This window comes from Henckelia pumila, chromosome 2 (genome assembly GCF_033568475.1).
Source record: "Henckelia pumila isolate YLH828 chromosome 2, ASM3356847v2, whole genome shotgun sequence".
NCBI lineage: Eukaryota > Viridiplantae > Streptophyta > Magnoliopsida > Lamiales > Gesneriaceae > Henckelia > Henckelia pumila.
This window is the reverse complement of record NC_133121.1, coordinates 184,435,291-184,507,379: the sequence shown is the minus strand read 5'-3', so window position 1 is coordinate 184,507,379 and position 72,089 is coordinate 184,435,291. Positions and strand designations below refer to the sequence as shown.

General features: G+C 34.0%; 3 protein-coding genes across 5 annotated transcripts; 2 read left to right on the top strand and 1 right to left on the bottom strand.

The window, feature by feature from the left end:
• The first annotated feature begins 37,274 nt into the window (after positions 1 to 37,274).
• On the top strand, positions 37,275 to 39,655 carry LOC140882982 (uncharacterized). Its single transcript, XM_073289259.1, has 4 exons — positions 37,275 to 37,417; positions 38,230 to 38,417; positions 38,513 to 38,576; positions 38,909 to 39,655. Exons 2-4 carry the CDS (start codon positions 38,266 to 38,268, stop codon positions 39,206 to 39,208), a joined length of 516 nt encoding a protein of 171 aa, XP_073145360.1. The 5' UTR covers positions 37,275 to 37,417; positions 38,230 to 38,265; the 3' UTR covers positions 39,209 to 39,655.
• Positions 39,656 to 47,828: 8,173 nt separating this feature from the next.
• Positions 47,829 to 50,724, bottom strand: LOC140882026 ((-)-5-epieremophilene synthase STPS3-like). 3 transcript variants are annotated; one of them, XM_073287750.1, is made up of 7 exons: positions 50,532 to 50,724; positions 50,379 to 50,438; positions 49,508 to 50,237; positions 49,061 to 49,279; positions 48,841 to 48,979; positions 48,504 to 48,749; positions 47,829 to 48,357 (listed from the first exon to the last, which is right to left on the bottom strand). In XM_073287750.1, the coding sequence occupies exons 3-7, from the start codon at positions 50,152 to 50,154 to the stop codon at positions 48,061 to 48,063; spliced, it is 1,548 nt and encodes a 515-aa protein (XP_073143851.1). In that variant the 5' UTR covers positions 50,155 to 50,237; positions 50,379 to 50,438; positions 50,532 to 50,724; the 3' UTR covers positions 47,829 to 48,060. The 3 variants fall into 3 exon arrangements, with proteins under 3 accessions (XP_073143851.1, XP_073143852.1, XP_073143850.1); XM_073287751.1 differs by having other exon boundaries at positions 49,508 to 50,213; XM_073287749.1 differs by having other exon boundaries at positions 49,508 to 50,438.
• Positions 50,725 to 65,413: 14,689 nt separating this feature from the next.
• Positions 65,414 to 68,320, top strand: LOC140885144 (uncharacterized). The gene is made up of 4 exons (XM_073292079.1): positions 65,414 to 65,545; positions 65,883 to 66,079; positions 67,215 to 67,477; positions 67,963 to 68,320. The coding sequence occupies exons 1-3, from the start codon at positions 65,444 to 65,446 to the stop codon at positions 67,471 to 67,473; spliced, it is 558 nt and encodes a 185-aa protein (XP_073148180.1). The 5' UTR covers positions 65,414 to 65,443; the 3' UTR covers positions 67,474 to 67,477; positions 67,963 to 68,320.
• The last annotated feature ends 3,769 nt before the right edge of the window (positions 68,321 to 72,089 follow it).

The window sequence follows — 72,089 nt, the reverse complement described above, 5'->3', positions numbered from 1 at the left end:
TTGGACAAATGAAGGCTGAATGCTGGAAGAAAGACAAACAGCAAGGTGATGCTACTAACATCCCATATTGTACTTACTGCAAAAAATACGGGCATGTGCAGGAGCAATGTTGGAAGAAAAATAGGCAAGTGAATTATGCAGTAGAGAAGGAAGAAGAAGCTAATTTGTTCATGGCTTATCAAGAAGATGCAAGGTCTTGTAACAATATCTGGTTCCTGGACAGCGGGTGCTCAAATCATATGACATGTTCAAGGTCATTATTTAAGGAGCTTGATGAGACATACAAAATAAAAGTGAGGCTTGAAGATGACAAGCAAATGCAAGTAGAAGGAAAAGGTACTGCATAAGTAATTGATGGTAATGGAAATATCAAGCTCCTTTATAATGTCTATTTCATTCCTGATTTAACTCAAAATCTTTTGAGTGTTGGACAGCTTATGAGTAGTGGGTATTCTATCTTTTTCGATAACAGCTCATGTGTGATTAGAGATAAACAATCTAATCAAGTGATAGTTGACGTCCAAATGGCGCCAAATAAATTGTTTCTGCTTGAAGTTTATAGTTTTGAAAATCATGCTTTTGTTGTCAAAGAAAGCAAAGAGTCCACCTCAAGGGGGTGTCCAAGTTGGTGGAGCAGGTGAACTCTTGGCCAAAGGTCAGAAGTTCGATTTTCCCTGCCAATACTTTCTTGGACTAGCCTGTCACACAGGGTTTGCTCAGTGTGGTTTACCTGACTAGCGTAGTTTGCAGGCTAATGCGTTAGTCCGGGGGTTTACCCACCAAAAGGTAGCGGCTGCGGGTTCCCACGTCACAAAAAAAAAAAAGAAAGCAAAGAGTCCAGATTATGGCATTTACGTTATGGGCATTTGAATATAAAAGTTTTGAAATTGTTAAGTCAAAAGGAAATGATGTGTGGGCTGCCTAAAATCGAATCTTTTGATCTATGTGAAGGCTGTGTGTATGGGAAACAAAGTAAGAAACCATTTGTTGCTGGATAATCTAGAAGAGAAACTAAATGCTTGGAACTTTTTCATGTTGATTTGTGTGGTCCTATGCAAACTGAGTCGTTTGGAGGTAGTAGATATTTTTTGTTGTCCACGGATGATTACAGTCGCATGAGCTGGGTCTATTTTTTGAAACTCAAATTAGAAACATTTGAAGCATTCAAAAGATTCAAGGCATTTGTTGAGAAGCAAATTGAAGGAAGCATAAAGACACTTCGCACTGATAGAGGAGGTGAATTTCTATCTAATGTTTTCATTCAGTTTTGTGAAGAACAGGGGCTGCACAGAGAGCTGACTGCTCCATATACACCCTAGCAAAATGGCATAGCTGAACGAAAAAATAGAACTGTGGTCGAAATGGCACGGAGCTTGCTTAAGGCAAAAGGACTTCCAAATAAATATTGGGCTGAAGCAGTTGCTACGACAGTTTATTTAGTAAATTTATCACCAACCAAGGTTGTTTTAAATCAAACACCATATGAAGCTTGGAGTGGTAAAAAACCTTGAGTGAGCCATTTATAATTTTTTGGGTGTATTGCATATGCTTTGATTGATTCGCATAATCGTAGCAAACTTGATGACAAATCAACGAAGTGCATTTTTATTGGTTATTGTACACAATCTAAAGCATATAGGTTGTATGAACCTGTCAAAGGCAAAGTGATTATTAACAGGAATGTTATATTTGATGAAGAGGCGAATTGGAAATGGCAAGAAGAATATGGAGGTGTTCAAATTGATGTTCAATCATTAAATGATGCTCCAACAGCTGAAGAAACATCTATGCAGCAGAATTTACCAAGTCCCAATCCCTCAAATTCAAAAATCTCTAGTCCTATAAGCTGTCGTAGTTCATCTTCTGAAGAATCACCACCTCGAAAATTCCGTTCATTAAGTGAGATTTATAACTCAACTCAAGCTTTATTTGTTTCTGATCCTCTTAATTTTGAGGAAGCTGTGGGCAAAGAAGAATGGTGCATTGCAATGAAAGAAGAGCTGAAAGCACTTCAAAAAAAAATGAAACATGGGAATTGGTGGACTTACGAGAAGGAAAAAGGGCGATCGGAGTCAAATTGGTGTTTCAAACAAAATATAATTCGGATGGTACCATTGATAAACACAAGGCTCGTCTCGTTGTGAATGGGTATGCACAACAAGAAGGAATTGATTAAGATGACACATTTGCTCCGGTTGCGCACTTCGAAACAGTGAGAACTTTATTTGCTTTGTTTGCATATTTAAGTTTTCCCATGTACCAATTTGATGTCAAGTCCCACTAAATTCTTTGAATCAGTCTTCAACACTCCCCATTGTTTCAAAGCTACACACTCCTAACTTATTTTTGAAATAGATATGCTTCTTGAAAGATAATGACTTTGTTAGAATGTCAGCAGTTTGCTCCTCTGTATTGCAGAATTCCAAAGTGACTAATTTCTTTGACACCAATTATCTGATAAAATGAACCCGAAGATCAATATGCTTTGTTCTTCCATGATATGCTGGATTTTTTGACATGGCTATTGCAGATTTATTATCACAATAAATCTTAGTTGCTTCAAGTTGCCCCTTAGTGAGATCTGCTAGAATCCTTTGCAACCATACAGCTTGACAAGCTGATGAAGTAGCTGCTATATATTCCGCTTCAGAGGATGACAAGGCTGTTGTTGCTTGTTTCTTTGAAGACCATGAGATGGCAGCTGAACCAAGGTTAAAAACATAACCAGATGTGCTCTTTCTATCTTCCAAACACCTACCCAATCACTGTCAGTAAAACCAAGCAATTTAAAATCTGAAATATTATCATACCATAGCCCAAAACCAACAGTTCCTGCAATGTAGCGCAACAGTACTCTTTTTGCTGCTCCAAGATGATGCTTCGAAGGAGAATGCATAAACCTTGATATTACCCCAATCGAGAACGATATATCGGGTCGAGTATGAGTTAAGTAAATCAAACCTCCAATTGGCTTCTCCACTACCATCATCATGCTGTAGCTTTTCATTTAAATTCATTGGAGTAACTGTCACTTTACAACAAACCATGCTGAATCTTTTAAGAAGATCAGCAGCATATTTCTTTTGTGAAACAAATATTCCATCCTCAACTTGATTCACTTCAAGACCAAGAAAGTAATGCAACTGACCCAAATCTGACATTTCAAATTTTTTTTTCATAGAAACTCTAAATTCATCAACAAAAGCAGAAGATGACCCCATGTAAATCATGTCATCCACATAAAGGCATATGATCAAAATATCATTCTTACCTTTCTTCTTTAGGTACAACGTAGGCTCATTCTTACTTCTTTCAAAGCCGTTGTCCAGAAAAAATGAGTCAATCTTGCTATACCATGCGCGCGGCGCTTGCTTCAACCCGTAAAGAGCCTTTTCCAGTTTATACACTTTGTCCTCTTTACCATGAATGATATAACCTTCAGGTTGGGTGACATAAACCTCTTCTTGCAAATCCCAATTCAAAAATGTTTTTATTAATATATTAAATATTATTTCTTTATTTTATAATCTTAAAATTCAATTAAATCTAAAAGTACAATTATGAAATTCTTTAATAAATTTAGCACATTATATATAGTTTTATAATTTTTATTGTCATAGAATTGAATGTCACAATAAATTATTTTTAATAATTACGTTTCATTTTTTAATTACTATTTAAACAATATATATTGTGTGCGTTGTTCAACAAATTTGATTACAGCGTTAGTGTCTTCAAAAAAATGTACAACAAAGCATATATAAACACGTGTACATATACATATATACGTACAATGATAATAATGGAATAAATATTTAAAATTTTATAAATTATATTAATTAAATATATTATAATGTACATTTTTTTTGCACATATAATATACATTTTTTTTATTTGCGTGTGTAAGTTTATTCTTGTTAAGTAAACATGTTCAAAATTTGGTGATAACAAAGAAATTTTTTTAGCGTATTAATCGAACATATCAAAATTTTCATGAGTAGATCAGTTGAGAATATTTGAACTAAATCAAGGACCTCATCGATATATATAAAATTTGTCTTAACAATTGATTTGGACAAAGAATAAAATGATAAGGTATATCTTATCAAATTAGAATTTAATTGGAGCAAATTTTGCTAAGGTTAAACCAGCCTGGCTCCGCGGATCAGTCTTTATCGCCAGACTATTTCAAACTATCTAGACTAGATCATATTTTCATCTTAACAACTCTCACTCTCTTATCAAGTTCAAACCGTGTTGTTGGAGAAAAGATAAAAATAATAAAGATGTTACCTTCATATTTGGCTACATTTCAAATTACCGCGCGTCTTCAGTACTATATTTGGAAAGAAGACAAAGACACGTGGTCCATTCTGCGCGCTTAACTGTCGGCTATTCAGAACACATGTACATCGACTACATTTTGAAACGTTGGATATTCTCTCCTATAAATACTCAAGAAGTACGATGTTTCAATCTTTTTCTGATTTTTGAATCATCAATCCAAGCTTACAAGGTATTCATGCTATCAAAGCTTTCATATCTTTACTCAAGAGAGAACCATATCAAAATCTTCAAGTCGGTATCACCTTCTCACTGCCTTATGAAATCAATTCAATGATCAACTAGTAATATAACTTCAAGCATTCGAAGATCATGGTTCACCTTTTATTTCTTGATTGTAACTCTATCAGAAAATATTCTGACTTGAGATTTTGTTGCTGGGAGTTCCAATCGAAGGGATTGATTGGATTGAGTTTGTGCAAGGAGTTGTATAAATCAAATTCTTCTAAAAGAAATTCTTTTGAAAATAGAATAAAAGGAGACGTAGAAACTTAGACTTTTAACTTCCATAAAAAAATCTCTTGTGTTATTTACTTTATTGCTTATCTTTTCCTTAGCTACCGGTTCAAACTTAGACTATGAGAAACTTTCGCACTAACCAATTTAGTTCTCGCAGCTAATTTTCTATTGAGCGAAATTTGGCAATCGACTCAGCTCAGTTATATATCAAATTTATCAAAATATCTTTAAAGTGTGTATTTGCAGTGACTCAATCCGGAATCACTAATTCACCAAAGTTTTAAGCATGCAAACCAACTTAAAAGCGATAATAAAAATAACTCAGCGAAAACTTAAATACTTAACCTAAAATACTACCGACGGAACAACTGGTTCCCAAATTATTATACCAATAATAATACAACCCCATCGAGAACATAATTCTAAACTCTCAATACAGAAAATCTGGAACGATACAATCCACCCTGCAGATCAACGACCGCTACCACCCGGTTCGTCCAATCTAAGTCCTGCCTCATGGAATGGGGTCTCCAAAACAAAACCATGTACGTGAGCAAATAATGCTTAGTACGAATATGTAAGAATATACAAGTGCTATGAATGCAAATGCAAGTGAAGGGTACCAAAAAACCTATCCAAGTAGAACACTGCTCAGTCAAAAGTGTCATGGTATGTAGCACACTGGGCCGTCGCATCAAGAGGTACTCCCATACCATAAAAAACCGTGGAATTATCCGGATCCAAAACTATGGTATCCATACACAAAATATAACGGGGCTGATCGACTCTCTACTTGTAGTATTTGAAAGGAATTTTAACTCCTTAATATTTTCGATATTAATTATTAAATAATATTTGATTTTACTTTCTAGACAAGTTAAAATATTTGGCAAATATTATGTGTATATTTCGAATATCTTATGAAATATATTTGCCATGATCAATTATATCTTGATAAGGGAGTTAATAGATATATTAAGTATTTGATATTATCAAAATATGATTTTCTAGATTTGATAGAGTTTTATTCCTACTTAAACATGTTTCCTTATTCGTGTAGGACTCTATCTAAGAAAACCTTCAAGAATTGGATGCTAATCTATAAAGGGAGGTTTTCACGCAAAAGGATAAGAGACTTTAGACGTATAATTCTCAGAGCATTGACTGAAGAAATTTTGTTGAAGAATTGAAGATTTTGAAGCAAGGTTTTTGCAATCATCGTTATTTCTTGTCCTCATGTTGTCGTTCGTGTTGAAGACATCAGAGACAACACTGTGGGAATTGTGTACTTGAAGATCTTTTCGTGTCTCTTCAATTTAGGCTATGGGAGTTGCATCTATTGTTTTTACTCTGATTTATTTAGGATGCAAGTTTGATTTCTCAACTTGTTGAGAAATTTAGGATTTATTGATTTTTTGTAAAATCAGTAGTATTGCTTTGTAAGAATGATCTTAATTTTTCTAGTGATATTTAGCCCTAAGGCACCCGCACGAGTTTATACTCGTGCAAAATTATTTACTTGTGTTTTATTTACGCTTTAATTTTTCGCTGTACAGTGTTGTTGTTGGTGTTACAGCACTGCCTGTTTCACATAACAAACTACGTACACCGTTTCTTTCACGTGGCATCAGAGCCACCACTTGACTTTACTAAGTGAGTTCCTGGTTTTTGTTACAGGTTTGTTATGGATACTCCATACTCAAATGTTGCAATTCGTCCACCTATTTTGGATGGGACAAATTACGGCCCTTGAAAATTGAAGATGAGCATATACATTCAATCCATTGAGTCCAGGGCTTGGAAACGTGTTCTTGATGGTTGGTCACCGTCTATGAGAGATGATGATATACCTGGACCAAAGCCAAGAGCACAATGGACAGCCGATGAAAACACTACGGCTATTTATAATGCAAAAGATCTTAATGCTATTTTTACCTCTGTTGATATGAACATGTTTAATCTGATTGGTACTTGTATTTTTGCAAGGGATGCTTGGAAAAAAATTCAAACTCATTGTGAAGTTCAAGTGTCAAAAAGACAAGGATGCGTCTCATAACCTCAAAATTTGAGAAAATGAGAATGGAAGAAAACGATACCATCATGCAATACCACACTAGATTGAAGTGTCTTGCAAACGAAGCCTCTGTTCTTTGTGATCCTATTTCGAACGAGAGACTTGTGTCCAAAGTGCTTCGTTCTGTCCCTAAAATATTTCACGCCAAAGTCTGTGCTATAGATGAATCTAAAGATACATCTATAATGGGTTTGGATGAGTTGATAAGTTCTCTTCGCACATATGAGATGGAGATGGAAGCCGAAGATGACACTAAAGGTAAGTTTATTGCTTTTCAAGTATCTAATGATATTTACAATGATTTTTCTGAAGTACAACAGGAAGTGAAGGAATCTGATCTTGAAGAAGATTCTATTGTCTTGATTACGAAGAAATTCACTGATTATCTCAAGGTAATGAAAGAAAAGAAGGATGTGAAAGGTGCACAACCTTAGAAAATTCCTAGACTGCCTACTTCAAAGAAGCCTCAAAAACCTGCTACTACTCGAGGACCTCATCAAAGGTATGAAGGTAAGATTCAGTCCTCAAGTAAAAGTTTTGATAATGTTCAATGCATGGAATGTAAGGGATATGGACAATATGCATATGAGTGTGTCAATCGCCTTCGTAAAGGTATAAATGTTTTTCTGAGTGATGATGATTCTGAAGGAGAACAGGAAAAGGCTGAACAAGCAGATCTCATATCTTTTACTGCTTTGCTGGAAAGTAAGAAAATTTTTTAGATTAATCCACTTGGTGTTGGCTCCGGGGTTGAAACACCTGGACGCAACACAGTTCAAAAATCTATATGTTTTGTTGCTTCTAACCTTGATAATTCCAGTGATCATGAAGAACAGATAGCTGAAGCATATACTCTGGAAGGTATACAGAAACTCTATGAGGAGTTGTGCTGTGATTGGATCAAGAGGAATCAGTTGAACACAACTCTCTCTAAAGAGAATTCAAAATTGAAAGCTGTTGTGGCTAGACTGGAGGTTCTCATGAGCAAGAAAGATCTGGAATTAGGGTTGCTTAATTCGAAACTTGAAAGAGCAAAAATAACTCTTGCTAAATTTAATTCCAATTCAAGCAAACTTGATTCTCTTTTGACTATGGGTAAGAATGATAAGTTTAGTATTGGTTTTAAAGAAAGTGTATTTGAAATTGGTGAATCTTCCAAATCACCAGTGTTTGTGAAGGAAGGTAATGATACCTTGAACCAACCTTCAGTGGCTTCCCAAGGTAAGAAACCTATACCGGATAAGATTGTTCCTGTCCCAAAGCCAACACAATGGAAGCGTCCTTTTGTGTGTCATTATTGTCTCAAACATGGTCATATCAGGACTTTTTCGTAAGCTTAAGAATGAATATATTTTGTGGGAATCTAAGCAAGTGTTGCCTCCCGTGTTGCACAACACCAAGCGCAATACTGGCAGAAAAAGACCCATTGTGAAGAAAGTTTGGGTACAAAAGTCTTATGTTAAAAGTTTTGTTATTTATACTTTTTTGAAAGCTAACACTGCGGGAAATTGTTACTTTGATATTGGAAGCTCTCGGCATATGATAGGTTTGAAAGATCACCTCACGGACTACATTGAACAAAATTATGGTAGAGTGACTATGGAGGTGGTGCAAAAAGAAGAATTCTTGGCAAAGGAACACTCAATGTGGAAGGGTTTCCAAAGCTTCATAATGTGTTGCACGTTGAAGGACTTAATGCGAATTTAATTTCAATTAGTCAACTGTGTGATAATGACTTACATGTGAAGTTTAATAAAAATACTTGTGAAGTTTTTGATAATGCTAATTGATGTGTTACGACAGGTACAAGATCAGTTGATAATTGCTACCAACTCGGTGAGGAATTGGCTTGTAGACACTCAAAGGTTGATGAGTTTAGTTTATGGCACCAAAATCTTGGACATGTGAATTTCAAGACTTTAAAGAATTTGAGTAAGTTTGAAGCCGTCAGAGGTATTCCAAATCTAAAGACTGGTGTACCATATGTTTGCGATGTATGCCAAAAAGGTAAGCAAATCCGTGTTTTGTACCCTGTGTTACAACACTATGGGACAACACGGTGCCTTGAACTTTTGCATATGGATTTCATGGGTCCTATGGAAGTTGAAAATTATGGAGGTAAAAAGTATTCTTTGGTATGTGTTGATGATTTCTCTCGTTTTCCATGGGTGAGATTTCTTAGAGAAAAATTAGACACTTTTGATGTTTTTAAGAAGTTGTTTACCAAGATTACTAACCTTCATACTTTGACAGTAGCAAGGATCAGAACTGATCATGGAAAGGAATTTGAGAACTCATCTTTTTCTTCTTTGTGTGATAAGAAGGGAATTTCACAAGAGTTCTTTGCTCCAAAACTCTTCAACAAAAATGAATTGCCGAAAGAAAGAATAGGACGTTGCAGGAGATGGCTAGGGTGATGATAAGCTCAAAAAATATCTCCAAGAGATTTTGGACAGAAGCATTGAACACAGCTTGTCATATTTCCAATCGTGTTTATTTCAGAAGTGGTTCTTCGATGACTTCCTATGAAATCCTCATGCGAAAAAGGCCAAATCTCAATTATTTTCATATTTTTGGTTGTGTATGCTATGTTTTAAATGATAAAAATCACCTAGAAAAATTTGATTCCAATAGTGATAAGTGTTTGTTCCTTGGTTATTCTACTAATAGTCGTGCATATAGGATGTATAACCTTAGAAACAGAACAATTATGGAATCTATTAATATTATTTTTGATGATGGTGCAGATCTTAATGGAAAAACTGCTGAAGATGATATTGAAGGCTTGCTGGAAATTCCTCGCAAAGAACACAGTGTTGTCCCTGATGTTACAACACCGAACACAACACTGGTTCCTCCAAAAACTGTTCATAAAGAAAGTTCTCAAAATGATGAGGAAACTGAGGTAATTACTGAAAAGGACATTCCAAGCAAGATACAAAAAAATCATCCATCATCACAGATTATTGGAGATGTTCATGGAACTAGACAAACTCTATCTAAGGACAAAGTGGACTACCGCAAGATGGTTGAGTTAGTATGCATGAGTTCCGTGTACTCACAGGTAATGCATTCTTGTTTTGTCTTCATTATTGAACCTAATAATGTCAATGATGTTTTGAATGATGAATTTTGGGTAAATGCCATGCATGAGAAACTTGAGAAATTTGTCCGAAATGATGTGTGATTTTTAGTCCCACCTCCTGATCATGGTAATGTCATTGGTACAAAATGGATTTTCAAAAATAAAACCGATGAATCAGGAAACATCATTAGGAACAAAGAAAGGTTGGTTTCTCAAGAGTATACGCAGGTTGAGGGGGTTGATTTTGATGAGACATTCGCTCATGTTGCCCGCAGTGAGTCAGTTCGACTATTGCTAGCTATTTCATATCATATGGGTATAAAACTTTACCAAATGGATGTAAAAAGTGTGTTTTTGAATGAAATTTTAAATGAGAAAGTGTATGTGAAGCAACCCAAAGGCTTTGAGGATCCACACCAATTGGATCATGTTTACAAGTTGAAAAATGCACTTTATGGCTTGAAGCAAGCTCCACGAGCTTGGTATGGTAGGTTGACCGAGTATTTTATCGAAATTGACTTAAAACGAGGTGAGGTTGATAAAACACTTTTTATTCAAAAGGCCAAAGGTGAAATTCTTATCTGTCAAGTTTATGTGGATGACATTATCTTTGGTGCTTCTTCTCAAAAGCATGTTGATAGTTTTGTTGAATGCATGTCTTCTACTTTTGAAATGAGTATGGTAGGAGAATTAACCTTCTTTCTTGGATTGCAAGTTAAGCAATCAAGTGATGGTATTTTTCTTTGTCAAAGTAAGTATGCAAAGAATTTGGTGAAATTTTTTTGCAAAGATAATGTTAAGAACATGAAAACTCCAATGGGCTCGAGTGAAAAATTGGGAAAATAAAATGTGACGCTCGGGGCTGAAGAGGCAGGGAGTGATCGCCGGTGCCAAGAGGTTGCACAGACAATGAGCGGCTCCTGGTAGGCTTCTAGGCGGAGGGAGACATGAATGAACCGATCCCATGCCGGAATTAAAGGGATTCTGAGACTGTGTAGGTATGGGACTACAGGGTTGAGGAGAGCTTAAAAGATTTCATATGTACTATTCATATCAAAAAGGTGCATTTTTTTTTCGGAAGCTCATCACATAAGAACTTCAAAGTTAAGCGTGCTTGACTTGAAGCAATTATAGGATGGGTGACCCCCTGGGAAGTTTTCCAGGGTGCGTGTGAGTGAGGACATAAGCACGCTGAAAAGACCCGTCTTGATACAGTGGGGCGTTACAAATGGTATCAGAGCCGACTTCTCTTAGTACGGTATGGTTCGGGGACAAACCAAGCGGAAGCTGGTGGACATGTGACGTCCGGGGCTGAAGAGACAGGGAGTGATCGCCGGTGCCAAGAGGTTGCACGGACAATGAGCGGCTCCTGGTAGGCTTCTAGGTAAAGGGAGACATGAATGAACCGATCCCGTACCGGAATGAGAGGGATTCTGAGACTGTGTAGTTATGGGACTACATGGTTGAGGAGAGCTTAAAAGATTTCATATGTACTATTCATGTCAAGAAGGTGCATCTTCTTTTCGGAAGCTCATCACATAAGAACTCCAAAGTTAAGCGTGCTTGACTTGGGGCAATTATAGGATGGGTGATCCCCCAAAAAGTTTTCCAGGGTTCGTGTGAGTGAGGACATTAGCACGCTGAAAAGACCCGTCTTGATACAGTGGGGCGTTACAGACAGTTTTGCGGCTGGTGTTGAAAAAACCATGTATCGCAGCATGATAAGGAGTCTTTTATATTTGACTGCTAGTCGTCCTGATATCATGTTCAGTGTGTGTTTATGTGCTAGGTACCAATCTGATCCAAATTTAACCCATTTAAAAGCTGTTATGAGAATTTTGAAATTTGTTTCGGGCACATTGGATTTGGGATTGTGGTATACGAGGGAAACCACTAACCTTGTAGGTTTTGGTGATGCTGATTGGGTTGGTGATGTTAATGATATAAAGAGCACTACGGGTAAGTGTTTTTATCTTGGTAATAATTTGGTTTTATGGTATAGTCGTAAGCAAAATTGTGTGTCACTTTCGAATGATGAATCTGAATATGTGGCAGCCGGAAGTTGTTGTTCACAACTTCTTTGGATAAACCAAATGATTGAATATTATGGTTTAAAGAGTGAACCCCCCATTGTTTATTGTGATAATTCGAGTGCTATTGATATATTAAAAAATCCAGTTCAACACTCACGCACAAAACACATTGACATTCGTCATGACTTTATTCGAGATTTGGTAGAAAAATGTATGATTCGAATGGAGTTTTTTGGAACCAATAACCAATTGGCAGACATATTTACTAAAGCATTAGATTTTGAGAGATTCTCAACCCTTCGGAGGTCTCTCAGCATGTGTGCATTATAATCTTTTGCATGTGTTGTTTTCGGTGTTACAACACTACTGACAACACTATTGTTTTTCTTTTCATGCATTTTTAGGATTTTTGGCACTGCATTCACTCTGTTATGTGTAGTGTTTAATCTCTGTTATAGTTATTCAATGGATGCAAAGTTTTTCTGCAAAAATTTTAAAAAACACACTGACCCTCTTGCTTTTGAAATCTGACTAAACCACTAAGTAGTTGAGGGATGTACGTGTATTTCATGTTCTTGTTCCATGTGAAAGATGGTTTCGCAAATTCAGTGTTCAGATTTTTATCAAGTTTCTTGACCAATGTCATAAATTAAACTTTATCAAAAATCGGAAGAAAATGGAAAAAACTACCTAATTGAGTCCAATGAAGACTGTTCTTTTAGTGTGCAGGCTACCAATTCCCGAAATTTTTCTAAAATAAAGGAAAATCAAGTGTGCAAGTTTCAAATACTTTAGAAAAATTTTGGTGTTGTTGATGATGTTGTCAACACGAGAGGCAAAACTATACTTGAGAACATATCATGTGCTTGTAATTGCATTCTTATTTTTTGTTACACTCTGTTTAGGCATAAAATAGGTCATGCATATGCATTTTTGTTAATAGGGATATGGTTTTGGGTAAGGCTCCAAATAAACAAAATTCGATGAATTACCCTATTTACTGAAAATTGATTTTTGTGAATGATTTTTGATTCAGTGGAGTTAGACTGATGTGGCGTTAATTTTGAAATATTTGGGCTGAAATATATATCTTGGATTATTTTCTTATTTATGGGATTTTATCTCTTAATTCAAAAATTTTTGTTTTTCGGCCGTTTGGGAAAGTTGCCGTTAGTAACTTGGAGAGATAAGAACTTAGAGTAATTATGAGGTTGTTAGAGGAAATATATTACCGTTTGTGATAGGGATTATATATATTTGTTTCCATTGTTATCGGGCATTATCTTTTTCTTGAATCTTCTTTAACCCGATCGTGTTTTTTGCAAACCCTACCTTTCTCACATCCTCAAATTTTATTTTCAATGGCAGGCTTTGAACAAAAGGGTATTCGAAGTGAGATGGGTCATGTGAATCCCGATATTGGCTCCAGTGTTGCAACACCGGAAAACCTATCCACGACTTCTTCTTTGCTGATTGTTCGAGTTCCTATGGAACATGTTCCACTTGATTTTCTCATGTCGGGCGAACCTGGGAACACAATTGATCTCGAAAATACATCGGATTTTTTTGTGTTGAACCAAGTTAATCCCCCTCCATCAATGGCTCGCCGATCGAAAAGGAAAGCTAGATATAACCCTGATTTTACCCAGTCCAAGAGTTTTTACAAGGGTCCTTGTATCTCCATGGCCGAAGAGGATCGTAGCTCTGGTGATGACTCAGAGGATGCTGATTACGAGTTTGTTGCTCGCAAAAAACCCTCATCTGCCTCATCCGCCGATGCCTCTGCCTCCGATCCAACTATTGAATCTGATTCTGAAAGCAGTGATTCGAGTTCTTTTGATGAGGTTCCTCCTCCCACTCAAACCAAGAAAGCAAATGGTGAATCATCCAATCCTACGGAGACTACTTTTTTTGATGAAGATGCCACGTTGGCACAAATTTTGGAGAGCCTTAAGCAAGGAAAGGCTACTTCCTCTAATCCTTCCTCCACTCATCTCTCCGATGATGAGCCTGACTGTAAGGCCCAGGATTATTTAATGTAATTCGAGGTAATTTAATTTAATCCGAGTATATTTAATTTGAGAATATTTAGAGTTTTGATTTAAATTCTAATATTCTTAAATTATTTAGGATCGAAATTGAATTAAAATAGGGTCCGAGGACTGAATTGCAATTTTTGAAGGATTGAGGGACTAAATGGCAATATTGGCTGAATTTATTTGATTTTAAATGTAATACTCAGCATGTGTACGTGTATGTTCCATTCTTGTTCAGAATTTTCAGAACAGAAGTCGAGACCCTCTCTTTTCTTTTGATTTTCCGAGTTTCAAATCGTCGTAACTTTTGATTCGAACGTTCGATTTTGATTCCGAAAAGTGTTCTGGAATCCTTGAGACAAAGGTTTCGATTTGATGTAAGTCTTGATTTATTTCGGCATTTTTGAAGCTCAAAAGTTTGTAGATCAGATATTGATGTTATGTATATGTTCTTCGACGTTTCTACATTCCGATATCGAAACCGGATCGAAGAATTCATGTTGCTTGTACTTAATCCTGATTTTCAGCTTGTGTTCGATGGTTATAACTGCTGTTATGTTATCTTGCTATTAGTTGTTATCGCTGATATGATATACGTATGAATTGTATTCGAAGTCGGAAATGGTTTCGATATTTTGTCGGTTACCGATTTTCAGTCGCAACGTCGTCGATTTGCGTTTTGCGATCGTTTTGATAGCCGATGATTGAGCTGAGACGTTACTTGATATGTTATTGACGTTGTAGCAATTTTATTTTCAGTTCAGAGTTTAATCGGAGACTATTGACTCAAGAACCTCAACTTTAAACCAAAGAAGAAGAAGACGAGGTTGAAGTGGTTTTGATTGAAGATTATTGACGATTTTGAATCAATTCTGAAATGATAGACTTGAACACAGTTTAATATGTATGTTTTGATATTGTGTTTCAGATTTGAAGTATTCAGAACCGAGATATACGAAGGTATAATGACGACATCGCGAGTCGGGGATTTTGAAACTCAAGAATGACGCTTCTTGAGTTGTCCCGCCAAAACCATATACTTGTTATTGTTTTGAGTTGATTTTGATGTTGTCGATCTATTTCAGGTAGTGGATCTTTGAGTTTGAGTCGATATGATGATGATATGATATGATATGATATTGAATTGATTCTATGCCAAGATCTGAGGCGATCTTATATTCTAGTCCAGAATGACTACGATAGATGGATATCCATGTCAAGATCGGTTACGAATCTTGATGGCAACGACGAATGATGAATCAATTCTTAATCGATATATGCGTTATTTACTCTATTGTTGAGTCGATATGAATATAGTTGATGTGATTTATTTAACGCTTTATATATGTCGATTATACTGGGAATGTTTTCTCACCGGAGTTTATCCGGCTGTTGCTTTGTTTTGTATGTGTTCATGGCAACAGATGGGGCAAGAGCTGGCCAAAGTCGACGAGGGTCGCTCATGAGAAAGTTTAGAGATGTGGACTCGGGTTGTTGTAGTTGCAACAATGTATATTAAGTCTAGAAAGCATGTTAGAAAACACTCTAGTTGTTTTTCTTGAAGAATTGATGAACACTTTGTATAATTTCATGTTTTTGGTTGGATTCAAACCTCTACTTTGATGTATTAGCTTGTTATAAACATGTTTAGATCATGTTCTATATATATCTACATGTTTTGGGACATCATTATTTTGAATTGGAGGGGTTGGTAAGATCAATTTTTGCTATCAAAAACAAGAGTAAAAGGCTGCCCAGTGTTGTGCTCGGTCTGCTCTTTTTAGCGGACCGAGCGCTGCCTATTTTGTTCCCTACTCGAGAGTTGGGTTAAGGGGGCGAACGGTCTGCTCTTTTTGACCGACCCCGCGCACCCCCCTTTGAAAAAAAACTAAAAAAAAAATTTGTTTGATCTTATTCCTTTCTTTGTTTATTAATGATGTTTAATTACTAATTGCCCTAATAATAAGATTAGCAACCCGAGGCTTCACAACAGGTGGTATCAGAGCGTTAAGTTTCTTGGACTGAGAATAGATGAGCGGGTTAGATCGAGTTTGATTGAGTGCTTTATTTAATGATTTCATACTTGTATGTATATGATTTATTACCTTCCGATGTTTATGATCACATGATTTTGTGATTAAATGAGAAGAGTATGTAGTACAGTTTTTCAAATTACATGCTATCTGATTTTTTGAAGTTGAGTAACAGCATGCATTGAACCAGTATGAATCAGAACTCGATCTCTTGAAGATGCATGAAAGTGCTAATCAGAGGAGGGCCTGAAACAGAAATGTGTTATGATATGATACTGAACTGTACACTAATCTGTTTGATTATCATATATGCCTCCTCGACCAGCACCGAGAGTTAGACAGACATTGGCAGTAAATCAGCCTGAACAGATTAATGCTGCACAAATACCAGCGATAGCACCTAAACTTGGATAGAGTAGTACTTCTACTGATGTGTTTGGTGATGGTAATCCAATGGAGAAACTTCTGAAACGATTCCAGTCATTCAAACCACCGAAGTTGCAAGGAACTGAGAATTCTGTGGATTGTGAAAATTGGCTAGAGGATATTGAGTAGTTATTCGAGTCCCTCGACTATACAGATGATCGTCGTGTGAGATTGGTGATTCATCAACTAAATGGACTTGCAAAGAGTTGGTGGATAGCGACGAAGAGGGCATATGAACATCAAGGTACAGTTATCACATGGTCTGTATTTAAAACTGCTTTCTATCAGCGATTCTTTCCTGTTTCTTATCATAAGGACAAGGGAGCGGTTTGCGAGTTTGCAACAGGGACCAATGAATATCGAAGAATATGTTGCAAAGTTCACTAGCCTGTTGAAGTTTGCTCCACATATTGCTGTCAAGGATGAAGCTCAAGCCGATCAATTTATAAATGGCTTGAATCCAGATGTGTTCACTCTTGTAAATTCGGGAAGACCAAATAACTTTGCCGATGCTTTGAATCATGCAAAGGGAGCTGAAGCAGGGATATTGAGGCAATGAGAAGCACAGTTTGTGCCACAGCTAATGAAACAACCACAAGAGCAGCCACAGATTCCACCACCACCTCGATTTGATGCAGGAGGTAGTAGCAGTGGCAAGAAGAATTTTTTTAAGGGCAAAAGCAAACAGTTTAAACGTCCTTGTGGTAGCTCTTCTAGTTCAAGTGGATCCAAACAATCGAGAGTTGGACAGAAATCTGATGTGTATTGTACCAAGTGTGGAATACGTCATACCAGTGAACAATGCCGAGGAGTTTTTGGTACTTGTCACATTTGCAATCAGACAGGTCATTTTGCACGAGTCTGCCCACAGCGTGGTTCTGGAGGTGCACAGGGTACTGGATCATCGAGACCAGTGGCTAAATCAGGATCTTTTGTGCATTCATATCAACCACAACCAGCAGCACAAGGTAGAGGAGGAGGAAGTCAGTCAGTGAATCAACCTCCAAGGCAACAAGCGCGAGTGTTTGCATTGACTGAGGAGCAAGAACAAGCCTCACCTGATGATGTTATTGCATGTAACTGTTTTATTTCTGGTTATCCTTCCTATGTATTATTTGATACTGGTGCATCACATACGTTTATTTTCGAACAATTTGTTGCAATACATGCATTGCATGTTGAACCCTTAGCGACTATAGTGTCTATTTCATCTCCTTAGGGAAGAGGTATTATATCTGTAAAGTCTGTCAGAAATTGTGTGCTACAGTACGAAAGTAGTGAGATTGAGCTGGACTGTATTGTTCTTGGTTTATCTGAATTTGATTGTATTATTGGTATCGATATGCTAACCAAGTACAGAGCTACAGTTGACTGTTTCCTGAAGATTGTAAATTCAGACCTGATATGGCTGACGAGTGGAAATTCTATGGTAAGGGTTCACGAGCCAGAATTCCTTTGATATCTGTTCTTTCTATGACTGACTTATTACAGAAAGGGGTAGAAGGATGTCTTATCTATGCAGTTGATGTACTGAATACTAGCCCGGAATTGGCTGACTTGTCAGTGGTTAGTGAATTTGCTGATGTTTTCCCTGATGAGATTCCGGGATTGCCTCCGTTTCGAGAGGTAGACTTCAGTATAGAATTGATGTCAGGTACACAACCGATATCAAAAGCACCTTACCGTATGGCACCAATTGAATTGAAAGAACTAAAAGAACAGCTTGAAGATCTGTTAGCCAAAGGTTATATCAGACCAAGTGTTTTCCCATGGGGTGCTCCGGTATTATTTGTTAGAAAGAAAGATGGATCGATGAGGCTATGTATTGACTACCGGCAATTGAATAAAGCAACGGTAAAGAATTGATATCTTTTACCTCGTATAGATGATTTATTTGATCAATTGCAGGGTTCGTCAGTATATTCGAAGATTGATTTACGATCTGGCTATTATCAATTGAGGGTAAGAGACGAGGATATCCCTAAGACTGCTTTTAGAACCAGGTATGGCCATTATGAATTTATATTCATGCCTTTTGGTCTAACGAATGCACCAGCAGTATTTATGGGATTAATGAATAGAGTATTTCAAAATTATCTAGATGACTTCGTGATCATATTTATCGATGATATTTTGATATACTCTAAGAATTTGTGTGATCATGCTGACCACTTGAGAACAGTTTTAAAGACATTGAGAGAAGAGAAAATGTATGCTAAGTTATCCAAATGTGAGTTTTGGTTGAAACATGTGGTATTTCTGGGTCATATTATATCAGGAGATGGTATTTCAGTTGATCTAAGCAAAGTAGAAGCTGTGATCAGTTGGCAGAGGCCAACATCTGTGCCAGAAATTCAAAGTTTCATGGGCTTGGCAGGATATTATCTTCGATTTATTCGAGACTTCTCGTCTATTGCAAATCCTATTACACAGCTTACTCAAAAAAATGCACCATTTGTGTGGTCTGAAGCGTGTGAAACTAGTTTTCTTGAATTGAAAAAAAGGTTGACTACAGCACCGGTCTTGATAATCCCTTCAGGTACTGGTGATTTTATTGTTTATTGCGATGCTTCTCACCAAGGATTAGGATGTATTTTGATGCAGAGAGGACATGTTGTTGCATATGCTTCACGACAACTGAAACCACATGAAGTTAGATATCCAATTCATGATCTTGAATTGGCAGCCATTGTCTTTGCACTGAAGATCTGGCGACATTATCTGTATGGCAAAAAGTTTGAAATCTTTTCTGATCACAAAAGTTTGAAGTATCTGTTCTCAAAGTCTGAACTGAACATGAGACAACGAAGATGGCTCGATTTATTGAAAGATTTCGACTGTGAAATCAAATATTATCTAGGAAAGTTGAATGCAGCAGCTGATGCCCTAAGTAGGAAGGTATGTTCTTTATCCTTGTCTACTATAGGTGTATCTAATTTGATTGAAGATTGCTGTGTTTCTGGCTATATATTTGAGACAGATAGAAGACCGATGAGAATTTATGCTATCAGTGTTGAGCCGGAATTATTGATTCGAGTCAAAGAAGCACAGAAATCTGATTTGAATGTACAGAAGTCGATTGACATGATCAGATCAGGACATCAGTCTGAGTACAAGGTTAGTGATGATGATATTCTGTATGTGAATCACCGAATTGTTGTTCCCGATCTTTCAGATTTGAGACAGAATATTATGACAGAAGCCCATTGTATTCGATTCAGTATTCACCCTGGAGGCAGAAAAATGTACAATGATTTGAAAATCAGTGCTGGTGGAAACAAATGAAGTCTGATGTGACTCAATTTGTATCAAAATGTCTTAATTGCCAACAGGTGAAGGCTGAGAGAAAGAAACCAGGTGGCTTATTACAGAGTTTGTCTATTTCTGAATGGAAATGAGATCACATTTTCATGTATTTTGTGATGAAGTTACCACGATCATCCCGAGGTTGCGATGCTATTTGGGTGATCATTGACAGGTTGATGAAATCTGCATGTTTTATTCCATACCGAATGACTTATCATCATGATCAAATGACAAATCTCTATATTCAAGAAGTGGTAAGACTACACGGTGTGCCAAAATCGATTGTATCTGATTGAGATCCTAGATTTACTTCGCACTTTTGGCATAACCTACAGGAAGCTCTAGGTACGCGTTTACATTTGAGTACCGCCTATCATCCTCAAACTGATGGTCAATCTGAACAAACTATTCAAACTCTTGAGGATATGCTTAGAGCTGTGATACTTAATTTTGGTGTTACATGGCAAGATTCCATACCACTTGTGGAATTTTCTTATAACAACAGCTATCAGACGAGTATAGAGATGGCTCCATTTGAAGCATTATATGGGAAGAAATGTCGATCGCTGTTGTATTGGGATGATGTGTCAGAGGTGCCGGAGTTGGGACCGGATATGATTAGACAGATGACTGAGAAAGTGAAATTGATCCAGCAGAGAATGAGAACAGCACAGCATAGACAAGCCAGATATGCGAATGTTCGACGTCGGCCATTATCTTTTGAACAGGGAGATAGAGTTCTTGAAGATTTCACAGTTCAAGGGCACAGTCAGATTTGGAAAGCGATGGAAGTTATCTCCGCGATTTATTGGGCTGTATGAGATACTCGAGAAGATAGACAATCTTGCTTATCGACTCGCTCTTCCTATATCTTTATCTGGTTTCCATGGTGTATTTCATGTCTCGATGCTTCGCAAGTATCAACCTGATGAATCTCATATCTTGAAACCTGATGAAGTTGAGTTGGATGAAACTCTTAGCTATTTTGAACAGCCGATTCAGATACTCTATAGGAAGGTAAAATAACTCCGAACAAAGACCATTCCATTGGTGAAGATTCAATGGAGTCGGCACGGAGTTGAAGAAGCGACATGGGAAGCTGAAGACGACATGAGACAAAGATTTCCTTATCTATTTCACTGATGTGAGTTCTTATTCAGTTTACAGTTATTCTTTATTCTTATGAGTATACAGACTGCATATCTATATTGTTTATGAATTCGAGGACGAACTCATGCCTTAGTGGGGGAGAAATGTAAGGCCCATGATTATTTAATTTAATCCAGGATTATTTAATGTAATCCGAGGTAATTTAGTTTTAATTCGAGTATATTTAATTTGGAAATATTTAGAGTTTTGATTTAAATTCTAATATTCTTAAATTATTTATGATCGAAATTGAATTAAAATAGGGGCCGAGGACTCAATTGAAATTTCTGAAGGATTGAGGGACTAAATGGCAATATTGGCTGAAGTTATCTGATTTTAAATGTAATACTCAGCATGTGTACGTGTATGTTCCATTCTTGTTCAGAATTTTCAGAACAGAAGTCGAGACCCTCTCTTTTCTTTTGATTTTCCGAGTTTCAAATCGTCGTAACTTTTAATTCGATCGTCCGATTTTGATTCCGAAAAGTGTTCTGGAATCCTTGCGACGAAGGCTTCGATTTGATGTAAGTCTTGATTTATTTTGGCATTTTTGAAGCTCGAAAGTTGGTAGATATCAGATATTGATGTTATGTATATGTTCTTCGACGTTTCTACATTCCGATATCGAAACCGGCTCGAAGAATTCATGTTGCTTGTACTTAATCCTGATTTTCAGCTTGTGTTCGATGGTTATAGTTGTTGTTATCTTGATATTAGTTGTTATCGCTGATATGATATACGTATGAATTTTATTCGAAGTCGGAAATGGTTTCGATATTTCGTCGGTTACCGATTGTCAATCTCTACGCCGTTGATTTGCGTTTTGCGATCGTTTTGATAGCCGATGATTGAGCTGAGACGTTACTTGATATGTTATTGACTTTGTAGCAATTTTATTTTCAGTTCAGAGTTTAATCGGAGACTATTGACTCAAGAACCTCAACTCTAAACCAAAGAAGAATAAGACGAGGTTGAAGTGGTTTTGATTGAAGATTATTGAAGATTTTGAATCAATTTTGAAATGATAGACTTGAACACAGTTTAATATGTATGTTTTGATATTGTGTTTCAGATTTGAAGTATTCAGAACCGAGATATACGAAGGTATAATGATGACATCGCGAGTCAGGGATTTTGAAACTCGAGAATGATGCTTCTTGAGTTGTCCCGCCAAAACCACATACTTGTTATTGTTTTGAGTTGATTTTGATGTTGTCGATCCATCTCAGGTAGTGGATCTTTGAGTTTGAGTCGATGTGATGATGATATGATATGATATTGAATTGATTCTATGCCAAGATCTGAGGCGATCTTATTTTCTAGTCCAGAATGACTACGATAGATGGATATCCATGTCAAGATCGGTTACGAATCTTGATGGCAACGACGAATGATGAATCAATTCTTAATCGATATATGCGTTATTTACTCTATTGTTGAGTCGATATGAATATAGTTGATGTGATTTATTTAACGCTTTATATATGTCGATTATACTGGGAATGTTTTCTCACCGGAGTTTATCCGGCTGTTGCTTTGTTTTGTATGTGTTCATGGCAACAGATGGGGCAAGAGCTGGCCAAAGTCGACGAGGGTCGCTCATGAGAAAGTTTAGAGATGTGGACTCGGGTTGTTGTAGTTGCAACAATGTATATTAAGTCTAGAAAGCATGTTAGAAAACACTCTAGTTGTTTTTCTTGAAGAATTGATGAACACTTTGTATAATTTCATGCTTTTGTTTGGATTCAAACCTCTACTTTGATGTATTAGCTTGTTATAAACATGTTTAGATCTTGTTCTATATATATCTACATGTTTTGGGACATCATTATGTTGAATTGGAGGGGTTGGTAAGATCAATTTTTGCTGTCAAAAACAAGAATAAAAGGCTGCCCAGTGTTGTGCTCGGTCTGCTCTTTTTAGCGGACCGAGCTCTGCCTATTTTGTTCCCAACCCGAGAGTTGGGTTAATGGGTCAAACGGTCTGATCTTTTTGACCGACCCCGCGCACCCTCCTTTGAAAAAAAAATAAATAAATAAATAAATAATTTGTTTGATCTTATTCCTTCCTTTATTTATTAATGATTTTTAATTACTAATTGTCCTATGAATGAGATTAGCAACCCGAGGCTTCACACTGACGCTGAAATGCAGAGGAATTTTCTACATGCAAAGCTCATCGAGATGCTGATATTTCCGCCTCGTCCTCCTCTTCTGATTCTGCTGAGGGATCCTCCGACAAAAGTGTTTATATTGAAGCAGAAGAAGAATCTGATGAGGTTTCCAGCATGGATGCTGATGAAGTGCCTATAGAGAAAGATGGTGTCTCTGCTGCTGAGGCCAGTGTTGTTGTTGGTGTTGTCAACACCACAGACAACATTGTTGATGAGGAATATGACACAGATTCTGCTCATTCCCTCATGTTTTATTCTGGAGAAGCTGCTGCTATTTGGTCTCTCTTTATTCATAGAGGACTGCTGGATGAGAGAAACATTGATGTGAGCTCCTATGATTGGTACAATCTCATTGATTTTCTTAAGCTTCACAAACTCTACTCAACTGTCATTGTTGTTGTGCTATATTGCAAGAAGTCAATTTTGGAATTTTATGCAAATCTCACTGCCCCGATTGGAGATCCAGAATCTGCCAAATATGGCTTTCTCTATCTTCGAGAAAGATTGTTTGAGTTTACTCCGTCAGTGATTAATGCCCTATACTCTACTCCGGATGTTGAAGATGGTGTTCATCCTGATATTAACATAGTGATATCAGTTTTGACTGGTGGATTGGCCACAAATTTCTTCGATCACTTCTCGGCGGCCACGCTCACATCATTTTACTCTGCATTGCACAAGATTTTTGTGCGTAATTGGACGCCCTCAACCAACTCCAATGTGATCACAAGACCACATGCATTCATTCTACATGCCATTGGCACAGACGGTGCTTTTAATTTTGGAAGGATGGTATTCCGGACAGTGATGCAGTTTGCTGCTGGAGGTCTGAAATCCACCAAACTACCATTTCCCTCCTTGATTTATGGTCTTTTGGAATCACAGGGTTTCATTAGAAATATCACTGAAGAACTCTCTCAACTCCTTGATGAGTTGAAGATCGCAACTGCACTTCTGAAAGGAAATAGGAAGATTGATCTTCCTTGGAGTGAAGTTAGTCACAATGCTACTGCTGATACTGCTGATGTTGCACCCGGTGTTGCCCACATGGGTGACAATACTGAAGGAACAGTGCCTATCACTACTCCCTTGGAATTCACCACTGCTACTATTCAGCTCTTGATTACTCGTGTTGAGGAGAAGATTGCTCAAGCGCAGGAAGATATTGCCTTCTACAGCATGGTCTTGGCTGATTGTCGAAGACAACTTGGCATTTTTGGCCAAACAGTGGGAGATAGTGCACAAGAAGATGAAGCTGGTCCATCTGGGACTAAAAATGATGAGGAGGAAGCTACTGATCAAGAGGGATCACATAGTGATCAGTTTTAGTTTTTTGCTTCTCTTCTTATTTTTTGCTTCGTTGTTTAGTTTCGTTTCTTTTGTTTAATATAACTGTTTTTGTTTGTTCTAGTTATGTGGCTTATTGATCTATTATATCCTAACTAGGTTAACACCTTCTAACCCTCTTATGCTTTGTAATATGAATCATAGGATCCCTAAGTCATGGTTCGTGTTATCCTTGGTGTTGACAATACGAGGGACAACACTTCAGGGGAAGACTTAGAATTCAGGGGGAGAAGGATTTTTTAAACTCATGGGGAGTTTATGTTTAAACTTACTTGTGCAATGTTTTGTCCAGGAAAAAAAAATGGGGGAGATTGAAAGGAATTTTAATTCCTTGATATTTTCGATCTTAATTATTAAATAATATTTGATTTTGATTTCTAGACAAGTTAAAATATTTGACAAATATTATGTGTATATTTCGAATATCTTATGAAATATATTTTCCATGATCAATTATACCTTGATAAGGGAGTTAATAAATATATTAAATATTTGATATTATCAAGATATGATTTGCTAGATTTTATAGAGTTTTATTCCTACTTAAACATGTTTCCTTATTCGTGTAGACTCTATCTAAGGAAACCTTCAAGACTTGTATGCTAATCTATAAAGGGATGTTTTCACGCACAAGGGTAAGAGACTTCAGACGTATAATTCTCAGAGAATTGAATGAAAAAATTCTGTTGAAGAATTGAAGATTCTGAAGCAAGGTTTTTGCAATCATCATTATTGATTGTCCACGTGCTATCGTTCGTGCTGAAGATATCAGAGACAACACTACGGAAACTGTGTTGTTGAAGATCTTTTCGTGTCTCTTTTAGGCTACGGGAGTTTTCATCTATTGTTTTTACTCTTATTTATTTAGGATGCACGTTTGATTTCTCAACTTGTTGAGAAATTTAGGATTTATTGATTTTTCGTAAAATCACTAGTATTGCTTTGTAAGACTGATCTTACTTTTTCTTATGATATTTAGCCCTAAGGCACCCGCACGAGTTTATACTCGTGCAAAATTATTTACTTGTGTTTTATTTACGCTTTAATTTTCGGCTGCACAGTGTTGTTATTGGTGTTACAACACTGCATGTTTCACATACAAACTACATGCACCGTTTCTTTCAGTATTAATGAAAACAGGCTCAAAGTGCCAATGCATGCAGTATAATATCCGTGACATAATAAATGCACATATACTTAATGCCACATAAATCATGCAATCATAGAACATGTATACTCAACCAGGATAACTCGGATAGTAATTCCATAACTCAAAGAAAACAACCTAGAGATACAAGCCTCTAGTCCAAGCCTATAAGCAGACAATCATTGTATCACTAATTTGAGTCTAGAAGTATTCCTTCATCCGTCGTTTTCTCACCGATGACAATAGCCTCGAAAGTTGGGCACAACTTTGCTACTACTTTGGCAGCGCTTGGTCGTCTTTTGGCTCTTGACTAGGATGCCCCAAAAGAATTTAAAACTAGAATAAATCGAGAGAGATGGAAAGGAATTGGCAAGTGAAAACTAAGCTATCGGCCCTCTATTTATAGACATAGATCGGATGGTCCGATCTCCCCAATCAACCCCATCCGAACACGTGTTCAAATCTTATCTGGAATCTTATCTAAACGCGATCAAATGTCCGATCCTGACTTTGGATCATCCGATCTCCTTGGAGCGTCCGAACTCCAACATATCTTCCAAACTGTTCGGATAGTCCAAACCTTTTGCCTTGCTTGGTTTGGATCGTCCGAACTTCCAAACATTTGGAACTTCCCGAACAATTTTTGAACCTCCTGAATCTGATTTTCCACTTCTTATATTCATTTAATAACTCTTAAATCTTGTTTTAGGAAATATATTATTTAAATTAGTAGTCGAGCTAGGACAATATTCATCTCCATCTACACACATTTTTTATCCTAATAATTTTTATATATTCAAACTACATTGAAATCTGTGAACAATTTTATCAATTTTTATAAATCTTTCAACCTTTTAGAAACTGTCCAGAAGTGCAAATATGACCGTTGTATTGTCATAAATAGTATAAAATATTTTTTAACAGTCATATTCTTGTATCTAACGTGTATATCATTTTTGGAGGCTATAAATACAAGATCCAGATATTGAGGAGAAGAGTGAGTGGGCGACCAAAATATTATTCAACTAGTTATAGCTTTTCCACATAATATGGGAAGTCAAAACTATAATAACCACACCCTCTGCGCTCTGCCATCATCTAGGCTCAGCTTTGGTGGGTCAAATCATGGTTTTCTCCCACCTGGATGGGGAGTTTTTGCCCTCCCCAGGGATATAACCTTGGAACACCCAACATATATCCAAGTTTTTATCATCTCTGGTACCACTTGAGATATATGTCTGGTGGTCCAAGGTTCTATCCCTGGGGAGGGAAAAAACTCCCCATCCAGGTGGGAGAAGACCATGAGTTGACCCACCCGGAGCTGAGCCTAGATGTTTTCAAAGTGAAAAGGGTGTGGTCATTACAAAAAAGGGCGCCCTTTTTTGTAATAGACTGGGCCCGCACCCTCTGCACTCTGGCCACATCAAGCCTCGGCTCTGCGCTGGCCCAGCCATCTTCAACTCATGGTCTTCCCCCAACCTGGATGGGAATTTTTTTGCCCTACCTATTTGAGATTTTAGGAGATTAAGATTGATAATCGGAGATTAGGGAATTTGAGGTTTTAATTGATATTCGATGAGGGACCGATTGGCAAATTTGGGAAAATTCAGGGACCAAAGTGCAAAAATGAGATTTTATATATCAATAGCTTTGACTTGGTCTTCATTTCCTCCCTCCTTCTTCCTCACGCCTTCTCCTTCTTCTCCAACCTCCATGGACGCCCTTTTGAGCTTCCAGGTTTCATTCCGAGCTCGATCCGTCCGTTAGAATTTTAATCCGAAGGCAGATTAGCGATCACGGCTGAGAGAGCTACGTTGTCCCGTAAGTTTTTCTTCGATCCAATATACTTTGATTTTGGGATGCCTTTAGAATTTGTTTAAATTTGGATATGTCGTTCTTGAGCTAGCATGTATCGTTTATTCTCTGTCGGATCGAAAATAGGAAGACGTTCGGATTTGTTAGGAATTTTTAAGCATAATTCAAAATTGGGGAAGTATATTTTGTTGGATTTTGAAGTGTTTTGTATGATTTATGGATGATGGTAGTTAGTTTAGATTGACATACTGTTGTCTGTGGTTTTCGGTTTGTCCGTTTTTAGCCGTTATGCCGCCAGTTTGAGTTTTGGAATATCAATCGTTTATATTGATGAGATTTTGGATGTAGGAGTTGGAATTAAGTTTGAATGGTTTTAATTGGATGGATTGACATTGTAATTCTTTTATATCTCCTTTCAGATTTAGTTTCAGATCGTGGAGTCCAGAATTGATAGAATTCAAATCGTTGAAGAATTGATCGAGGTTTGGTATCGAGGTTACTTTATTCTTTGAATTGAATCGAATGATGTTTGATTGAGCCTTTTGTGCTTGTAGCTTGTCCGGATTTCAGTTACGTCAATCAAATAAGAGGTAATAGATGACTTAGACTGGAATGGAATGATTAACTCGAATCCGACTTGATTCGAGTGTTCCGAAGAATCACATAATTTCATATTATTTGTTTTACTTGAATTTAGTTGAATGAGTTATGAATTGCATTGCATTCATATTGAGCCAGTTACCTTTGTTTTACGGGCAAGAGAGGCATAGAAGAGTTAGATATTCTGAGGACTATAGTTGAGTGACATTGGTGAGCAGAATTTATACCAATTTTCGAGAAACACTCTCTATAGATGCCCTGAGTCTAAAGAAGTAAAATATGCACCGTCCACCTCGATCGGGAGACTCGGTGTGTTGGAGATATTTTATCCTCGGGATCCCAATGTGAGCAGAGAACCTTTACCTTGTGATTATCCAGACTTGATAATCCCAGATTTTAAAGACATGCTTTTCATATTAGAGTCTCTTGAATTGTATTGTTGATGTTTGTATATCGCGAGTTGATATATTAATTGATATGCATGTTTTGTCTCTTTTACTGGGAATATATTTCTCACCGGGTTTATCCGGCCATTGTCTTGTTTTGTATGTGTACTTGGAAACAGGTGGGGCAGGTTCGAGTCAGAAGCTGCATGACTAGATAGAGTTGGAAGTGATAGAAGTCAGGCTCGGTATAGAAGTCGATTAGTATTTGAACTCGTTTGTATTTTTTTAACGTTGAATTTTAGAACTTAGAAATGATGCATGTTCTACTAGTTCGATTATTGTACGACTCTCAAACTACCTCGTAATTGTATTTGTGGATTGGAATGAGTATTCATGTTGAGATTGAATAATGGATGAATGCATGCCTTAGATATAAGATTATGGAATTTCTGTTCAGAGGTTCGCGCTCGATAGGGCGAGATCAACCGATCGAGCGCGAGGCTTTTATCTTGAGGCAGTACTTTTGAGTTTTGGCTGCCGCTCGATCGGTTGAGTTTAACCGATCGAGCGGGAGCCTTGTTTGCTTTGAGGCAGTGATTTGAGATTTCTACCGCGCTCGATCGATTGAGTTCAATCGATCGAGCGATGCAGATTTTAAAAAAAAAATCTTTTACTGTTTTTAATCTTGGATCTTTAAATGTTTATTATTGTTTAGTCCGAGATTAGATGGTTAGAACTTAGGTCTCATAATATATCTCAAGTGGTAGCTCAAGTGGTACCAGGATTATAAGAATTAACTTGGTTACATGTCTGGTGGTCCAAGATTCTATCCCTGGGGAAGGCAAAAACTCCCCATTCAGGTGGGAGAAGACCATGAGTTGACCCACCCAGAGCTGATCCTGGATGATGGCAGAGTGCAGAGGGTGTGGTCATTACAAAAACATATCAATTCAGTTATATCAAGAGCTTTCCCTTGGTGTGAAGATCACAACATATTTTTTGAGCTTTCACAGTCAAGTTTTTCACACCCCAAGTCACTCATACACATTTGTTAGATGATTTGTATAGATTAATTGAGTGAGAGTCTTTGCAAAAAGAAGTTAAAGATGTGTAAACTTTGTATCTTCAGTGTTATGTCATTGGAGATAGATCGAGAATCTAGGAGTTTCGACTTAGGCAGTGGGATAAGTCCCAAGTTTGGAGTGGGTGTATTACAAAACGTTGTAATTGCCAAATTCTTCTAGTGTATCATTTCATGTGAGGAAGAAGGGGTGACTTAGGAGCGATTGAGTTTCCGAACATCCATAAACAAATTCGTGCATATTTACTTTATCGCATTTACTTCTTATTGTTGTTTCGAGATGCATTGTTGAAGCATTTTATGTGTTTGATAAAATATCAAAATATTGCATACAAAGTGTTTGATAAAATTCTTCAACCAAAATATTTTTACTATCTCAACTTGCAATCTTTTCAAATGATTTCTCAAACGTTTAATAAGTTTTAAAGGGATTATTTCGAGTGTTTTTCGCTTGATTTTGTAAGCAAATTTGTTATAATTTATCGGTACTCGGTTCATTTTTGAACATTTCAAGAACGAGCTATTATAGCTCCAAAATATTTTTTACTGTGTATTCAAACCCTCCCCCTACACACACACCTGATCCCCAACATATTTTGGAACGTTTGACATTCTCTCATATAAATACTCAAGGAGTACGTGGTTTCAATCTTTTTCTGATTTTTGAATCATCAATCCAAGCATACAAAGTATTCGTGCTATCAAAGCTTTCATATCTTTACTCAAGAGAGAACCAGATCCAAATCTTCGAGTTGCTATCACCTTCTACTGCCTTATGAGATCAATTCAATGATCAACTAGTGATATTAATTCAAGCATTCGAATATCATGGTTCACCTTTTATTTCTTGATTGTAACTCTATCAGAAAGTATCTGATTTGAGATTTTGTTTCATGGAGTTCCAATAGAAGGGATTGATTGGATTGAGTTTGTGGAAGAAGTTGTATAAATCAAATTATTCCATTAAAAATTCTTCTGAAAATAGAAAAAAGAGATACGTAGAAGCTTATATTTTGAACTTTCATAAAAAAATCCCTTGTTTTATTATTGTTTTTTAATTTATTATCCTTGCCTCAGATACAAGTTCAAACTTAGACTTTGAGAAACTTTCGCACTGACCAATTCAGTTCTCACAGCTAATTTTCTATTGAGAAAAATTGGACAATCGAGCTAGTAACTCTGTTCAATTATATATCAAATTTATAAAAATATCTTTAATGTGTGTATTCATCCTTCTCTATACATATTTTCGATCATAACAATTTTTATATATTCAAATTCCATGGAAATATGTGAACAACTTTATCAATTTTCATAAAAATATGTCCAAATAAATGTATAAAAGTCTATGAAAATCTTTTACAACTTAGTGGAATGTCGGATGAGTCAATAAAAATCTACTCTCGTCGTTTCTATTATATAGTTTCCGTTTTTTTTTCTTGTTCCAAATCTATAGACATGTATCATATTTAATAATATTTTTTATATTTTTTTATTAATATACCCCTATTAACCACATCTTGAAAACTGTACAATCATTTTTTGAATTAAATTAATTAAATTGAGATAAAATATAAAGTTTGTACAGAATTTGTTTTCGCAATAATTTTTTTTAATCTTTGCGAAAAAATATATAATCGGAATGAAAAGAGTATTAATTTTACTTAAATCTATTATTTTAAAAACTTCCTTAAATCATTGTAACAAATACACACATTAAACTTTAAAATTTGGGAAAGTTTGCTTTAAGTCCCCAAATCAAAACATAATTTTGCATTCAATCTTTGTAAAAAAAAATGTTTGAACTTTCTGATCCAAACAAAAATATTTCTGCATTTCTTAGCCTGTACAAAATATTTAAAATATGATATTAATATATGATATTTGAGTACTGACTGCTTTAAATATGGTACAAAAGATAAAATTTTGGTTACAAGATTCGAGCAAATTTATTTATATTTGCACTTGCAACGCATGTTCGATTATTTAATAATCATATATTAATATCGGATCTAAAACAATTGATACTTCAATATCATATATTATTAGTATATTTTCAATGTTTTGTACAATCGTTCAATTAAAAAATACAAATATGTAATTAATATCAATACTTGCATACATATTTAAGTACTCAAAAATCATATATTAGTATAAATTAAAATAATTTATACTCAAATATTATGTATTAATACTCTATTTTTAATTTTTTATATCGACTTTCATCCGAAAAAAAACATGTGGGTTCAGGGAATGCAGAAATAAGATCAAAGAATTTAAACATTTTTTTTCTAACAAAAACTGAACGAAAAATTATGTTTGAATTTAGAAATTTAAATAAATTTACTCTTAAAATTTTCAATAGTTTATTTTTTTTTAATTCACAACAAATAAATTTATTTACAGAGAATAAATACATAAATCTGGCGTTATAAACATCCAATAACAAGAAAATATTATATTATATAAATAATATAATATAATATAATGTATCTCAACCAAAAGTACGAGTAGCCACAGCCCAAAGTGTACTGGCCCTAAATTATAGGGACATATGCCGACCTAAACTGGGAAAGGTCACTCTTGTGACACGTTTCGCAAAACTACTGGATTATGATATACAAGGAACCTAAAAAAAATCCGAGATATTTATATTCTTTTCTTTTTCTTTTTTTTTTTGGTTTAATTAAAATAAAATATTTGAACGATGATGAAAAATATTATTTTTTATTTTAAAAATATTAATTTTTACTGCAACTATAAATGTTGTTTAGGTATAACTTCATCCTACTAAGTACTAACACCAGGCAACCGTGATCGGAGTCGTGGTTTGAAGATTCATTTGACGGAGAAGGGCGTGATGGTTGCCGATACCAAGGTTGAATGAATCATTCCATCTGGCAACAACAAAACAGATTTAAATAGGAGCCGGTTCGACAGGAAGCTGAAGCATGGGCATAAAGCATTAAGTGGAGGCGTCGAATCTTTGCAAAAGTGGGGTACTTAAGCAGAGCGACCTAAAGTCGACGTCGACGTCTTAACAAATACAACTACGTGATACCATTAACGAGATACCTGATATTATTAAAGTTTAATTTTACAAAACAACATCAAAAGTTCCATGGCTTATTTAATGGATGTTGGTCTTTTATTTCATCATCTAGACTATAATTAATTTCAAAAACCTTGAATACGATAAACCTTGCGAAAGTACAACTGGGCCACGTGAACAACATTAGAAGAATTTTGACAAGGAATAAAGTGGACCATTTTAAAAAAACGACCGACCATCGCAAAAACAACATCATGGAGCTGTGTTGTGTGCGAGGAGACCCTCAATGGAAGCGAGCCACATAACGTCCTACATGACGACGAAGAGACAATAAAAAATACGAGGAAGACAACAACTGAAAAGTCTGTGTGACAACCAAGTGACCTTCACCGTGAAGCCCCAACCAACTGGAGGCAGAGGCTACAATCAAGAATGCACAATTGCAAGCCCTTCAAGAGGAAGCCGCCGTGAAATACAAATTCTCAATTTGTACCCTCAACCACAAACCGAGTGTTTAGGGGCATCATGATCAATATAAAGAATAAACTTCGATGGAAGAGGTAATCGCGCCATTTTCGCACGGCCTGGAGTCCTGAACAATCGTGTAGAATTCGACAACAAGAGTATTGTAACGAGCACACGAGCTTTGCAATTTCTCACTGAAATAAACGACCGGGAGGCCATTTTGGCTAAGCACCCTACCAATACCTAACTTTAGAAGTATCACAATGAATTCAAATGTCACCGCAAAATCCGGAAGGACTAAAATGGGAGCCGATGTCAAACGAAGCTTAATATACATGAAAGCCGAGGTAGCTATAGGGGGTCCACTGAAGCTTATCAAAGCATAAGTAATCAGTGATGGGAGCCATAACGAAATTTAAATGTGGGATGAAGCCACGGTAAAACGATGCTAGGCCATGAAAGCTTCTGGTCTCCGAAAGGGTATGATGTAGTAACCCGCCTCCAAGTTAAGTTAATCAATCATCTAATTATGTTTAGGATAATATTACGTGTACACAGAGTCTTACACGTTGGGTTACATATGAGACTTAAAATTACATGATTATCCTACATGCATTTTTGAAAGATTTTTTTCAAATAAAGTGCAAGGATAATCATGTAATTTTAAGTCTCATGTGTAACCCAACGTATAAGACTTTGTGTACACGTAGCATTACCCGTATGTTTAATTGGCTAAAACATGATTAAGAGATAATCTGATGGTTTTGAGGAATTAAGGAATGAATTCGGAACGATCAAGAATAGTCCAGTAGAGCTTTGAACTTTGGAAGGATCGGACGTTTCGAACAGAGTTCGGAAGCTCCAAGGTGATCGGAACCATAGTTTTGGGTTCGGAAGATCTGGTATGATCGGAAGCTCCGAAGAGCGATCGGAAGCTCCGATTGTCACCGAGTGCCAGTTGTCCAAGAATTTTGTAAGCAGTGACATCATGGAGATCGGAAGCTCTGAAGTGGGATTTAAAGCTTCGATCTACTGTCGACAAGCGTCCTCTAGAAGCCAAACACGTGGTTGGCGGAGAGAGTTTGGAAGCTCCGATCGTGCAATAGAAAGTTCCGATCTCAGTTTATAAATAAAGGCCAAGAATCCGATTTTCAAATGCTCATTTCCCTATTCTCTCTCTCGTCCCTAGCTCTTCCTAGTCAATTTTGGGGGCTTTTATGGGCATTGTTTCGAGGGCCTATCGATAGAAGGCACCTACCGGGGTGTGGCAAAGTTGTGCCTAAGTTTTGGAGGCAATCGTCACCAGCGGGCTGCCGACAAACACAAAATATAACTGTGGATCCTTATAAAGATTAAGGAGTTTGTAATAGTTTAGTTAAGGATTTTATAGCTCTATAAGTGATATAGTGTATATGTGATTATAGCCGGGACTAGTGAGCAGGATTTGCTAGGTTGCTCTTATTGCTGAGATTAAGGTACGGACGTATTATCCGAGATATCAGGTTGAATATACATGTATTATGTTTGTATGTTTTCTGTGGCATTATTATGTGCATTGATATTATGTTGCAAACATGTACACGTTGAGCTTTATGCCTTGCTTTGCATAGCATATAGTAGGGGTCACTCAGCCTCGTATTTTAGTGGATGGATTTCCATGGACTTGGATCCAGTTATATCCACAATTTTATGGTATGAGAGTCACCTCCTGATGCGACAGCCCAACGCGCTACATATCATGGCGCCTTGACTGAGTAGTGTTTTGGATAGGTTTTCCGTACCCGTCATATTTCATTATGCATGCATGGTACATGTATATTCGTAATTTTGTATTGAGCGTTTTATGGTTATGTCCTTATTATTTTGTGTTGGACACCCTATTAAATGAGACAGGACTAAGGTTGGATGGGCTCGGAGGTAGCGTAGGTGAGCTAAAGTGGTTCCGTTGACCTTATCTTTTCCTGTATCAGGTTGATAGTTCGGATTTTATAACTATTATTTTCGATGGGGTTGTATAATACTATTTGATTTTATCCCGATTGTTCTGCGGCGGCGTTGTATTTTGGTTCTAGTTTTCGCTGTTTGTTTTAAATTATCGTGCTTTAAGTTAATTGCATGCTTACGTTTTGATCAGTTAGTGATTCCGGGTTGGGTCACTACATCCACGGTGGAGGCTAATCACGTAGCACGTCAATCTTGGATTGATCCACAACTAGGCCAACACTAGACACAACATAGTCCAAGAAGAGTACTCTATCAGCTAGGGGTGATCACGGTGCAGTTTGAGCGATTGTATCACTAAATTCAAACCGAATTGTGATGTATGGTTTGGTTTGAAAAAAATTTTTTGATCACGGTTTTTTTAAATATAAAAATGCATATACGGTTTCGGGCGGTTTCGGTCGGTTTCGGACGGTTATATGGTTTTTTCTTATGAACAAGTAATGAAAAAAAACTTACAAATAAAAATTTTTTTTTAATAAAATAGAAGCTAAAATTAAGTTAATAATACTAATAAGAATAATGATAATAATAAATAAATAAATAAATAATTAACAAGAATGTCTTTCAAATAAAAATATAATCTAAATTATGTAAAATAATATTATAGAATTAAAAAATAATTGAACCATGCAATCTTATTCAAAACAATATCAATCACAAAGAAAAAAATTAACATTTTAGCAAATAATTGGTATTACTTATTTCAAAAAAATTTCGAAGTTTTCAAGGGAAAAATACTTATGGTTGACAATTGAGAAAATATAATGGATTATTTGACTACAGTTAAAATAGTGAGATGAAATTAAATTTTATTTAATATTTAATTTTGCTCATATACTAATTTTTTTGTTTACAAAATAGTTTTAAAAATATATTTTTTTCCAGCCTCCAATTTTTTCCTTAAATGTGCATGCATCATGAATGAGAATATTAAAAAATAAATTTAAATGTGAATTAATATCATTAATTTTTAATTCCTCAAGTTTCGATTATTATATTTAAGTTTTTTTGTAGCATCATGAATTTAATATTATTATTTTGAACATTGTGTATAATTGAGTCAAATTTGGACAAAAATTCTAAAAAAATTGTGTTTTATTTACAAGTTGTTTAATGTTAAATATATAATAAATAATATAAAACTCGATCATAAATAGTAAAACATTAAGCGGTGCGGTCGACACCATTTTTCATTCAAATTACCATCACACCATTATATGCGGTGCAGTTTGATTGTTTATTTTTCATTCGCGATTTTAGTCAAAAAAATTACAATTAGCGATATGGTGCGGTTCGGATCGATCGGTTTGAGAGATTTTTTTATAAAGTTTGATCACCCCTACTATCAGCCATAAAAGAGCACTTAAGAAGAGTGATGTAAGTGATTCCTGACGCAATCTAAGCAGGATGCGGCCGATTGGTTGCGAAGCCCCATGCATGAGATCAATACAGGGAAGAATCTATGCTACCATATGGGCACTGCCCATATGTTAAATCCAACGGTTGTTTTTTTATTTTCTTATGCATTTTAGATGTTCATAGACATTTTTTTTTAAAAAAATTGCTTTTTAAGTTTTAATTTTTGGTTTCTGAAAAAAATCTAAATTTGACTTTAAAATATGCTTTTTAAGCACTTAAATGACCATCCAAACACCTTATAAACTAAAAAAAAACATTTTTTTTTTAAAAAATATTTTTTGGTCTGGCATTTGATATCAAACTGGGCCTAAATGATTTTTAGGCCTCACCTCTTCTCACTAGGCTAAAAGGGTTAATGAAATTCTACCATATGAGTAATACCAAATCAACATCTCAATACACGTGCATAATTAATATTATAAAATTGACATAACAAATCATAAATTATTAGATCTCATAATAAAATAATATCCATAAAATAAGTTGAACTAAACCGGCTAAAAGATCATTGACTAAACGAAAGGGTCTTTAGTGCATTGGACCGTTGGTTTTTGTTTAATAAATGTGAATATTAACTTGCAATAATAAATAAATATAAAATAAAAAATAAATAATTATAATAATTTATACTAATTAAATTCTATTTATTTACTATTATCGTTATTATATTTCAATGGCACAAGTAGGGTCACTTTACTTATTTCAGACTTTTGTCTCAGTTGTTGTCTCCCATGCACGATATTGAAATTACGGATTAGCCCCTAAATATCTCCTTTTTTCCAATTCAACACCTTTTCTCCTGTTTCTGCTTATAAATTCCATGTGACCCCTTCATAGCGAACCTTCCTACGAGTCTGACCGTTTACCCCCATTGGATTTTTTTTTTCTCTTTCTTGGTTATTTATTTCTCTTTTGTTTCTGCTTTTCTAGTTTGAATCCTCCCGTTTGGAGGAATCATACACAATTTTGTACAGATCTTTCAGGTAAATTCGATCTTTATTTCTCTGTACTTGGCCGTCTCTTCGCCTCTGCTTAGCTATGAAGTTGGTGGGCTGATTCTGGGAAAAAAAAAGCTTTTTTTAGTCATTTCTGAAGAATTTTGAGATGTCCCAGATGGGATTTTGCTTCAAATTTTACAATTATTGGTGTGGGTTTAATCTTGAAAATTTTGTTTCGAAAAAAAATTAAGTCTTTGATCATAAAAGTAGGAGCTTGATTTGTTTTCTTGCAGCTGCTTTCAATGATATTTTGCGGATCTGCGCAGATGGGAGGATTTTTTAAATTGTAGTTTTGATTATGTATTCAGTAATTTCTCCATACTGCCAGCTATTTTTTCTGCAAAATTTTTCTGAAATTCCAAGAAAAGGCCATACTTCCCACATGGAAAATCTTTGAGTCACGAGGATTTCTTTCGTTTGATCTGTTATGCCTCGAATGATTTAGAACATAAAAAACCAAATTTTCGATTCCTATAACAGATCTGAATGGGTTTCTTGTTGAGTTAATTAAATAATATTTTGTTTCCTTGAAAAGTATGTATATTTAACCTAGTGAAAAAGTCAAAAACCTAAGCCGGCGGCTCGTTTCTTAGCTTTTCATCTTCTCCCCAGTTGACCAAATCTCGATTTGAAACAAGTAAACCAAAATTAAACTATTTATTTATCCACCACTGTTGTTTTTTAGAATTTAAGATTTATGTGAGATTGCTTTCACATCTACTGTTTATGTGTGTTCAAATCATGTTTTTCCTGCTCAAGAACTCAAGATCTGAGCTTTCTTTGAAATTATCGATCAGGTTTCAAGGAATTTTTCAAAATCTTGGAAGAGGAAAATGAATCGGTGTTCGATCCAGCGCAACAGCTTTGTTTCCTCCGATGAGATGAAGAATGCCACGGTGGTTTGCCCAAAGCCACGGCGGCTCAGCCGCATCGGAGCCACGGTTAACGACCCTTCTTCCATGAGGTCTCGCAGATGGCATGTCAGGTTTATAATTATACTTTACTGCCCTTTTACTCTATTTATTATACGATTATTTCTTTGATTTTTTTATATTAATTATGTATTGATTTTTTCAACAGCTATCAGCAAGAAATTTGTGATGTAAAAGCTGGAAACGAGCTGCTGGACATCATCCTCACAAAGGTTTGTTTCTTGAAAAACAAATTTAAAACTTAGTTTTTTGTTAGTTTGAGGATTAGATGGATCATTAATTTTGTGTGGAGAGTATTTCTTGAAGAAGTGAAGTCGTAGGAGAAACACATGATTTTGGTTAACTAAGCTTAACTAACACACCACTACTTGTTTGTGGCCTAAAACAAAGTTCATGTCTTAATCACGTGAACACGAAAATGCCACTTTTTCTGACCATTCTCGAGCCTATACAATCACTTGATGCAAGAAAATGGTTTGATGTATATTTCTTGTTAGTTGTTAGGTTAGATCTAACAAGAATTTGGCATCCAATCAATTTGCAGGGTGGTTGCGCTGAACAATCAGTCACACAGTACGCCTCGTCGCCCCCGTTTTTTTCAGGGTCACCGCCGAGCCGAGTATCTAACCCACTAATTCAAGATTCACGATTCGGGGACGAGAGATTCGCCCCGGTTTCTCCACGAGCCATCCAGGCCTCATCAGGGCTCGGACCATCCCCATCTTCCAATCGGAAAGGCGGATTCGTCTGTGCTAACTTTGGTAGCAGCCCCACCATTCGTGTCGAGGGATTCGATTGCCTCGACAGGGATAGGCGTAACCATAGCATCTCTGCCTTGGCTTAAATCACATAACCTTAAACACGACATCACGAATTTTTGGTCATATCGACGAGTACAAGGGGGAATCAGTCATATTGATCATTTTGTCTAGTGTATATACGATTATGTTTCTTTGAGTGTCTTGTAACTAAGGGAATGCTTCTTGTGTAAGTATATGAGAGAAGTTGTGTAGGAAGAAAAATAAGTTATGTAAGGGCCTTTTAGGTATGTATGAGAGCTACCCTTCTTTGTAATGGTGTAAGTATAGGAGATGAGAAGAGGGAAGCTTGTTGCAATAGTTGGCGATTTTCGGGTTTAGTTTTGGTATTTCGTGGAGGAAAAATACATGTGAAAAAAGGGAATTTGTATATAGTTGTTATGGAGTCCACATCATTTGTAGGCAAAATTCACTTTGTATATGTAATATACTAATATGATTTCTATTTTTAATGCCAAAAAATCTTCTTTTTGTATGGTAAATTTCCTCTTTGAATTTTTAGTTATGGGTCATGATTAGGGATGCAAACGAACGGAATGCTCGATTCGACGTTCGATAATTTTAAATATTTTGGCTTGAGGTCGGCTTGAAATGAAGTTCGAGTTCGGTTCAAGATATTTGAACATATTCGTGAACTATTCGGATATTATAGTTCGAAAAGCTCGAAATGTGTGAAAAAGTTCAAAATATATATATATTTATCATATATTTATATTATATTAAAAAATATTAAAGCTCGCGAACTATTTGCGAATTATCGAACAGAGTAAATTCGGCTCGAAAAAAAGTTCGAACATGTTCGAATTCGGCTCAAGTTCAATAAGCTCGAATACAAATCAAATATTTATCGAGCAAACTCGTAAAGCTCACGAACAGGTTCGGTTCGTTTACACGTTTAATCATGACAAGTATTCTAGTTGAGTGATGATTCTTTGCTTCTTTTCAACGCAAAATGCTCGTTTCTTTAGCCATTCCTTTTTGGAACCACATAGACGGCAATTTTGATTCAGTTGGACTGGTTTGAATATTTAGATTAAATTGAGTTGAATTTGATCGATTTCATAACGATTTTGTATTATTTTACAATATACTGTATAATAATTATTATAAAAAAATTGAATAAAAAAATTTTATTATAAAAATTCATTGATGGTTGATAGCTCATTTAATATAAAAATTGTTGGAATTTAATGTCCAAAAAAAATAAATCATTTTAAGGAAAAATAACATACGATTGTTGGATCTTTGATTTACAAGAAAGTTTTTCGAACAAATTTCACGAACCCTCTTTTGTTTCTTTTGCGGTCTTCGAAATATTATCAAAATATTCTATCACGCGCACACTTTAAACTCTTTAGGATGATTATGACGATGTTCAGAGACGGAGCCAGAAAAATCAAATAGGAGAGGCGAGATGAACAAACATATATATTTCGAGAAAAAAATAATTACAAGACAAAATATTACTTCAACACAATAAAAAATCGTCAAACAAAAAATAAATAACTTATATAAAAAATAAAAAAATTCAATGTGCAATTGCCAAAATTATCGACGTCTCATCCATTATCTGATCATCCATAGCAATCAAACCTACAAAACAATACAAAAAATATTATTTTAATCTTATAATACAAATAATATAATAAAAAAACAGATAAAATATCCATATTTAACTTGTTTATTATGTTTATCTATTTTGATTTGTAATCGACATTTTTTTGTAATCTTAAACTCATTAATAATTGAATTAGTACCGAAAGTTTGAGCAATCTCCTTCTCAATATAAATTAACAATAATATGTTTATTTTTACTTGGGCCCCTCTCCCCCTGCCCCTCCACCATGACTCCCTCTACTCCTCGGTGAATATTTTTTCCAATAAATTTACATATTTTTAAATATAATTTAAGGCATTTATTTAAAATTATTAGTATTATAATTTTTTTTTTACAAAAAAAAATAACATAATATTCAACATAATTAGAAGAAGCTACCGCAAACTAATTGCATCGTAATTATCACAAAACAGTTCCAAATATTTTCAATTTATATATTTTTTTTGTATATTTATATAAAAAGCTTTTTTTTTTAATATTATCCAGATTTTAAATAAAATTTTGAAAGGGTTTTGACAGCATGAACTGTAAAAATACTAGAAATAATTCAAATAATTTTTTGAATTAGTGTTATCTCTTAGTGTTGTCAACACTTCAAGACACATTACGCAGTGGAATAAAATAATTAAAAGTAAATTATACGCAGATATTTATGCACAAATACTAAGTACTTGCGCGATGCTTCATGACGAAATAATCACTAGAAAACAATTCAGTTTACAAAACCAACTAGTGATTGTGTATTAAAACTTACTTTTTTTCAACAAATTGAGAAAATAAATAACTTACTAAAAACTAGTAAGAACTATAATAGAAAAACCAATAGAAAATTATATACACATGTGCCGAAAAACAAAAACCAAAGAACCACATTCAGAACAACACTCCACTCGCATGTTTTTCGGTGTTTTCAACACTACTCGGCAACACAGTGTAACTGTTATGTGTACTTTAGAAATTCTTCAGATCTTCAAAGCTTTTCCTCATGAATTCCTACAGTAATTAGCGTTTATTCTATGTGTATTTTGCTCTCTACGTTCTGCACTAATTGTGTTGATTTCATCTCTTTAAATAGATCTTCAATATCTTGAGAAATCCTTCCTTGAATAGAATCCTACAAAATATCAGCTCTGTCTTGAACAATTTTCTGTTCAGCATGAGCCATTTGAGCTCGTATTGCAGCAGCATTTAGAAAGAGTTGAAAAGTGTTGTGAATGTAGTTGGAGGGACAAACTCAGTGTTGGCAACACTGAGAGCAACACCATTTCATGGTAGATCAATCTTACGATTTTCCCGCAGCAAACCAGGAGCAATCTTGATAAGCTCAGTTTCTCCAATCAACTCTTCATCATATTTTTTCTTGTATCCCCGAGACTTCAACATCCCATAGATCAACGAGGGAAAAGGTAGCTTAGTTGCCTTCCAGCCACCGTCTCTGAAAGATGTAATGGTGTGAAACACTTTCTTTCCAAATCAAAAGGGGCTAGATTTCCAATAACAAACAGAACTAAGGCTTGTGATTTTGCAACCACTGTGGTGTTTGTGGATGGTGTCCAATTGCGAATGGCCATCTTGTACAACACAGAAAAGAATAAAGTCAACTTCACAGCAGGAAGTTTGTCTGGATGCACTAGAAATTTCTGATAGTCCTCTTGTTATTAGTTTGGTTATCTGATAAATATCTTTAGTGATTGCATCATCTTCGACATCAGGAGTATGATAATGTTCATTGATAAGCACCGGAGTAAACTCATAAAATTTTCCTCGAACATGAATCTGACCAAACTTGGCAGATTCTCCATTCCACGTACTTGTATTGATATTACTATAAAATTCAAGTACAAACGTTTTTGAAAATTGCACAGCATTTGTAACTGTAGATAACAGTTCATGTTGTTCCAAAAGACGTACAAAATTCCGTTTGTAAAAGGCTTCTAGATCTATGTTCCTTTTTTCCCAACATGCTCGAGTAGAATGTACTTCTCATTCATCAGCGGAAGTTTTCAAATAAAACTTAAGATTGTATGCCTTGGCAGGATCAATCTTAGTGTCAGATTCCGCATCAGTGTTGTTCTCGGTGTTAGCAACACTGTCATCAACAACTTGGTCTTCATCACTAGCAGATTCATCAGATGCATCATCATCATAATCTTCTTCCTCAGAACTTGAAGAAGATGAACTACAAACTTCTGGGGCCTGTAATCCTCATATTCTTGTAGCATTTCAGCATCTGGTTCATCATCATCAAATGAATTAGGGGAAAAAACAGTTGCCTCAACTCTGGCTCATCTGATGCTATCCATGAATCATCCGAAAAAGCAAGCTCACTTGGAGCAGCAACTTCTTTGGTTGTTTGAACAACAACATCAGAGGGCTTAGTAACAGCAACAACATCAGAATGAGCACGAGATTGCTTTTTTTTTTTTTCAGTAGGAATCTCATTCGACGAATCCTCATCAGTAGAGGAGTCTTCATCCTGAGATTTTGCGGCAGTAGCAGAGGTTTTAGGTCTCGCAACCACCTCAAAGTCTTGATCCAAAAATCATCTCCAGATGAAAAATATGGATCATCTAGAATGGGTCGTGCAGACTCCTCCTTTCCACTAAATCTCTTGGTGGTGGTAAAATCGGGATTGTAACCCGCTTGGCGTTTGGACCTCCGCTAATTGCTGTGTTGGGAACACACGATTCAACACTGAGAAGTCAGGAGGATTTTCAATGTCGATTTTGTTCTCGGGTTCTCCAGGTGAAATCTCTGCCAACGGTGTAGGTTCAATGGCGAGTGGAACAATTTCGAGAGTAGGGTTTTCAGTGAGAACTTCCGAAAACTTTTCTCCTCTTGATAACCCATATCCGATCAGATTTCGTGAATGTCGAAGTTGTTCCCTGCCATAATCAAAAAATTTGAAAGTGAGGGTTTCAGAAAGATTTTCATAGAAATTGAGAAAAGGTTGAAGACGATCAAGAAAATAACTCCAATCTCCACAGTGATATAAATATATAGAAATAAGGAGTTTAAACGGTGAAGAAATCTCTCACAATCCCCGATATCTGACTTGATAATCTCACCTTAACAGTAACAATTCCTCAACGGGTAAAAATCTCTTAATTATGAAAATTAACTTTTGCAAATTAAAGAGACCCAAATAACTCGACTTAAGATTAAATCAATATCTCCCAAAAATAACTACACATAGAGTTTAACATCACTGAAATATGTTCTATCACAAACAATTTAATTTTCATAAAGTTGGACAATTTTTTAATTTTTGTTCATCTTTGAACTTCTAACCCTTAGCACGATATGTTCATAGTAAGTTCAAAATGCATGACCTATTTTCTAAAACATAATGTAATGATATTAGATCAAGAGTACAATGCATGCAAAATGTGTGAATCACGTGTTAAGCAACAATATTGACAACACTTCCCAACGACATTGTAGTCTTTAAAATAATCAAACTCAAACCCAGTAAGTTCCATGAAAGTCCTTTTCAAACATATTCCTAGCACATTAATCGCAACATTTGTTTAGACAAAAATAAGAACCCTAAAAAATTGCTCATATACATAATTCATCCGAATCCATGAAAAGTTCAACACCTAAACTCTATACTGTTAAAGTTTGTACCTTTGAGTTACTTGAATGTAGTAGAGCAAAGGGATGGGCGTACGTGTAGTTGAGAAGAAGCCAAAAATGGGAAGATGTTATCGAAAGAGAGAGGCACCGCCGCCGCCAAAGAAAAGAAGAAGAGGCGGATGAAGAAGAACGTGGAAAAGACAAAAAATTTGGGGCTTAGGTTAATACTTAGAAAATATGTTAGTGTTGGGATCGATAGTTTGGGGGAAATAGATAGTTTGGGGGAAAGTAGTATGAAATTTTTTTAGGTTATGTTTGGATGGAGACATTTGGATTTGAGGGCGGATTTCAAATAAATGGATTTTTGATCTCTTTTTTATTATTAAATCTCTTGCTTGGAATAACGTAGAATTTCAAAGTGAAATTTTAAATCCATTGATTAGTTGCTTGGCTAAAAAAAGAAATTCAAATAATAAAAAAGTCTAATATATTATTCTTTATAGATTTCAAAATTAAAATTAGTATTATGATTATAAAATAACCATGCTCAATTTAAAATAATATAAATTTAAATTTTATTTATTTTAATTGGATTAAATACTAAATTTACAAAAATAAACTTTAAACAAAATATTTATGATTTTCTAAAAATATTTATATATACTTATTATAATTATAAACTTCAATTTCTTTTTCATCATATTAGTAACATAAAAAAAATATTTTCGTGCAATAACTCTACGATAAAATTAAAATTTAGTAACATATATTAATAAAAACAATATTGATAAAATATTTTGGAACAATAAAAAAAAATATAAAAGACTTTCATAATACAAATTTCAAACAATGGTTTTTATGAAAGAAAATACGAGAAAATTCCAACTACTAAATTCTTCGACGAGCTCGATATTCTTCACAGATTTGCATCGCTAAATTTCTCGAAACGTTGTCCATTCCTTTGTTGTTCGAACTGTCAATATTTGTTCTTCTTGATCACCCGAATAATTTTCAGTCACAAACAAATTCTCGGTCCACTTCATCTAATAATGGATCTTCCGTCATCTCATCACGGACAAAGTTATGTAAAATGCAACAAGCATTGATGATTCTAATTTGTGTTTTTAGATCATAAAAGCAAGCAAGTGCGCAAAATTGCCCAATTTTTTAAGCAAACCAAAACTCCTTTCAATTGCATTTCGTGCGGAAGAATGTCGAGGATTGAACAATTTTTTATAATATTTCGGGGTTGTTCCCTCTCCACTCGTTGAGATGATAACGAGTTGCTCTGAAAGGTGCAAGAAAAGTAGGACCATTTGTATATCCAACATCAACAAGATAATATTCATCTAAACACAATTTACAAAAAAATGACTTTGGAGATTGCAAACCTTTATTTTAAAAAAAGTAAAAAAATAAAAAACTTAGATCAACTCAAGTATTTTTAACTTACTGATATCAACGTTTAAGCCATTATGTCTACTCATTGCATCACGTAGTACTCGAGCATCAATTAGATCCCTCCTATCCAGGTAGCACATATAGAAATTTCAAGTTAGCATCGCATGCTTCTAATACATTAGTACACAAATCACCTTTTGTCACTCCTATATCGACTCCGATCTTCAGTGGGAACTGTGCGCTTAATAAATGTTCTAACTAATGCTCCCACTTCATTATAGAGTTCTCATTAATCAGTTCCAAGAAAGATGGAAAAATAAATAAAATATTTATAATTATTTTGAAATTTACCGAGAATCATTTCCACTTGTCAAGATCTTTCTCGTGACGTATTCCACTTGATTGTTGCTTAATATAGAGATTTCCTATTTTCAAAGCCGCCCGCTATATGAAATTGCCTACTAACAGTTTCTCCTAAGCGTCCAAATATGGCTTTAATAATACTATGTTTTTTTATCATGTCCTATAATATGTAAAAAAGATGCCACAATTTCTTCTAATGTTACATTTTTTGTAACATTTAAATCTCCTTCACAATGCAATATATGACATAATCTATTAAATCTTCTAATGTTTATACGTAACTGGCTCATACAAGCAGGTCCATGACTTAAATATTTCATCCAAATTGACCTTTGATAAACCCTTATATGATCATCACTCGTTGACAAATCTTTGATGATGCCATATTCCAATAATTTCAATAGGAACATTTACCAATAGAATAATTATTTTTGTCTCTTCGTCGTTCATTTCAAATTTATCTCATGAACGTTTTCTTCTCATATGTACATCTTTTTCAACAAGATCTATTTATCCTAAATTTAAAATACAATATAAACGTTAATAATAAAATAAAGATGAACATCAATCTTTCATTTATACGGCCTAATTAAGGATGCACATCAATCTTGAATTTTGTAGTAATTATTTTGTCAATTAATCCAACAAATTAAAAAGAACATTTCACCCTCTCGTTGACTACACATTATTATTCTCTCATGGTGGATTAGATTCCTCTTTGTTCATTGGTTGTCAGTTTCTCTGAGGCTCTAACAGTGACCTAAACTCTATATAAGCACTCCAAATTATGTCACAAATTTCATTAATCTACCAATACTAATTGAAGATTGCAGACTTAATAGAAAATTCCTGAAAATGGTAAGAACCGGTTGCTTTGAAAAGCCAAGTCATCACATTTTAAAGTTTCACATCTCTTTTTTTCGGAAAAAAAAAATTCTGTCAAATTTTCGAGGACATTTTCGATAAAAATGTCAAGATTCAAACAAGCAAGGGTGGAACTGTGGAAGTAGAGCTACCGTAATTGTTTTCGGTATAGCCAAACAGTATTATGCATGTGCTTCAATTAATCAAAATATGGTTTAATCAAAACAGTACTACAGCATAACAGTTGGCAACTTGGCATTAGCCACATATTCATTATAAGCTTTGCGGTTGGCACTGCAAAGGAACCATGGCGGCCATTCGATACATTTTAAGTTAAATATGAAGAATATATGATAATATTTCTGGTCTACACCAACACAATGTTTATACCAGCCATATTCCAAACTCATTTGTTGTTATAATGTCGAATTAACTCAACAAGAAAGTAAGTATATACTAATTCATGGTTTGGGAGCCCTTCAGCTAGTTATGTTTGGTTTGATCGCTACTGATGTGTTTATTGACTGATAATCTCAAAAGACCATGCCACGAGCTACGTACATACGCCTTACTCGACTGGATTTCTAAGTCTAGCAGTCCTCGATATTGTCCTCTCCATCTAGGACTAGCACTTTGTAAATTCAAGATTCAAAGCAAACTAAAACCAGTAATTAATGACAAAGTGAAGGAAATGGTGATCATCCATAAAACATTCACTCATCAACAATAACAAGAATATGTCAGAAATAATCGAAGGAAAAATTTCTCGATATGCTACTGCACAATAGTGTGAAAATGGAGAAGAGAAAGTAGAAAATTATATAAAAAACCCCAATAAATTCAAAGGGGAGAGGTTATATATTTTTAGCAGAACACATCACTCAATATTATTGCAATTTACTCAAAACCAGAAGATTACATTCTAGAACGAGTAAATATTTATGATAGGAACAACCCATCATATATAAAACATAAAGTAAATAAACGCAGCGAAATGGATGTTTAATTTTCTTGCAACATATTACGACTTACTGGCATGATTTAACATGATCTCTAGATCTTAAAAGGTTGGACGTACATTGCAAGTATGAGGGGCTTTATAACCTTTTCTGGGTGAGTATATCCATCTTCATTGTTCTTGTAAATTACATCTATAACCCTTGTGATGTTAAGAATTACTGAAAGGACCTCTTTCTCACACGGAAATGGTTTTTTAAAATTCTCATTAATATCCTTCCATGCATCTGTAGCCATTTCAACAATCTTATCCATTGCCTCTTCCACTGTCACACCATAATCCTTCATGTAGCAGTCAATTCCAGTGGATTTTTGGCCTCTTCCTTTTTCAATCTGCGTGCAATAATATATGTAGAATAAAAATAGATATCTAACATTTGATCAAACATTTTTTAACGACGCAATCCACATTTGGATCATTTAATTCATTGTCCTGCATGAACAAATAAGCTCGATCGATAATTTTCATTTATATATACCTTGTAAGTAGCTCTATCACCGACCAAACGACTTATCTCTAAGCTTGCTCCAAGCATCCTTGGCATCGTACCTAGCCATTCCAACTCTTCCCGAGTGGCAAAATCTGTTCCCATTAGTGATGCGTTCGAAAGAAAGAAGTAAGCGCACGTTGTGAGAGCGTTGCTAAGATAGTCCCAAAATGGTGGCATGTAACCCTCAATAAACCACTTGGCCTCAACATTGTAGCTCCTCACTTGTTCCTTGAACTAAATAACGTACATGGCATACAAATTAAAATTCTAAGAAGAAATGGTTTTTATTTTGTAATTAGTACATTGAAGTGAAAAGTTCTCATACTGCATTTATGGTATAGTCCACAACATAAGATCTTCCTTCTGTTGCTAGTTCTTCCTTAAATTCGTCGTAGAGTTTCAAAACAGCGCTATAAAGTGGTTTCATATAATCTGGGAGTAAATCAATCTCCCTGATGTCCCACCTGATGAAGAACCCAACGGCAAATTATTAATTAATTAGCAGATGTATTATTCTTACTAGAACTAGTTGTCCATTCTTTTACCTTTTGATTGTCTTAGTATATGCATCTAGTTCTTCGATTGTACCATAAGCGTCAAATGTATCATCAGTTAAAGACAAAAATTGGATTACTTTAGTCAGCATAACCCGAGCTCGAGAAAATCGAGGCAGATGAGATGATCCCATTGCCCAAAAGTAGCACTCGACAATTCTATCTCTAGCATAAGGAAGTTTAGATGTCATGTTCAATTCTCTCCACCACCTGTGTAATAGCAAGAAAATAATTACCAACGTTAACATTTGTGAACCTATTCATGTGCATGGTGACATCACCTGCATGTTAATCAATTAACATTAATCATGAACACCTCTAAAATTTAAACTAGCTAGGGAGCTATACAGCATAATTTTATAAGATGAAGTGTAAAACCTATAGATTCTCCATCTGGCCGGCTTAGTTTACTATCAACTTTATCGAGAGCAACGTTACCTTGAGACGTCGAGGAGTTCTTGTTTGTGCAGCATCTGCACTACATTGTAGTCTAATTTGGCAAACTTAAGAAGTGATTCATCCCTAGAATATTCATCCTCTTCATAGACAGTGATGTAATGATAGGCCTCAAATCTGGGATACCCCAAATGTAATGGTTGCATGAGGGCGTGCTCCACTTGTTTCTTGATGGGCGATTTGAGATCCGGTGCAATTGATTTGAGGCACTCTTTTGTGAAAACAAGGGCATCTTCGAGTATACTTTCATTGTGCTTTCGCAAATGTGCTGCTTCATACAAACTCAACAAGCCCCTAACATCACTTGTGAGGGACTCTTTGAATTTTCCATCACCACCCCGGAATTTGTTGAAGACATCAGAAATTAGGTGAAGTCCATGCTGCCTGAATAATCGAAAATGAACTGAAACAGTGTTTAAGTCATAGGCTTCATCTTCGTAATCTGTATTCAGACCAAAATAATGATCTAATTTTTGTTCGATTTCGTCTTCAAAGTGATACCATATGCCAAGGCGTTCGAGTGCATCAATCAAATTCATGGTTTCCACCATTTTGCTGTCTGGATTAGTTAACTTACTCTTCACTTCATACTTCAACAAATCAATTTCCTTTGAATATTTTTCTGCCATCTCATGATCGAATGTAAAATTCAAGAACTGATTCCCCCACAGGCTTGGATCAAAGTTGTCTGTCGGTCGAATAACAATTTCCTCTGAATTTGTGGTCGCCATTTTGTTGAGTACAATATTATAATCTTTTTCGATAAACTTAACGTATTTCAACTCAAACTCGATCGCTCTCAATTTTAACAACTCGTTCACTACTATTCCTCTTTTTTGAATAGAAAAAGTACCTTATGTAGTTATACTCATGAGAATTCTGCACAGCACTCCTCGTTGAATTTCTCGATCACCTTCAATAAACACAAACATAAAACCAGATCAGAATTAGACACAAAAGGGGAGAAAATAGGTTTTTTCGATTAATTCAAACAGAAACTGCAAACCCGGTTAATTCAAGCATAAACTTCCATGCCCCCATCTGAGGTGAAAAGCACTGCCGTAAAGAAGTGCTGCCGCGGTGAAGAAGTGCTGAGGTGAGAGGGCCGCCACCGTGAGGAAGAAACGAAAAAAGAGAGATTTCAAATAAGCCGTATGGGTGAATCTGAGATTTGGAAAAAATAAAAGCCAGATCCAATATCCAAATAGATGGATTCAAAATCTCAAGTCCAATCGGATTCCAAGCAAGTATATATATATATATATATATATATATATATATATATATATATATATATATATATATATATATCCGCATGCATGCACGACCACTTCATCTAAATAACTGCACTACTAAAGTTAAATCAATTCGACTTTTAAGGCTTAATTTGAATAGGAATGAAGAGCATTTGTAACCCCACATTAACCATTATGAGGCTATTAATGGACCATAAAGCCAAGGTTAATAACACCAATTATTCAGTCATAAAACCCCCGTCATAATAATGAGTCATTATGACCATGATTAAGGACGTTTATGACCACTTAATGGACTATAAATCTGTGTCCCTTCAAATGCCCAAAGACCACTATATAAACACCTCAACCTTGAAGAAAAATGACACACAAAACACTCCACACCTTCAAGATTTCGAGCAAGAGAAAGAATTGTGGTTCTTGTGCATTTCAGTAGCTGTTTAGTAGGGGGTTATTCTTCAATAGTTTCAAAACTAGAGTAGCTTGTGCAAGTAGCCGAACAAAGAGTGTTGTTTGAAGTATTGTCCAAATCGAGCCAAAGTTTCACGGAAGCACTACTAGGCTTGAAGTATAAATTTTGTCAATAGCATTCACTCAGATTCTCACAGGATTCATGTAAGTGGGCTTATGTTTTTGAAGCAATTTTTCGTCCTATGCTTCGTTTGTTATCATTTCCTTTTGTCTCATATCTCTTCTCGTATTTTTTGAAAGTAGACTTTTGCATGTATATTTCTTGATATAAATTTTGCACACTTATAATTCTTCATAAGTGGGCTTCTATATATGTTTTTAAAATGATTATGATCATGTTTATAAAAATCCGATCGTACACCAATTATTTCGTGTCTTCGATAAGTATCAAATTCATGTTTTTAAGAGTTTCGTTTAATTTGATCGTATTCCATTTGTTCCGTGTCCTTTGAACTATATATGTTTCTTTTGAATGATTCGTTATACTTTGAGGTTTTTGAAACTGCACTGTTATGATTTGATTTTCAAGTGAAAGGAAAATATGATATGTTATAAGCCCCCTACGCGGTGGGTATAAAATCGTTATATGGCCCTCACACGGTGGATATAAAACCGTTATATGGCCCCTACACGGTGGGTATAAAATCTCTACATGTTCCTCACATGGTGGGTATAAAATCGTTATATAGCCCCTACACGGTGGGTATAAAACCGTTATATGGACCCCTTCGGTGGGTATAAAACCAAAACAATGGTCTCGCCCTTTAGAGGAGTAACATATAGAAGACATAAAAACAAACCATGAATAATGAAATGAAGTTTTAGTGCCTTCTATATGTTGACCTTATGCTTTTCTTGTTATGATTCCTCGAACTGTTTCAAATTATGTTGGTCTAATGTTTCGATTCCTATTGTGACATATTTTGCAACATGTCACTTTTGAACTCATGTTATATCTATGTTTTGATATTTTCTTTTACGAACATCCCCCACTTGCTGAGTGTTTTCCAAAATGCTCACCCCTTACTTTCTTCCCAGATAAGAATGGAGATCAAGTGGACAAGGATGAACAAGACATGTTTTGGGGCTGGTGAAGAAGTTTCAAGTAAAGAAGATCTCTAGAATTGTCTTTAATCTAGTTTCTTTTATATTATCGCTTCCACACTCATGTTTCAAATTGTAAAGACAATTCTATTTTATGAAATAGACTGATTTTGACAAGAATTGTGCTATGAGGCCACTCATGTTTCAAATTGTAAAGACAATTCTGTTTTATGAAATAGACTGATTTTGACAAGAATTGTGCTATGCGGCTTGTTGTTTCAATGTTAAATTGTTAAACAACGCCGATGTCAACTAAACCTAGTTTTGGAGCGTGACATTGAAGTGGTATCAGAGCCAGGTTAATAATCTTGATGGGAAATTAAAGATTTAAAATGACAATGATTTACTTGGGAGCTAGAAATTAAGATTTAGAATGACAATGATTCACTTAGGAACTAGAAATTAAGATTTAGAATGAGAATAAATCACTTGGGATCTAGTAAGTAAGATTGAGAATGAAAATAATCATTTTGGAACTAGTGTTATGATAAATGGTGAATTTGGAATGATGATGAGATGAATCACTTTGAGACTAGTAAGTAAGATTGAGAATGAGAAATAATAACAGAATGCTTCTTAGGGTACATTTAATTAGGGTGCTAAGTATAGGGTATAGTAACTTGATGACCTTACAAATTATTGGAGCAATAGTTCAAGACAATATAATTGATTAAGAAAGTGGAATGTTAGGGACAAATCAAGTTTCGAGCACGAAACTTCCAATAAGGTGGGATGGATGTAAGGACCTAGAAATTCCACATGCATGCATGACCACTTCATCTAAATAATTGCACTAATAAAGCCAAATCAATTCGACTTTTAAGGCTTAATTTGAATAGGAATTAAGAGAATTTGTAACCCCCACATTAATCATTATGATCAGTCATTATGAGGCTATTAATGGACCATAAAGGAAAGGTTAATGACCCCAATTATTCAGCCATGAAACCCCCATCATAAAAAGTCATTATGACCATGATTAAGGACGTTTATGACCACTTAATGAGCTATATATGTGTGTCCCTTCAAATGCCCAAAGACCACTATATAAGCACCTCAACCTTGAAGGAAAATGACATATCAAAACACTCCACACCTTCAAGATTTCGTGCAAGAGAAAGAATTGTGATTCTTGTGCATTTTAGTAGCTGTTTAGTAGGGGGTTATTCTTCAATAGTTTCAAAAATAGAGTAGCTTGTGCAAGTAGTCGAACAAAGAGTGTTGTCTGAAGTATTGTCCGAATCGAGTCAAAGTTTCACAGAAGAACTATCAGGCTTGAAGTAGAAATTCTGTTTATAGAATTCACTCACATTCTCGCAGGATTCATGTAAGTGGGCTTATTTTTCTGAAGCAATTTTTCGTCCTATGCTTCGTTTGTTATCCTTTATTTTTGTGAGAGAATGACTTTTCAAAGGTCTGATTTTAAAATTAGCAAATCAATCCATAATGTTACGAGCCTGTACGAAGATTTGATGTCTCTTGATTGGGTTATACCATTCCAAGATTTCACAAGAAACCTTCTTATATCCAAGAAAATCCTAGATACTTTCCCCATTGCAAGGTGAAATACAAATCTTTACTTCTTGTAAGTTAGAATTATCACTAAGACGTGATACTATTTTTCATATGTTCAGTAAAAGGATTGTATCGGTGTGAATGATGACACACATATCAAAGCCTCAATACCATGTCATTTGCTAGTGTCAGATATTGGTAGGAAGGTTTATCCAACTTAAAATGTAATGACAACATGTGATTTTGATATGTGTTTCACATTTGTGTTATCTGATTGAGCCAAATGAAAAACAAAACTTCATAAGATAAAATCCAATTTCATATATAGTTTACATAAAAAAAAAAAAAATATTCCTCAAAATGCTGGAAATAAAATAAAAACAAACAAAACAATTTCCTCGAAAAAAGAGCGGATAATGTTGAAAATATGATATTATTATTTAAAGTTTAATATTGAATGTTGAATATTGAGTTGTAAAATATTGAAAATTAGTGTGTGATGATATTTTTATTTTTGGACTAATCTCCAAATGAGATCTATAAATAGGTCTCTTCATTTGTGTAGAAAATTACAATTGAATTGAGAGAAAATTTTGTGAAGTGTAGAATTTGATATATTTTGAGTTTTGAAGTTTTTACTTTTTACCATAAATTTTTATTTTTTCACAACACGTTATCAACACGATCGCTCGAAGGTTCTCTATATTTTCCGACGCTCCAAAACACAAGGAGAATACAAAAATATTCAACAAGTATGTATATTTATTTTACAGTTTATATATTTTTTTATGTATATATTAATATATAATTTTATGTTATTATATAAAAGGATGTCTATGACACCGACCTTATAATAACGTGATACAATATATATTTATTATGTATATATACTAACTATATTAATATATAATTTCATGTTATTATATAATAGGATGCCTATGAGACCGACCTTATAATAACGTGATATGGTATATATTTATTATGTATATATATACTAACTATATTAATATATAATTTCATGTTATTATATAAAAAGGATGTCTATGTCACCGACCTTATAATAACGTGATATTATATATATTTATTATGTATATATACTAACTATAGTAATATATAATTTCATGTTATTATATAAAAGGATGTCTATGGCACCGACCTTATAATAACGTGATATGATATATATTATTGTGTATTTATATATTAATCATATTCGTATAATCTCATATTATTATATAAAAAGATGTCTATGACACCGACCTTATAATAATGTGATATGATATACATAATTATTTAATTATGATTATCATTATATGCATCACATGATTATCACAAATTTTTATTCAACACATAATCAATTTTTTTAATCCCCAACGGTCACAAATGGTAACAAAACGGCTAGTTTTTGCCCTATAAATATGATCACTCAAACTCATTTTCAATCACACCAAATTCACTTTTTTCTCAAAATAATTTCTCCTCGATTTTTCGAAGAAGAATATGATGAAATTTTTAAGGCTATTTTTCATAACTATTATGGTTATCATGCTTACGTTTCTTGTATTTATCGGTGAATATCCGACTCGCACTTTTTATTTATTTTTAAACATGCTTGTGCTCGTCGTTTTTCTATTATTTTGTATTGTCATATTAATAGAAATTAACTAATAAAATACATTGTTATTTTTCTAGTACCACCACGTCAAATTTGGCAAAGATTGAATTCATCACTAGAAAGAATTATATGTCATGGACTCTCGATGTAGAGATGCATCTTGAGTCATTGGGTCTAAGCGATACCATCAAAGAAAATAATATATCATCCTCACAAGAAAAAACAAAGTCTATGATTTTCTTACGTAGACATCTTGATGAAGGATTGAAATGTGAATATCTCGCAGAAAAAGACTCAATGATTTTATGGAAAGGCCTGAAAGAAAGATTTAAGCATATAAGGGAAGTTATACTTCCGATCACCCGTGATGAATGAAATACGTTGAGATTCCAAGACTTTAAAAAAGTCAGTGATTACAATTCTGCAATGTATCGAATAGTCTCGCAATTGAAATTTTGTGGACATGTTGTTACTGAAATGAAAATTCTTGAAAAAACATTTTCCACATTTCATGCATCAAATATAACTCTAGAACAACAACATAGAGTGCATGGATTTTCGAGATATTCCGAACTAATCGCATGTCTTCTTGTGGCGAAAAAGAACAACGAATTGTTAGTGAGAAATCATCAATCCCGACCCACTGGATCAACGGCAGTTCCAGAAGCAAATGTCGTAATTAAAAATGAAAACCAAAATCAAAGGAATAGACAAGATTTTGGTCGTGGACGAGGTCGAGGACGTGGGCGTGGACGTGGACATGGACGTAAAAATGATCGCGACCGTGGATATGAAAATAATCAAGATAGTTACTTCAATAACTCATCTCAAAAGAACGTCATGAACCACCCACCAAAAAGACATCATGAAAACACGAGTGAAAATAAAAATCACTCAAAAAGATCTGAGAGTGTTTGTTATAGATGTGACACTCCAGGACATTGGTCACATATTTTTCGAACCTCTGAGAACTTATGTAAGCTCTATAAAGAATCGACAAAGGAAAAATAAAAAGAGACCAATTTTGTTAAAAACAATAACCATTTAATTGGTTCAACTCATTTCGATGCTGCTGATTTTTCAAATAATTTCGAAGACATTGATTAATATATTAGTGGGCCTAGAATGTAACATACTGTATTTTTCATGTATTCTTGTATTATGAAACATGTTATATTTTTCATATAATGTCATTAATTATCTTTATTGAATATTTTCTTTTGAAGTTCAAAATGGAAAAAGGTATGAGCAAATTTAAACAAGAAAATAATCCCATGGAAGTTTTCATACCCGATAGTGGTACAACGCACACTATTCTTCGAGATAAAAGATATTTCTTGCAATTAAAACCAACAAAAACAATGATGAATACAATATCAGATCTTGTAGACTTGATTGAAGGTTGTGTAAAAATCAAATTTTTTGTTACCTAATGGTACAATATTTTTTATAAATGATGTTTTATATTCACCACAATCAAAAAGAAATTTGTTGAGTTTTAATGACATATATTCTCATGGGTATGATACTAAGACGATAACTGATGAAAATCAGAAATATATGTGTATTACCACATATAAATCAGGAAAGAAATATGTGGTTGAAAAATTATCAATGCTCCATACTGGATTGCATTATACACATATAAGTCCAATCGAATCAAATATGGTGGTTAATAGTTCTTCAATATTAACCAATTGACATGATCGATTGGGACATCCTGGTTCAATAATGATGCGAAGAATTATTGAAAATACACATGGTCATCCATTGAAAGACCAGAAGATCTTTCAAAATAATAAGTTTTAATGTAAAGCATGTTCTCTTGAAAAACTTATTATAAGACCATCACCAGCTAAAATCCAAACAGAATCACCCATATTTCTTGAACGTATTCAGGGTGCTATTTGTATGCCAATTCATCCATAATGTGGACCATTTCGATACTTTATGATATTGATCGATGCCTCTAGCAGATGGTCACATGTATGCTTATTGTCAACTCGGAATGTGGCATTTGCAAGATTAATGACTCAAATAATAAAATTGCGGAATCAATTTCCCGATTATATATTCAAGAAAATAAGACTTGATAATGCTGTAGAATTTACTTCCCAGATGACTATTGTATGTCAATGAGAATTACTGTTGAACATCCTGTTGTTCATGTTCATACACATAATGGATTAGCTAAATCATTGATTAAACGTCTACAACTAATTGCTAGACCAATGATTATGAGAACAAAACTCCATATTTCTATATGGGAACATGCAATTTTACATGCTGCGGCATTAATTCGCATCAGACCAAGTGCATATAATAAATTCTCCCAATTGCAGCTTGCATTTGGTAAAGAACCAGATATTTCTCATCTGAGAATTTTTGGATGTATGGTGTATGTGTCTATTGCACCATCTCAACGATAAAAAATGGGTCCTCAAAGAAAAATTGATATTTATATCGGTTATGATAGTCCATCAATCATTCGATATCTTGAGCATCAGACATGCAATGTGTTTACAACACGTTTTGCTGATTGTCATTTTAATAAAGAAATCTTCCCAATGTTAGGGGGAGAAAAGAAACACATCAAAAATGAAATCACATGGTATGTACCATCATTGTTATATTTGGATCCAAGGACCAAACAATGTGAGAAAGATATACAACAAATTATGCATTTGCAAATAATAGCAAATCAAATGCCAGATGCATTTGCAGACACAAAAAAGGTAACAAAATCATATATACCTGATGTAAATGCCCCTGCTCGAATTGAAATGTCAAAGAAACAAATTGAAGACACTCATGATGTCATAAAACGCTTAAAGCGTGGAAGGTCAATCGGTTCCAAGGACTAAAATCCTCGGAAAAGAAAATGCATAGAGAAACAAGATGATCACAAAATAAAAAATGGTGTTCCAGAAGAAACACCTGATGATGAAAATGTTCTGTCAGAACCACAAACTGACGAGAATCGTGAAATCTTTATCAATTATATTAATACTAAAAAAATATGGACCCGAAAATATATAGAAGATATTGATGAGATATTTTCTTATAATGTGGCATGTGACATCATAAATGAGAATGAAAATCATGAACAAAAATGTTTTGGTGAATGTAAAACTCGGCATGATTGGGCAAAATGGAAAGATGTCATCCAGTTTGAATTGGATTCGCTAAATAAACGTAATGTTTTTGGACATATAGTCCTTACACCTGAAGGTGTAAAACCTATTAGATACAAATGAGTTTTTATTCGAAAACGAAATGAGAAAAATGAAATAGTAAGATATAAAGCTAGACGTGTTGCACAAGGTTTTTCTCAAAGGCCTGAATTTGATTATGAAAAAACGTATTCTTCTGTTATAGATGCAATTACGTTTCGATATTTGATTAGTTTGACAGTGTCTGAAAATTTGAAAATGTGTCTTATGGATGTTGTTACAGCTTACTTATATGGATCACTTGATAGTGATATATACATGAAAATACCTAAAGGATTAAGATGTCTGAAGCACAAAGTTCAAAACCCGAAGAATTTTATTCTGTGAAATTGCAAAGATCATTATATGGGTTGAAGCAATTCGGCCGAATGTGGTATAATCGGCTAAGTGAGCACTTGATGAAAAAGAGATATGTAAATGATCCAATATGCCCTTGTGTTTTCATCAAGAAAACAACATCCGGATGTGTAATTATTGCTGTATATGTTGATGATTTAAACATCATTGGAACGAATAAAAAAATTCAAGAAGTTATGATGTACTTGAAGGAAGAATTCGAAATGAAGGATCTTGGAAAAACCAAGTACTGTCTGGGTTTGCAAATCGAACAAAAAGAATGTGGAATTTTTGTTCACAAGACAAATTATACAGAAAAGGTCCTTAAATACTTTAATATGGATAAATCAAATTCATTAAGTACTCCAATGATTGTAAGATCATTAAACATAGAAAATGATCCATTTCGTCCATGTGAAGATGATGAAGTTATTCTTGGTCCAGAAGTACCATATCTAAGTGTCATTGGTGCACTTATGTATCTTGTAAATTGTACTAGACCTGATATATTTTTTGCTGTAAATTTATTGGCAAGATTCAGTTCATATCCAATAAGGCACTGGAACGAAATTAAACATATATTCCGTTATTTACGAGGAACGACAGATTTGAGACTTTTGTACTCAAAAGATACCAATCATAATATCATTGGTTATGCTGATGCTGGATATTTATCTGATCCACATAAGACACGTTCCCAAACCAGATATGTATTTACTCGTGGAGGCACTACAATTTCTTGGCATTCACAGAAACAAACACTCGTAACAACTTCATCAAATCACGCCGAGATTATTGCGCTACATGAAGCAAATCGTGAATGAGTTTGGCTAAAATCAATTACATAACATGTCCAAACTTCTTGTGGATTATCAGTAGACAAGAAGCCTGTGACGCTGAATGAAGATAATGCTACATGTATTGCTCAAATGAAAGAAGGATACATCGAAAGTGACATAACCAAATATATCCCCCCAAAGTTCTTTTCCTACACTCAAGAACTTGAGAAGAACAAAGATATTGATATCTGTTACATTCAGTCAAGTGAGAACTCATCAGATCTCTTCACAAAGGCACTTCCTACGACAATATTCAGAAAACATATATATAACATTGGGATGCGCAATCTACGGAATATGTGAAGAATCACTCGTGTTAAAATGAGGGGGAGTTTACATGGCTGCAGTTTTTTTTCCTTGCTATAGTTTTTATTCCACTGGATTTTTCCTAGTAAGGTTTTCAACGAGACAATATAAAAACACGTAATAAAGACAATCATCCTATCACGATCATCTTCACAAGGGGGAGTGTTGAAAATATGATATTATTATTATTATTATTATTATTATTATTATTATTATTATTATTATTATTATTATTATTTAAAGTTGAATATTTAATGTTGAATATTGAGTTGTAAAATGTTAAAATTAGTGTGTGGTGATGTAGATGATGATGTTTTAATTTTTGAACTAATCTCCAAATGAGATCTATAAATAGGTCTCTCCATTTGTGTAAAAAATTACAATTAAATTGAGAGAAAATTTTGTGAAGTGTAGAGTTTGATATATTTTGAGTTTTTATTTTTTACCATAAATTTTTACCTTTTCACAACAGATACCACTATTTCCACACATTTGCACAATTATTAAAAACTGAAAAAAAAGAAAAAAAATCTCAATTACTCTGTACATTGAATAAATATAGAGTTGTTCTTCAATATGGTTATTTTTGGAATTTTATTAAGAGTAACACTCTTGTGAAACGGTCTCATCCGTGAGACGGGTCAATCCTACCCATATTTATAATAATAAGTAATACTTTTGGCATAAATTGTAATACTTTTTAATGGATAACACATACAAGAGACTCGTCTCATAAAAATGATCATTGAGACCATCTCATAGGAGTTTTTGCCTTTTATTAAAGTGCTAATATGATAATCATTTGTTTACCAAACACATTACAATAAAAAAATTTCAGCTTTTGACTTTTGATTTCAAACACCACTCACTTATCTTTTTTTTTTCTTCATTTTACCATAATCTGTAAATTTAATCACTTCTTCAAAACGTACAATCTCTTACAAAATCTCCCTTAGTAATTGTTTTTGCAACTTAAATTACTCATTCACTAAAATTTCGAGGCCACAACTATTATGATTGAAGACTGGTTAATTTTTCCAGTTGGGTCGACCCCAATGTCAGCCTAGTTGGGAATTGTCTATTGAATGCTGATCAGGTATGGTTAGAAGTTGCATGAATTATTGGAACATGTGAATTTTATTTATTTAATATTCTTCAATAAAAGAAAAGTCAATTATTACGATATGAATTTAATTTCTCATCAGAAAAATGCTTTGATCAGATATATGACTGATTTTAAATTCATTAATTTATTAAAATTTTATCTTGTTTGGATAGACAAAATCGAAACAAACTTCAAATTCACTCCGCGACGAGTTATGTCATTTTAATAGTAATTGTGGTAGAGTTCAAATGTTCTCAAGACGTGGCGAATTGCAACTTTTAGGTTAAAAATGATTTGTATGTTTGTTTTACGAAATGGTACTGTACGATAAATATAATCTATTTTTATTTAAAAAAATTAAAAGGCAAAAAATACCAAAAACATATACCTTATAATTTATTTACACAAATATTTAATACACAAGAAAAATGCACTCTTTAAGTATACGGTGTACTTAGGGCTGACAAAAAATACCGAAATATCGTCATACCGCTTTTACCGTACCGAAAAAAATCGAATATACCAAAAATTTCGGTATACCAAAAACTTCGATACGGTATGATATCGTACCGAAAATTTCAGTATCGGTATCGGTATCGGTATAAAATTTTGAATTTTTGGTATTTCGGTATACCCAAAAAAAATCGGTATACACGGTATCAGTATGATGCTGTGTATACCGATATTTTTTTTTAAAAATAGTATAAAAAATCGGTATAAACGGTATCATACCGATACCGTACCGAATATCGATATTCGGTACGGTATTGGTATGAATTTATGTCATACCGAAATCATGTCGGTATACCGAAATTTTTGATACGATATCGGTATCGAAAATTCGAACGATATGCGGTATTCGATACGGTATGTGGTATACCGTACCGAACCGAACCGAACCGAACCACCCTTGGGTGTTCTAGCTAGCTAGTATGTACGTTTGTGAAAATTTATCTTCCGAATTATTTCGTATGACAGTAAAATAATAATCCTTAATTGATTGGTTTATTATTGTTGCATTTCATAAAACTTTGATAAATGTTTCTATAAAATATTAGAAGAATATATTAAGTTTTAATTTTATAATAATATTGTCCCTAATGTTATGCGGTCTACAGACTCCTATTAATATTATAATGAATAAAACGATACAAAAATAAAAATGGAACTTAAATGTCTAAATAGCAAATGCATAAAATTTTAATTTTCCTTATCAAAGTTAAAGCATAACTGCGTAACCGGTCCTAGACTACTTCCCTGATATATATGATGAATAGACGCATCGAGAAACTGAGATGATGAGGGAACATAATTAAGAAATGAGAAGAAATTAAAAACTTAATGCTAAAAGATAAAATATTCGTTCAAAAAAAAAAAGATAAAATATCAGATATAATGAATCCCATATTATTATTATTATTATTATTATTATTATTATTATTATTATTTTTTTTTTATTTTTTTTTTATTTTGAAAAAAACCGTACGTACGTGAAGGTCTGCTTTTGTCTCATGACCATATTAAGGTAGTGTTTGCAACCTCTAAAAATAAGTGATTATGGAGATTTTCCTCACAAATTTGAGATAGTGTTTACAACCTCTAAAATTAAGTGATTATGAAGATTCTCTTCTCAAATATGGGGTGACCCCATGGAGAATGGAGATGTTCCAGCAGATGGATCTCTTTAGAACGATACTACCTTCGCTTAGAATTCGATCCAAACATGATATTTGAATCCTTATATGATTTAAAAGATTATAGTTGGAATATTAGCCATAGTTTTTAATGTTTACAACAATAGTCCATGTATAACATATTCTATTCAATCTCGCGGTCTTTTCGTTATATTATTTATTTATATATTAATTATTTAATTTATATCAATCAAATCACTAATCATTTATCTTATATAAATCAAATCTTTGAATTTAAATTACTATATTATTAATATAAATAATATTAATTTATATTTTATTTATTTTTAAAAGAACAAAATGATAATGTATTATTTTTATATAAAATTTAATCAATCAAATTAAACAAACTATAATCTATCAATCAAATCAAAAACTATATTAATTATCAATTTTTATTTATTTTATATCACATTATATTAATTATTCATGTATCATTTATCACATTCTCGAACCAAATGATACCGATCAGATATTCGATTCCCGTGTTAAATGACAATCACTTGAATCTATAATATCAAAGTAAAGTTATATGATCGATTCTAAATTCTCTTGAATTCCAATGAATGAAATCACTGGAAGGCGAATTAATGTTTGAGAGTAATAATTAATTATCTTGTTAGAAGATTATTCGATACGTAACACCGAGCTGCTAAATATTTAAAATATTAGAATTACATTCAGTACTGCCAAATATCTACAACTTCAGTGAAGGGATGAACTTCTGATCCTGCGGGATGACCATTGGTGGAAAATCCACCATTTGTCGAACCAAGCAAGCGGAGAGAAATCAACCTCTGTTCCACTACGTGTAACATTTCATGCTACACAAACATATATTGTACGATATTCTCAATTATATACAAAATGTATATATTTCCTAAATAATACAGTTTTTTTTCCAAATAATAAATATTATGAAACAGTTGTATCGATATATTGCTTATTTTACATTGATTCTCTAAGGGCATCTCCAGCCCTGTTCTCCATTTTGGAGTACTCTATTCTTCAAAATACTACTATTCAATTCTTTATTTCAAAAATCTTCTCCAACTCATATTCTCTATTTTTAATAAAATTCTTTATTTTATTATTTTTAACTCCAAATTAATTAATATAAGAAAAATAATAATTATATAAATAAACTAAATTAAATACGACTCGATTATTTAAAAAAACAATACATTTATTTTACATCAAATTGCAAACATTCACAAAACAGAAAATTACATGCATAAATCGAGATAATTATAAACTACAAATATAATTAAACACTAATATTCCGAATTAGACACTAATGTTCATTTCAAACTTTTATTTTATTTAATTTTTTTCGTATTTTTTAGTCACGATCTTATTTAGTTATTATTATTATTATTATTATTATTATTATTATTATTATTATTATTATTATTATTATTTGTCTTCAATATAATTTAATTATAATAAATTAAAAAATATTGAATACATTTTTAAAAAACATTTTAATAAGAATAAAATGTTGAATACATGTTAAACAAACCAAAAAAAAATAAAGAAAAGAATTAAAATTGCATTTTCGTAATTGAGAGGATGCTCCAAATACATTCTCCAATTCTACAGTGATTCTCCAAAATTGAAGAATCACTGTAGCCATCTCCATTTTGGTCCAAAATAAAATGGATATGAGTTGGAGCAAATTATATTCTCCAAAATGGAGATATTCTCCATTTTGGAGAAGGGCTGGAGATGCCCTAATACATGACTCATATATATAACACAAATAAAGCCATGTTACACATATTAAAATCCCACAAAAATATATAAAGGAAAAAAAATAATTAAAGCATAATAGCACCCACTATTTTAAAATGAGAAGACTAGGTTTCTTGTGAGATGAATCGAATTGACCAAGTATTTATAATAAAAATTAATTTTTTAATCATAAAAAATAATATTTTTTTATGTATAGGGTCAATTAAGAGAACCGTCTAAAAAAATTGACGTGTGAAACTTTTTAATATGACTTTTCGAAGGAAGAAAAAAACTAGTTTTCCATATTTTTATATAGTTTTATTATTAGTACATGAACTATGTATGATAGTGTCTGAGAGGGGCCGGTTTTTAAAGGTTCATACATTACAAATTTGAAATCATCAATTTATTGAAAACTTCATGTAACTGTTAAATTTTAATGTTTTAAATTTTGAACACAAACACCATTGAAAATACGTATAAATAATGAGTTAATTCTCAAAATTTAAAAATATGAGAATGTATATACTCAAGATTTGAGAACACACAAAGTTAATAAATCATTCATTTTTGGAAAAATGGTATTTTGATCTATTAGCTTGTTCTTTTTTTTTATCCATTAATATTTCAAATTTTGGTTATATATATATATATATATATATATAGTCAAGTCACTATAAACACTATCATAGAGAGAGAGAATAGGAGGGGAGATGGGAAGAGGGAAAGGATCCAAGCTTGTTTACATTATCATCATAGTGTTGGGTATAGTTGCAGCAGGCTTGTCCATTTCTGGCGAACGACGTCGTAACAATGTAAGCTAGCTCTTTATCCCTTTGAGCATCCAATCATCACCCTCTTCGTGCGCTTTTAGCTTCTAGATCCTTGTTCACACGTTTTATTCTTAATAATTAATAATTAATAACAATTTATTTTCTTTCTTCTTTAATTTTTGGACTGGTTGCATACACCGTTTTTGTTAATTAAAAAATTGTTAAAAAAAATCCCCATGAAAAGAAAATGAGATCTATTAAGACCCCAGTGGTTTCGAATATTGAGTAGGTACTTGTTTTCAGTTCCAAATTTTGTTTATGCATCGAGAGGTTTTTGTCAAATAATTAAAATTATGGATTCATTTATTTATTTATTAAGGTGGAAAAAGATTTAAGGAGTCACAAAAACTGCGATAGCGATGCTGCGTCGACCGGATTCGGAGTGGTTGCGTTGTTGCTTCTTCTCTTCACACAGATTGCGTTGATGGTGGTCACAAGTTGCTTATGTTGGGGGAGAGGCCAATTAGTATCCGGAGGATGCTGCACTTGCTCTGTTATACTTCTCGTATTTTCGTGGTGGGTAATAAAAATTATTAATTAATATCTGTGAACCCCACAAATATCGTAACTTCCCCTTCTTCATCATTTGAGATAAAATTAATTTATGTATTTATGTTAATCTAAATATTTTATTTTTCAATTTTGTTTTTATAAAAAGGAAAAACATATATATGTCTCTATGTTTAACCCACACACGACGAAATATAAGGATAAGTAGTCTTGTATAGAATTTTTTTTGTTTTTTGTTTTTTTTGGGGTTAAATTTCCTTGTATAACTATTATTTGGATTTTGTAGCTTAGACGATGGAGATACTATAGTCCTTTTGTGATAGTTTAATAATAATGTGTGAAAATTACATTTGGGTCTTCTAAGTACTGACTTACATGTTAATTTTTATTCATGTTATTATTGATCAACTCACCGTCTTTGTGCTAAAATGACATTGAACACGTTGGCCATGTTTGGCGATACATCCTCGTTTTTTAGTGTCAAGTCATCACTATAATGGAAAATATTGACTAAAATTTTTAAAAGTTGAAATTTGTGAATTAAAACCGTAAATTGAACAACATGATCAAAATTGAAAAACATATAAATAATATGACTACGATTGTAATTTTCACATGATTGATAACATTTTTGGTTAGAAAAATAGTACAATTGGTCTTGTAAATGTGTTGGCTTTCATAGTTATGTTTTGGTCTTGTAAATAGTTAAATTTCGGATTTTGCAACTAATGTTCTTTTGCAATATTTTATCAGTCATATTTGTCATTTCAATGATGATGTGACTCTCATCAATATTGTTCACGAGACATTGGATATTGTATTAAGGAAATATACGACATCACTTAATAAAAACGTGAAAATGACTAAACTTGCAGAACAAATTAAATAAAGTTCTTTTCCAGATTATACTGACTCGATGATAAAAAAAAAACACACACACACAATTAGGCCAACTATAGGATTAGTATAAGATTGTGTTTATATTTGCACCCCTTTCGATTATAATATAGAATAGATAATTAATAGGATTGCACACCAATAACTTTTAATTTGCCACAAATTTTTGAAAAGACTGAATCCAAAGCACTATAAAATTCAATAGTAACATCTAACTCATTGAATTTCAATGTAAATTTTACAGGGCATCATTTTTATCCGCGGAGGGAAGTATACTAGCTGCTACGGTGGCCAGCTCTTTGCATAACGGCGGACATGTGCATGCGGGCTTCTCTTGCTCAGATATCAAGTTCGAATTCATTCGTGGAGGCATTTTTGCATTTCTAACGATGATTTTTAATGTGTTCTATTACATGTGCTACACCATGACTCCAACTAAAAAGCACGTCGAACGAATCGATCCTCCAGCAAATCCAACTATTGGGATGACCCCTAGTGCATAACGAGGTAACTACTAACTACGTTGTGTTGAACTTGGTAATATGTGTTAATCATAAGAGAAACCTTGTCTTTGGTTGGTTTACAATGGTTTTGGAAAAGAAGATTAATGTCATGGAAATTATTCGCATTTAGGGTGAAAATTATGTTTGGTAATATCGATAATGTATGCTCGTTTGTTTTTGTTTTTTTAGGTCATATATATTCAGACTATGTCGTGGGAGCATCAAACCAAGGAAAATGTAGTTTATTTTAGGGATTGAATACATGCAATATCTCTATGAAATTTTGGTTTTGCTGGTTACCCCCTGTGAAATGTTTTTGAGCTTATAACCCTCCGTGTTTTCAGATTTGTATTAGCACACACACCCTTCCCTCAATGTTTTGTATACATGATGATAGTTGCGAATGACCTTGTTTTTTAATTACTGATAAATGGATTTATCTTAATCTCTCTTGGCATATTCTTCTCTGGGAAAATCTTCAAATTAAAGCCTCGATCAATCTCATAGAAACTCACGTGCCAGTGGTAATGAAGAAGTACTAATACTGGAATTCAAGCGTCTGAAGGTCTGATCCAGTAACCAATGCACCTTCAAGTTTTGGAAGTTGTGTATATGTTCTTTGTGTTATGTGGATGTAATATTTTCGGGAATTTTTTAATTTGGGTTGCTTGATGATGTAATCTGGAAAAATCCGTCGGAATCATTGACAATTTTTCTCTACTTTGGAGTTAATTGTTGTATGTTGTAATAGTTAATGAATTTTAATGTAACGTTGATGTTGAAAATTTTGTACAAGGGACAGTGGTAGTAGTGTGCAAATTTGTCGGATAGAGTTGGATTTCAACAATGAAGATGTCCTACTTTATTGTCTTATTTAACTACGGGAAATCTCACATTGGGATAAGTTGACTAAATTATGATTTGGGGGTTGTGCTCTATATAGATATAAAAACATTAGATGTTATTAGCTAAAAAAAAAAAATGGAGAAATTGCATATATCACCCTTGTGAAATTTCGTGTTAGCTAATAACCCCCTGTGAAAATTTTTTAAGCTAATAACCCCTGTGATTCTAGATTTGTAGCATACACACCCTTTTCAGATAAAAAATGACGAAAATACACCTACATAAAATAAATGATAAATTAAATAGTTCATAAAAGTCGAGGGCATTTTTGTCATTTTTTAGCCAGAAGGGGTGTGTATGCTACAAATCTAGAATCACAAGGGGCAATTAACTTAAAAAATTTTCACAGAGGGTTATTAACTAGCACGGAATTTCACAAGAGTGATATATGCAATTTTCCCAAAAAAAAATTCACGAAGTACTATCAACAAAATTGGGATTTGGGTAGTATATGAAATTTCTCATTCTAGTTTATTGAACTAGTATTTTGATACACACTTTAGGTGCATCATGTGGACTCAATTTCTGGCCTGTCAACTAGTGGTTTCATCAAGGACCGCAACACTTCCCCAGTCCTCTTGTTGGCTTGCACCTCCCTCAGGTTTCATTAAGGTTAATATGGATGCGGCAGTATGCAAGGTTCTCCTCGAGTTGGGATAGGGATGGTAGTGAGGGACGAGCATGGTACATTTCTTAAGTCTCAATTCATGAGCATAGAAGGAATCTTTTCAGCTCATGTAGCAGACTCCTAGCGGCTCGAGAAGGATTATTGTTGGCTTCTAAATTTCATTGGACTCGCGTCATTCTCAAGTCTGATGCCAGCAACGTGATAAATTACATTAACCTTATGTAGTGTTTGCAACCTTTAAAAATAAGTGATTATGGAGATTCTCTTCACAAATCACTTATTTTTAGAGGTTGCAAACACTACCTTAGTCTTCAGATTGCTGACGATGAACCAATAATCTCTTGCATCCGAAATCTCGGTTCAAAGTTCTCTGGATTCCAAGCTCTACACTGTAAACGCTCGGCTAATGGTGTTGCTCACCACTTGGCCTCGCGAGAGGACTTCATGGGAATATGGACTTCAAAGACCGTAATCCTTTGTTTATTAGTAAATCTGTAATCCATGACATTATTATCTCTTAATGGAATATTAGTATTTCCTCAAAAAAAATTAATGAATATAATTTAAATTCAGACCGTACATTTATTAAATTATTAATAATCTCACAACAATAAATTAGGTAACAAGTATTATCATTGGTAAAACTAACTGTAAATAAACTTTGGAGGATAATTGCAAATACTACCCTTGTAAAATTATGGTATTGCTAAAAACTCCCTATGACTATAAATCCCTTGTGTTTTCAAATTTTGTGCATAAATATCCCTGAAAACATGTACGAAAAAGGGGTTATGTGCTCACATTTTGAAAACACAGGGAGATATGTGCTCAAGATTAAAAAAACACAGGAAGCTAATAGATCATTATTTTTTCATAAGAATTTTTTAGCAATCTCGGTATTTCACAGTGGTAATGTATTTAATTACCCCAAACTTTGGAGCATGCTAAAGGTTGGTATGTAACATTATATATAGATATTTTTTTATTATTGAGTACCTCACAATAACCAATTTGGTAGTTAATTTCCACTTTTACCATTATATATTTTGTACGTAACTTTAATTAGAGTTGTCAGATGGGTCGGCCCACTCCGCCTCGCCATGATCCGTGGCCGGTTTGAGTTGGTCCATTTAGGCCCGCCTCGCCCCGCTGCGGATTTGCGGGTTAGACAGGCCAACCCGTCAAAAATTTAAAAAAAATTAAAATTTTTTTTAAAAAAACAAAATTAGTATTTGAAATTGAAAAATTATATATCAACAATGTTAAGTAATAACAAATAATAAATTTCACCCTAATGAGGTGTTTAAGTTGGTGGAGTAGGTGAATTTTTTGCCAGAGCCAGGAGTTCAATTCCCCCTACCAACATTTTCTTGGATTAGTCTGTCACACAGAGCTTGCCTAGTGTGATTTACATGACTAAAGTAGTTTGCAGAGCTATTGCGCACCGAAGGTAGCGGCTGCGGGTTCCCACTATAAAAAAAAATGTTACAATCAAACAAATTATGTAAAATTTTGATGTTAACTATTATATTTTGAATAAAAAGTCACATTTTCAAATAATATGAATAATATAAATAAATATTTAACTATAAAAAATAATAATGTAAGATATTAAAAATATATCAAATACTAGTTTTAAAATATTAAAATCACATTATTTAAAAATAAGTATTTTTATGGGCAAATTCTCGATAAATCCCCAAAAGGAAACTTAAATGTTTTTTCAGTCCCTGTGTAAGATATTTTTTGTTCCAGCTCCTTGACAAATGCCTGCCATTTGTTTGGACTCCCCAAATGAGGTGAAATTATAAAATTACCCTCAAATAATATGAAAACCCACTAATACGCATTGACCAATAAATATTTATTTAATAGCCCTTCTTCTCTCTTTCTAATCCAACGTTTTTCCAATTTTCCTTCTACTTAAATCCTTCATTGATGGCTAAATCAACGACGATCAATATATTTGTGTCGATGTTTTGTGCAACAAACTGAGAGAAAAGGAGTTTAAATCGAAGAATTGTTAGATTTTGAAAATCTTTTCGAAGAACCAACATCGAAACAACAAGTTTAAGGTAGATTTTTTCTGAAAAATTAAGAAATTTTTAGATGTGATTCCATTTGGATGATTATGTTTTTTTTTTCTTTTCCAATTGAGTGATTCTTTGAGTGTTTTGTATGTTGTGTTGTGGTTATGTTGAAATTCCTTACATCGCGTGTATTATACAAATTTGATGGACAACTTTTAGGTTTTACATATATAAGTGGGTCCATGGTTCATCTCAATCAATTGTGTATTGATTATCTAAAATTTTTAATTGTTCTCGATTATAATGATTTCATTGTCAATTTTTATAGTTTAGTACTGGATTATAAATATTATGAGGATATTCCATTTAATATTCAAATCAGTTGTCTAAAAGTATGATCTTGTTATTATTTTTTTTGTTGTGAAATGTGTTAAGAATAAAGCCCTGATCTTCATTTTTTAGTCTTATTGTATTAAATGTTATGCTTTTTATTGATTGAGTTGAGAATGAAATCTATAAATGATCGTAAGTGAAGACAGATATGAAAAATAGAAAAAGTTTGAAGGTTTTTTTTTCAAAATATGTTTTCATCTTGGAAATCGATTAAATATCGTTTTTTCGCAAGTATTTGAAGGTTTCTGCGTTTTGGTGTTGATTTTTGGTGTGTGTGTGTGTGTGTGTTTTTTTTTTTTTTTTTTTTTTTTTGTAATTCTCGATTGTGTTCCTTTGTCCCAAATTTGTAGTGTTCTAGTGTTGATTGTGGTCACTTTTTTGTTTAAATTATTTATTTGTTTTCTTTGATTAATTGTTCGAATTTGTTGAATGATTATGCAGAAGTTCGTAAATTTTGTTTTAAACTTGACTTTGATTTCGTTATCGACAATTGTGAGTGTTTTGTTATTTAATTTGATAAAAACATAATTATATATTTATTTGGTTGCCACAGTGGATTTTTTACTCTAAATCCTTCAATGGTTTTTTTAAGGTTCATAAATTATTTTTTAGTTATTTATTTTCATGTGTTTATCTCTATTTTTATGTTTTTGTTCTTG

What these genes read in the sequence shown, in the direction of transcription:
- LOC140882026 (XM_073287749.1), bottom strand. Translation starts at nt 50,256, where the DNA reads ATGGCGACCACAAATTCAGAGGAAATTGTTATTCGACCGACAGACAAC. An exon ending in TATACTAAGACAATCAAAAG is followed by an intron (nt 48,980 to 49,060) that starts GTAAAAGAATGG and finishes GTTCTTCATCAG; the next exon opens with GTGGGACATCAGGGAGATTG. An exon ending in TGGACTATACCATAAATGCA is followed by an intron (nt 48,750 to 48,840) that starts GTATGAGAACTT and finishes TACGTTATTTAG; the next exon opens with TTCAAGGAACAAGTGAGGAG.
- LOC140885144 (XM_073292079.1), top strand. Translation starts at nt 65,444, where the DNA reads ATGGGAAGAGGGAAAGGATCCAAGCTTGTTTACATTATCATCATAGTG. An exon ending in GCGAACGACGTCGTAACAAT is followed by an intron (nt 65,546 to 65,882) that starts GTAAGCTAGCTC and finishes TTATTTATTAAG; the next exon opens with GTGGAAAAAGATTTAAGGAG. An exon ending in ATACTTCTCGTATTTTCGTG is followed by an intron (nt 66,080 to 67,214) that starts GTGGGTAATAAA and finishes TAAATTTTACAG; the next exon opens with GGCATCATTTTTATCCGCGG.
- LOC140882982 (XM_073289259.1), top strand. Translation starts at nt 38,266, where the DNA reads ATGAATCGGTGTTCGATCCAGCGCAACAGCTTTGTTTCCTCCGATGAG. An exon ending in TCTCGCAGATGGCATGTCAG is followed by an intron (nt 38,418 to 38,512) that starts GTTTATAATTAT and finishes TTTTTTCAACAG; the next exon opens with CTATCAGCAAGAAATTTGTG. An exon ending in TGGACATCATCCTCACAAAG is followed by an intron (nt 38,577 to 38,908) that starts GTTTGTTTCTTG and finishes ATCAATTTGCAG; the next exon opens with GGTGGTTGCGCTGAACAATC.